General features: G+C 48.4%; 1 protein-coding gene across 1 annotated transcript; it reads right to left on the bottom strand.

Moving 5' to 3' along the window:
- Nucleotides 1–16,204: 16,204 nt before the first annotated feature.
- LOC136620879 (cytochrome P450 2C14-like) lies at nucleotides 16,205–59,919 on the bottom strand. Its single transcript, XM_066595932.1, has 10 exons — nucleotides 59,795–59,919; nucleotides 42,041–42,237; nucleotides 38,778–38,937; nucleotides 30,590–30,739; nucleotides 29,870–30,030; nucleotides 29,428–29,604; nucleotides 27,485–27,626; nucleotides 19,260–19,444; nucleotides 18,261–18,402; nucleotides 16,205–17,256 (listed from the first exon to the last, which is right to left on the bottom strand). Exons 1-10 carry the CDS (start codon nucleotides 59,805–59,807, stop codon nucleotides 17,072–17,074), a joined length of 1,512 nt encoding a protein of 503 aa, XP_066452029.1. The 5' UTR covers nucleotides 59,808–59,919; the 3' UTR covers nucleotides 16,205–17,071.
- Between the last annotated feature and the right edge of the window lie 12,170 nt (nucleotides 59,920–72,089).

Below are 72,089 nucleotides of genomic sequence, written 5' to 3'. Positions count from 1 at the left end.
CTCAGAGGTAGCCCCTCAAGATAACTGACTTCAAATACAGTGTGCCAGGTTGTCACTCAATTTAAATGACCCTATTATCCCTGAGGTGTATACCACAGGCTTCTGCATAGATATGCTAAATAAGCTAAATAGCCCTAATCTACTAGCCTGGGCCTGAGATTTAATGCTAATCACTAGTAGCTCAGCTCAGGTAGGTAGGTATAGAAACAGAATAAAGTAAAAGGAAATCAAATAAAAAAAACAACCTAGCAGCAGCTCCAGCCCTGAAGGTAGCTGCTAAATTCCTCAAGCACAACTGTACAACTGAAGCTCCCCAGAAATGAATTGTGCTGGGGAAATCTTGACATATTCCTGTTGTCCTGTAAAGTCATCTGCTCAGACTCGCTGTGACTGGAGACAAGAAGTCTGCCTCCGGACTCTTTCTTGTTTGCATTATAAATTGTTCACAATTTCATGGATTTTGTTTTCACAGGCAATTCATAGCCCTCGTGTACTCAGATGCAAAGCTGGATGGCTGTTTAGGTGTTAACCAACAAACAGGCTTAATGTTCTGCTTCAACTGAAGACAATGCAGCCTATACAAATTGTGAACATGTCATAATATGGTCCAAATCTAACCTATGGTACATCTTGGACAAATGTTATAACCACTCATACAGGATAAGACATGATACTGTTCACAATTCATAGCAAAGAGGAAAAGAAAACCCCTGAAAAAGTGAACTCTACCACATTATAGTCAAACATATTAATTACTAGTTTATGAAGCTGGCCACACCCTAAGCAAACATTGAGTTCTCAAATCTATATATATAAAATTGAATATATGCGTGTGTGTCTGTCTGTCTGTCTGTGTGTGTGTTTGTCCTTTATGCGCTACTACACCATTCATCCGATCGCCATGAAACTTTGGGAAGTTGTTAAGTACACTCCTGGGAAGACTATAGGCATAGTACAACTATCCTACGATAAATGGCGCACGTGCGTGCATCGTCGACAGTTACGCCCCCCCCCCCCACGTAGATCGTTCGATTTCCATCACTGCCACTAATTATCTCACTTCCCAATGTCGTACAAACATGAAATTTGGCACGAGCATTGATTATGTCATAAATAGGAAAAGCTAATGGGTCCCAACTCGATTATTCAATTGTAAGCGCCAAAGAATTAGCGTCCAAATTTTACGTACGGAATCGAATTTTCTCGCTTCCCAATGTCATAGAAACGTGAAATTTGGCACGGGCATTGAATATGTCATAAATAGGAAACGCTAATCGGTCCCAACTCAATTATTCAATTCTATGCGCCAAAGAATTAGCGTCCAAATTTTACGTACGGAATCGAATTCTCTCGCTTCCCAATGTCATAGAAACGTGAAATTTGGCACGGGCATTGAATATGTCATAAATAGGAAACGCTAATCGGTCCCAACTCGATTATTCAATTCTATGCGCCAAAGAATTAGCGTCCAAATTTTACGTACGGAATCGAATTCTCTCTCTTCCCAATGTAATAGAAACGTGAAATTTGGCAGGAGCATTGATTATGTCATAAATAGGAAACGCTAATCGGTCCCAACTCGATTATTCAATTCTATGCGCCAAAGAATTAGCGTCCAAATTTTACGTACAGAATCAAATTCTCTCGCTTCCCAATGTAATAGAAACGTGAAATTTGGCACGCGCATTGATTGTCATAAATAGGAAAAGCTATTGGGTCCCAACTCGATTATTCAATTCTATGTGCCAAAGAATTAGTGTCCAAATTTTACGTACGGAATCTAATTTTCTCGCTTCCCGATGTAATAGAAACTAGAAATTTGGCACGAGCATTGATTATGTCATAAATAGGAAAAGTTAATGGGAAGTTGCTGATTACACTCCTGGGAAGATTACTGGCATAGTACATCTATCCTACGATAGGTGGCGCGTGTGCGAGCGTCGTCGACAGTAATCCCCCCCCCCCCAGAAAAAGATCGTTTGATTTTCATCTCAAGCACAAAAGCAAAAGGCATTACGAGCAACGGGATGCGTGTTCAACTACAAAATGATGCATCCGCCGAACGTATCACAAGACAATTCCTGGATATTGAGAATGCTGAGGTAAAATAAAAGCTGTGCTGTGATTGGTTGCTATATATTATACCGCTGAGGTAAAATGAATGCTGTGCTGTGATTGGTTGTTATATATAATATACTGAGGTAACATGAAAGCTGCTCTGTGATTGGTTGTTATATATTATACTGCTGAGGTAAAATAAAAGCTGTGCTGTGATTGGTTGCTATATATTATACCGCTGAGGTATCCTAAAAAAGCTGCGCTGTGATTGGTTGTTATCTAGATATATAAAAACGAATGTCTGTCTGTCTGTCTTCGCAGCAACGCGCGACGGGTAAGCTAGTAATCTATAAATATAAAATTGAATGTATGTGTGTGTGTCTGTCTGTTTGTCCTTTATGCGCTACTACACCATTCATCCGATCGCCATGAAACTTTGGGAGGTTGTTGAGTACACTCCTGGGAAGATTACTGGCATAGTACATTTATGCTATGATAAATGGCGCGCATGTGAGCGTCGTCTACAGTTACACCCCCCCCCCCACGTAGATCATTCGATTTCCATTATTGCCACTAATTCTCTCACTTCCCGATGTCATAGAAACATGAAATTTGGCACAAGCATTGATTATGTCATAAATAGGAAAAGTTAATAGGTTCCAACTCGATTATTCAATTCTAAACGCAAAAGAATTAGCGTCCAAATTTTACGTACGAAATCTAATTCTCTCACTTTCCAATGTCATAGAAACTTGAAATTTGGCACGAACATTGATTCTGTCATAAATAGGAAAAGCTAATGGGTCCCAATTCTATTATTCAATTCTAAGCGCCAAAGAATTAGCGGCCAATTTTTATGTATGGAATCTAATTTTCTCACTTCCCAATGTAATTTGGCACGAGCATTGATTATGTCATAAATAGGAAAAGTTAATGGGTCCCAACTCGATTATTCAATTCTAAGTGCCAAGGAATTAGCGTCAAAATTTTACGTACGGTATCTAATTCTCTCACTTCCCAATGACATAGAAACTTGAAATTTGGCAGGAGCATTGATTACGTCCGAGCTTGATACTCGAGATGCTCGTTACTCAAGACGAGCACCACGCGGTGTTCGAGTCACTTCCATTTTCTTCCCAGAAAATTTTGCGCCGTTTTCTGGCCAATAGAAACACAGGAAAGGCATTACAACTTCCTCCTGTGAAGTTCCAGCCCTACACCACCCCCCTGCAGTGAGTGGCTGGGGAGATCAGCTGACACCAGAGTATATAAACTGGGGCCGCCTGCGGCTCGCCACAGATGCACACTGAGAGAGATTAGGAAAAGTGCCGTCTTGCTGTAGCTGCTATAGGGAGAGTGTTAGTCTGTTATCTTCGACTTCAAGAACCCCAACGGTCCTTCTTAGGGCCACATCTGACCGTGTGCAGTACTGTTGAGGCTGCTTTTAGCAGTTTTGGAAAAAAAAATTTTGTATATCGGGCGTGCAGACCACAGCGTCCTCAGTCTGCAGTCATTTTACTGAATATAGGGGCAGTACTGGTGAGGCTGGGACAGTGGTACAGGGAAAGAGGTATACTGGCTATATAGGCAGTGGGCTTTTTCAAAAAAATTGGGAAAAAAAATCTTTGGGCTGCCTGTGACCATCTTCAGTTTACTGCGTGTCTGCTGGGGGTAGTAGTCGCTCATTATTACCCAACTAGGTGTTACTGCAGCCTTGTGCATAATTTTTTCTGGCTGCACTGTGCTTTCAATAACCACAGTCATCCTCCAACAGGGAAATCCATATACAGGCTATATAGGCAGTGGGCTTTTTCCCAAATTGGAAAAAAATACTATATTTGGGCTGCCTGCGACCGTCTTCAGTTTACTGCATGTCTGCTGGGGGTAGTAGTCGCTCATTATTACCCAGCTAAGCATTACAGCAGGCTTGCGCATAATTGTTTCCTGGCTCTGCTGTGTCCGTTACATGATCGCCGTCATCCTGCCAGAGGGAAAGAGTATACATATATACGCTGCATACGGTGTCTGTCTGGTTTTTCACCTCACCATTTAAAAAATTGAAGCAAAATACTTAAGGCCTACCACTGGCCTTTGGCCACTTGACTGGTTCTTCGCTGTGAATTCCAGTAGCTCAGTCATACGCACCTAGGTCTCACTACAGGCTTGCGGATAATTGTTTCCTGGCTCTGCTGTGTCCATTACATGATCGCCGTAATCCCGCCAGAGGGAAATAGTATACATATATACGCTGCATACGGTGTCTGTCTGGTTTTCACCTCACCATTTTAAAAAATTGAAGCAAAATACTTAAGGCCTACCACTGGCCTTTGGCCACTTGACTGGTTTTGCACTGTGAATTCCAGTACAGGCTTGCGCATAATTGTTTCCTGGCTCTGCTGTGCGTTCAGTAAGCGAAGTCAGCCTCCAACTATAGGCCAATAAGCAGCACATTTAATTACAGCGTTCTGTTTCTGCTCTACTCGTAATACACCATGCTGAGGGGTAGGGGTAGGCCTAGAGGATGTGGACGCGGGCGAGGACGCGGAGGCCCAAGTCGGGGTGTGGGCACAGGCCGAGCTCCTGGTCCAGGTGTATTGCAGCCGACTGCTGCGGGATTAGGAGAGAGGCAAGTTTCTGAGGTCCCCAGATTCATCTCACAATTAATGGGTCCACGCGGTAGACCATTATTAGAAACTGAGCAGTGTGAGCAGGTCCTGTCGTGGATGGCAGAAAGTGCATCCAGCAATCTATCGACCACCCAGTCTTCTACGCCGTCCACAGCTGCAACTCTGAATCCTCTGGCTGCTGCTCCTCCTTCCTCCCAGCCTCCTCACTCCATTACAATGACACATTCTGAGGAGCAGGCAGACTCCCAGGAACTGTTCTCGGGCCCCTGCCCAGAATGGGCAGCAATGGTTCCTCTCCCACCGGAAGCGCAAAAGAATTAGCATCCAAATTTTATGTACGGAATCTAATATTCTCACTTCCCGATGTAATTTGGCACGAGCGTTGACTATGTCATAAATAGGAAAAGTTAATGGGTCCCAACTCGATTATTCAATTCTAAGCGCCAAAGAACTAGCGTCCAAATTTTACGTACGGCATCTAATTCTCTTACTTCCCAATGTCATAGAAACTTGAAATTTGGCACGAGCATTGATTACGTCATAAATAGGAAAAGTTAATGGGTCCCAACTCGATTATTTAATTCTAAGCGCCAAAGAATTAGCGCCCAAATTTTACTTACGGAATCTAATTTTCTCGTTTCCCAATGTCATAGAAACTTGAAATTTGGCACGAGCATTGATTATGTCAGAAATAGGAAAAGCTAAATGGTCCCAACTCGATTATTTAATTCTAAGCGCCAAAGAATTAGCATCCACATTTTACGTACGGAATCTAATTCTCTCACTTCCCAATGGCATAGAAACTTGAAATTTGGCACGAGCATTGATTATGTCATAAATAGGAAAAGTTAATAGGTAGAGATGAGCGAGCGCACTCGTCCGAGCTTGATGCTCGTTCGAGCATTAGGGTGTTCGAGATGCTTGTTACTCGAGGCGAGCACCACGCGACGCTCGACTCTATTACATTTCCTTCCCTGAGAAATTTGTGCCCTTTTCTGGCCAATAGAAACACAGGGAAGGCATTACAACTTCCTCCTGTGACGTTTCAGCCCTATCCCACCCCCCTGCAGTGAGTGGCTGGCGAGATCAAGTGACCCCCCGAGTATTTAAATCTGCCCCGCCCGCGGCTCGTCACAGACACACGCTAAGAGAGATCAGGGACAGTGCTGCTGCTGCTATAGGGACAGTGCTAGCATCTTCAAGAACCACAACGGCCCTTCTTAGGACCACAGCTCACCTAGTGCATTACTGTTGTGGCTGCTGTGAGCAGTTTTGCACAATTTTTTTTTTAATGTATATCGGGCGTGCAGGCTGTAGCGTTCTCAGGCTGCAGTCTGTACTACAGTATAGGGGCACTATTGGTCAGGCAGGGACAGTGGTAGTGTAGAATCCTGTCTACAAGAACCCCAACGGTCCTTCTTAGGGCTACCTCTGACCGTGTGCATTTTACAGGTTGTCTGGTGGGAGTTGTAGTGCATCACTATTGCACAGCCAGCCCTTATTGCAGCCTTCCGTATAATATTTTTTCTGGCTGCACTTTGCGTTACAATACGGCTCTCAGCGTCAAACTGTACGCCAATAATTCCATAATGTTTTACACCGGTCTGTGTCTGCAGTGAACTTAACACACAGCGTACGGCCACAGCAACTGATAGAGGGAAAGTCATATACACACTATAAAGCCTGTATTCTTTTTTTTTAAAAAAAAAGCTCCTTCGTTGAGCTACATCTGACTGTCTGAAATTTACAGGGTGTCTGGTGGGAGTTGCATTGCATCACTATTGCACAGCTAAGCCTGTTTGCAGCCTTCCGTATTATTTTTTTCTGCTTGCAGATTGCGTTACAATACCGCTGTCCACCTCAAACTGCCAATAATTCCCTAATTTTTTACACCGGTCTGTGTCTGCAGTGAACTTAATGCACAGCCTACGGCCACAGCCACTTATAGAGGGAAAGTCATATACACACTACATAGACTGTATTCTTTTTTTTTTTTAAAAAAAAGGTGCTTCGTTGGGCTACCTCTGGCCATCTGAAATTTACAGGGTGTCTGGTGGGAGTTGCAGTGCATCACTATTGCACAGCTAGGCCTGTTTGCAGCCTTCCGTATTCTTTGTTTCTGCCTAGAGTTAGCGTTACAATACCGCTGTCAGCCTGAAAGTGTATGCAAATAAGTCCATAATTATCAGCGCTCTGTGTCTGCTCTATTCGTAATCCACCATACTGAGGGGTAAGGGTAGGGCTCGTGGACGTAGACACGGACGAGGAAGCGGAGGTCCAAGTGAGGGTGTGGGCACAGGCCGAGTTCCTGGTCCAGGTGAATCGCAGCCGGCTGCTGCGGGATTAAGAGAGAGGCAAGTTTCTGGGGTCCCCAACTTCATACCACAATTTATGGGTCCATGTGGTAGACCTTTATAACAAACAGAGCAGTGTGCGCAGGTCCTGTCGTGGATGGCAGAAAATGCATCCAGCAATGTATCGACCACCCAGTCTTCTACGCCGTCCACTGCTGCAACTCTGAATCCTCTGGCTGCTGCTCCTCCTTCCTCCCAGCCTCCTCACTCCATGAAAATGACACATCCTGATGAGCAGGCAGACTCCCAGGAACTGTTCTCGGGTCCCTGCATTGATTGGGAAAAAATGGTTTCTCTCTCACCTGAGGAGTTTGTCGTGACCGATACCCAACCTTTGGAAAGTTCCCGGAGTCCACGTGATGAGGCTGAGGACTTCCGGCAACTGTCTCAAGAGATTTCAGTGGGTGAGGAGGACGATGATGATGAGACACAGTTGCCTATCAGTGAGGTAGTAGTAAGGGCAGTAAGTCCGAGGGAGGAGCGCACAGTGGATTCGGAGGAAGAGCAGCTGGACGATGAGGTGACTGACCCCACCTGGTTTGCTAAGCCAACTCAGGACAGGTCTTCAGAGGGGGAGGCAAGTGCAGCAGGACAAGTTGGAAGAGGCAGTGGGGTGGCCAGGGGTAGAGACAGGGCCAGAGCGAATAATCCCCCAACTGTTACCCAAAGCACCCCCTCGCGCCAAGCCACCGTGCAGAGGCCTAGGTGTTCAAAGGTGTGGATGTTTTTCAGTGAGAACGCGGACAACCGACGAACAGTGGTGTGCAACCTGTGTCGCGCCAAGATCAGCCGGGGAGCCACCACTACCAGCCTCACCACCACCAGCATGCGCAGGCATATGATGGCCAAGCAGTCCACAAGGTGGGACGAAGGCTGTTCACTGCCTCCGGGTCACACCACTGCCTCTTCCCCTGTGCCACAACCTGCCACTCAGATCCAACCCCCCTCTCAGGACACAAGAATGAGTGCCTCCCCGCCTGCACCCACACCCTCCCCTCCGCTGTCCTCAACCCAGTCTCTCAGCGCAGCGTTCAGCTGTCGCTAGCTCAAGCGTTGAAGCGAGAGTGCAAATACGCCGCCACGCACCCGCACGCTCAAGCTTTAAACGTGCACATTGCCAAATTAATCAGTCTGGAGATGCTGCCGTACAGGCTTGTGGAAACGGAGGCTTTCAAAAATATGATGGCGGCGGCGGTCCCACGCTACTCGGTCCCCAGTTGCCACTATTTTTCCCGGTGTGCCGTCCCAGCCCTACACCAGCACGTCTCCCGCAACATCAATCGTACCCTCACCAGCGTGGTTACTGGGAAGGTCCACTTAACCACGGACACGTGGACAAGTACTGGCGAGCAAAGCCACTATATATCCCTGACGGCACATTGGGTGAATTTGGTGGAGGCTGGGACCGAGTCAGAGCCTGGGACCGCACACACCCAGAATAGTGGGTCCTTCCTCGGTTCTGGTATCTGCGGCGGTCTATGCCACCTCCTCTAAACCCTCCCCTTCCTCCTCCTACGCAACTTCTACCTCTCAATTAAGAAATGTGAGCAGCACGTTGCCAGCAGTCGGTGTGGCGTGGCAGCACAGCGGTGGGCAAGCGTTAGCAGGCCGTGCTGAAACTACTTTGCCTAGGTGACAAGAGGCACACGGCCCACGAACTGTTGCAGGGTCTGACAGAGCAGACCGAACTCTGGCTTTCGACGCTAAGCCTCCAACCAGGCATGGTTGTGTGTGACAATGGCCGTTTCCTGGTGGCGGCTCTGCAGCTCGGCAGCCTCACACACGTGCCATGCCTGGCCCACATCTTCAATCTGGTGGTTCAGCGGTTTCTAAATAACTACCCGCACTTGTCTGACCTGCTCGGCAAGGTGCGCCGCATCTGTGCACATTTCCGCAAGTCCACCATGGACGCTGCCACCCTGAGGACCCTGCAACATCGGTTTTATCTGCCAGAGCACCGACTGCTGTGTGATGTGCCCACATGGTGGAATTCTACGCTGCACATGTTGGCCAGGCTCTATGAGCAGCATAGAGCAATAGTGGAATACCAACTCGAACATGGGCGGCGTAGAGGTAGTCAGCCTCCCCAATTCTTTACCGAGGAGTGGGCCTGGATGGCAGACATCTGCCAGGTCCTCAGAAACCTTGAGGAGTCTACCCAGATGGTGAGCGGCGATGCTGCAATCATTAGTGTTACCATCCCTCTGCTATGCCTGCTGAGGAGTTCGCTGCAAGGCATAAAGGCCGACACTTTTCGGTTGGAACAGGAGACAGGAGATGACAGTATGTCGCTTGATAGCCAGACCACCCTCATGTCTATATCTCAGCGCATTTTGGAGGGGGAGGGGGAGGAGCAGGAGGGTGACCAGGAGGAGGGGGAAGAGACAGCTGGGCACACTGCAGAGAGTACCCATGCTGCTTGCCTCTCATCTGTTCAGCGTGTATGGGCTGCGGAGGAGGAGGAGGATCCTGAAAGTCATCTTGCTAGCGAGGACAGCCATGTCTTGCGTACCGGCACCCTGGCACGCGTGGCTGACTTCATGTTAGGCTGCCTTTCTCGTGACCTTCGCGTTACACGCATTCTGGCCACTACGGATTACTGGGTGTACACCCTTCTCGACCCACGTTACAAGGAGAACCTTTCCATTCTCATTCCCGAAGAGGAAAGTGGTACGAGAGTGATGCTATACCACAGGGCCCTGGTGGACAAAGTGATTCCAAACTAGCCATCTGACAGTGCGAGCGGCAGAAGACGCAGTTCCGAGGGCCAAGTAGCAGGGAAGGCGCAGAGATCAGGCAGCATGTTCAGCGCAGGCATGGGAACACTCTCCAAGGCCTTTGCCAGCTCCACAGCAAGACTGCGTCACCACTCTCCAGTCAAGGCTGAGTCAGAGGGAGCACTGTAAAAAGATGGTGAGGGAGTACGCAGTCGATCGTACCACCGTCCTCCGTGATGCCTCTGCTCCGTACAACTATAGGGTGTCAAAGCTGGACACGTGGCATGAACTTGCGCTGCATGCCCTGGAGGTGCTGGCTTGCCCTGCCGCTAGCGTATTGTCATAAAGGGTGTTTAGTGCCGCTGGGGGAATCATCACGGACAAGCGTACCCGCCTGTCAACTGCCAGTGCCGACATGTTTACACTCATAAAGATGAACAAAGCCTGGATTTCCCCAGACTTCTCTTGTCCACCGCGGAGAGCAGCGGAACCTAAAGATTCTTTTCACTGCAACCGCAGATAAAACCACTCTTCTCAATCACCGGATTGGGCATTTAGCTTTGTCAATCTGTCTCTGATATTTGTCCTCCTCCTGCTGCTCCTCCTCCAGAAACAACATGTCATTGCGCTGTACTGCCAATTTTTCTGCGGCGCAAAAGGCTCATCTAACAATGTTTTTACAATTTTTAAAAGTTTCAAAAGTATACTTTCACAAGAACCAATTTTTTCAACAGGGCTGCCTCCAGGCTCTGTTACAAATTAAAGGGGTTGTCCCGCGCCGAAACGGGTTTTTTTTTTTTCAACCCCCCCCCCCGTTCGGCGCGAGACAACCCCGATGCAGGGAAGTAAAGAAAGTTTACCGGAGCGCTTACCTTAATCCCCGCGCTCCGGTGACTTCAATACTTACCGCTGAAGATGGCCGCCGGGATCCTCTGTCTTCGTGGACCGCAGCTCTTCTGTGCGGTCCACTGCCGATTCCAGCCTCCTGATTGGCTGGAATCGGCACGTGACGGGGCGGAGCTACACGGAGCCGCTCTCTGGCACGAGCGGCTCCATAGAAGACTGCTGAAGACCCGGACTGCGCAAGCGCGGCTAATTTGGCCATCGGAGGCCAAAAATTAGTCGGCACCATGGAGACGAGGACGCCAGCAACGGAGCAGGTAAGTATAAAACTTTTTATAATTTCTGTATGGCTCATAATTAATGCACAATGTACATTACAAAGTGCATTATTATGGCCATACAGAAGTGTATAGACCCACTTGCTGCCTCGGGACAACCCCTTTAAGCAACAGCGAGCTGTTTCTTTCAAAAAATATTTATGGGTTTCACCTGCCCTCTCAGTTGAGCAATTTTTCAGAGGTACACGTGTACTCTTGGTAAACTAATTTTTCGGGCCCACGTCTACACTCTTATCCAACTAATTTTTACGGCCTTCTCCTACACTCATGGTACCCCAATGTTTCAGAGATTGGCCTATACTAAAACTACAGAAATTTTACCGGGGTCTGCCTGCCTATACTTCTGCTACAAGATTGTTTCTTGGGTCTGCCTATACTGCTGCCACATAAATGTTGCAAGGGATTGCCTATAATGCGGCTACAAAAATGTTACAGGGGTCTGCCTATACTTCTGCCACTTAAATGTTACAGGGGTTTTCCTATACTCTTGCTACCAAAAAGTTACAGTGGTCAGCTTATACTGCTGCCACGTAAATGTTACAGGGGTCTACCTATACTGCTGTTCCATAAATGTTACAGGGGTCTGCCTATACTTCTGCCACGTAAATGTTACAGGGGTATGCCTATACTTCTACTACAAGAATGTTACAGGGGTTTGCCTATACTTCTGCCACGTAAATGTTACAGGGGTCTTCCTATACTGCTGCTCCATAAGTGTTACAGGGGTCTGCCTATACTGCTGTTCCATAAATGTTACAGGAGTCTGCCTATACTTCAGCCACGTAAATGTTACAGGGGTATGCCTATACTTCTACTACAAGAATGTTACAGGGGTCTGCCTATCCTTCTGCCACGTAAATGTTACAGGGGTCTTCCTATACTGCTGCTCCATAAGTGTTACAGGGGTCTGCCTATACTGCTGCTACATAAATGTTACAGGGGTCTGCCTATACTGCTGCCACATAAATGTTATAGGGGTCTGCCTATACTTCTACTACAGAAATGGTGCTGGGGTCTGCCTATACTGCTGCTCCATAAATGTTACAGGGGTCTGCCTGTACTTCTGCCCCATAAATATTACATGGGTCTGCCTATACTTCTGCCACGTAAATGTTACAGGGGTCTGCCTATACTTCTATTACAGAAATGGTGCTAGGGTCTGCCTATACTGCTACTCCATAAATGTTACAGGGGTCTGCCTATACTGCTCCTACATAAATGTTACAGGTGTCTGCCTATACTGCTGCCACTTAAATGTTGCAGGGGTCTGCTTATACTTCTGCCACGTTAATGTTACAGGGGTCTGCCTATACTTCTACGACAGAAATGGTGCTCGGTCTGCCTAAACCGCTGCTACAGAACTGATACTGGGGTCTGCCTATACTGCTGCTACATAAATGGCACTGGGGTCTGCCTATACTTCTGCCACGTAAATGTTACAGGGGTCTACCTATACTTCTGCCACGTAAATGTTACAGGGGTCTGCCTATACTCCTGCTACCAAAAAGTTACAGGGGTCAGCTTATACTGCTGCTCCATAAATGTTACAGGGGTCTGCCAATACGTCTGCCACATAAATGTTACAGGGGTCTGCCTATACAGCTGCTCCATAAATGTTACAGGGGTCTGCCGATACGTCTGCCACGTAAATGTTACAGGGGTCTGCCTATACTTCTGCCACGTTAATGTTACAGGGGTCTGCCTATACTTATACTACAGAAATGGTGCTGGGGTCTGCTTATACTACTGCTACAGAACTGATACTCGGGTCTGCCTATACTGCTGCTACATAAATGTTAGTGGGGTCTGCCTATACTGCTGCCACTTAAATATTGCAGGGGTCTGCTTATACTTCCGCCACGTTAATGTTACAGGGGTCTGCCTATACTTCTATTACAGAAATGGTGCTGGGATGTGCCTATACTGCTGCTACAGAGCTGATACTGGGGTCTGCCTGTACTGCTGCTACAGAGCTGATACTGGGGTCTGCCTGTACTGCTGCTACAGAGCTGATACTGGGGTCTGCCTGTACTGCTGCTACATAAATGTTACTGGGGTCTGCCTATACTTCTACAGAAATGGTACTACTGGGGTTTGCCTATACTACTGTAACCGAAATGTTACTGGCGTCTGCTTATACCTTTTTTACTGGAATGTTACAGGGGTCTGTTTATACTATGGGTGCACACAAACTTCCCATCGCAGTGTTTTACCTATCTGGCCTAAAAACACTCACTGACTAGGGCATGAATTGTGGGCTGATGCCAATATGTATTTTCTCTCATGCTACCAGAGTTATTTGTGAAACTCGTTTGGGCCACTGAAGAGGAGTGTTACTGCCTTAATGAGACGTTCACAGCTGTACTAGCATCGGAGTCTACTCTATGCCCGCGTTTGCTGAGGGTGTGTGCAGTGGCCTATGTCCTCGGCGGAGTGAAAGTCTGTCATGTTTGGGCACTGTAATTTCTTCATGTTTATTACTTTCTTTTGGTTCCTTCTGCTCACCTATGCTGTGGGTGCACACAGACTTCCCATCGCGGTGATTTACCTGTCTGGCACAAAGTCACTGACTGACTTGGGTAGGGTGCAGAGTTCAGATGGCTTTACCCTTGCGGTGTCGATTGAGCTATCCGACACCAACACAGAATGAATAGTGTGAGGGGACCCGGATTGCCCATTGCTATGTCACTCGCGACACCTTGGGTACCACAGTGTGTTTGCTGGGACCGAGCCGGACCCAGGGCCTGCTCACATACTTCCCACACAGGGTACAGTGGGTCCTGGTCATGGTTTCTTGGCCTTGTAATGCCACCTCCTCCTCCTGCTTGAGGTCAGGGGATTAGCACTGGGCATCATGTATTTGCTCTTGTGTTACCACAGTTATCTGATACACTGGTTTGGACCAAAGAGGAGCAGCATTACTCCATTAATGAGACGTTCTATGCTGTGCTAGCATCGAAATCTGCTTCATGCCGGCGATTGCTGAGGGTGTGGGCTGAGGCCTATGTCCCAGGGGAACTCCAACGGTGCCAGGTTGGGCCTGTGGAACTTTTTCCTGGCTAATCCAGTGATTGGAGTGGTGAAAGAAAATGTAACTGATTTACTGAGCCCGTCGCAGCTGAACTGGCATTGAAGTCCGCTTCATGTCCGCGATTGCTGAGGATGTGGGCTGCGGCCTATGTCCCGGTGGAACTGCAACTGTGCCAGGTTGGGCCTGTGAAACTTTTTCCTGGCTAATCCAGTCATTGGAGCGTTGAAAGAAAACGTAACTGATTTACTGAGACCTTCGCAGCTGAACTAGCATCGAAGTCCGCTTCATGTCCGCGATTGCTAAGGGTGTGGGCTGGAGCCTATGTCCTTGGCACAGTGAAAGTCTGCCATGTTTGGGTACTCTGATTTCTTTATGGTTCATGTCGCCTAGGACCCAGCTATGCTGTTGGTGCCCACTTAGTTCCCATCGCGGTGTTTGACCTGTCTGGCACAAAGATCCTGACTGACTTGGGTAGGGTGCAGAGTGCAGATGGCTTTCCCCTTGTGGTGTCGATTGAGCTATCTGACACCTACACAGAATGAATCGTGTGTGGGCACATGGATTCTCCATTGCTATGTAACTCGCAGCACCTTGGGTCATACAAGATGGAGGCTGGGAACGAGCCCTGGACCCGCTCCCATGAAGATCGAATGTCAATTTCTCATCAATTCTCAACAGCATTGTGGGCTATCGCCCAGCCCTATCGAAGAGGGTCGCTGCCTGGCCCTGCCAACCCTCTGCTGTGTGTACCTGCGGTTTCTCCTCATTGCAGACGCGCTTGGAAATAGACATGAGGGTGGTGTAGCTATGAAGCAAGCGTGTGGCATGAGGGCAGCTGAAGGCTGGGCAGGGAAACTTTTGTGTGCGCTGTGGATGTAGGGTCGTGTGAGGGGTTGGGCAGCATGTAACCCAGGAGAAGAGGCAGTGGTGTGACCCCCAGGCAGTGATTGTGCTTGGTTAATGAGGGTTTTTCCAAAGTAAAAATTGTTAGGAGGGGGGGGGCAGACTCTTGCCCCTATTGTGGCACCTGGGAGCCTGAAATGCAGCCCTGCATGCTGCCCCTGCCCTATCCATTTTTATTGTGGTGTTTCCATGGATTTCGAATGTTTTCTGGTTTTTCACAAGTGAAGACCTATCCGGAGCATCGGTCATATACAAAAATGCTCGAGTCCCCAATTGACTTCAATGGGGTTCGTTACTCGAAACGAGCTCTCGCGCATTGCAAAAAGTATGATTCGAGCAATGAGCACCCGTGGATTTTGGTGCTCGCCCATCTCTAATTATGATTCATCAGACCAGGTCACCTATGTGTATTGCTCCAAAATCCAGTTCTAATGCTCACATGGCCTTTGTAGGCATTTTTGGCTATAGACAGGAGTCATATTGTGTGTACTCTGACTGGTCTGTGTGATCTGGGTATACCTAGAAGTAACTTGTTCAGCAGTTTATACTGTAGTATATTTCTGTGGCATTGGACCTGATGGACTTATCTTCATTCCTCATGCACATCAATGATCCTAAAGTATCCATAACCTTGTCACCTGTTCCCTCATGTTCTTCCTTTGACCATTTTGGAAGTACTAACCACCAGGAACAGCATACAAGGCCTGCTGTTTTGGAGATGTTCTGACCCAGTCATCTAAATTCACTCAATTCCTTACACCTGTCCATTTTGAACTTCAAGAAACAACTGAGCACTTGCTGCCCCATGCTATATATACCACCCGATGGACACTATTGTCACGACATATTAACTATTATTCACAGTTACATCACCAATAAGTGGGTAAAAAGTTATGATTGATTGATTACATATATATGCACACACACAATCTTTGTTTTCAAAAATTGTACGATTACCCAATTATACCATAAAATACCCACACAACACGCAATATAGTGCTAAACTAATGTTTCCATATAGTGTCCACATAATACTAATGAATGTTGCATTTTTTCCATTTCACCTTCCGATTGCTTTTGGGGGGCTAATCCATGGGGGCCCATATTTTGAGCTACAGTAAGTAACTTTTTTTTCCATACAACTGTTCTCTGAGAGGCAAAGTTTTTTTGTTTTTCTATCAGTGCAGCCGAATGAACTGCATAGTGTTTTTTGTAAGACGGGTTGTAGATTTCTGTTGTATCACTTTTTAGTTATGTATGATTTACTGAATAGCTGTTACCATTTTTTATTCCCATTGGTAGGAGGGAAAACAAGAAAACTGTGATTCCACCATTGTTCTTTTGGGATTTTTACGTTTTAATACTTTATGCAGAATAAAAAAGTTCTTGCCTTTTTACTTTGATAAGGTTTATGGAAAAAAAATAAAATGTCCCAACTTCCATATGAGCTCCATAGAAATGCTGTTTTTGGTACCACGTTATCATTTTCACATACAATAGATCTGAAGTTCAGTATGTCAAATGCAACATTTTCAGCCCACAACAAGACCTTTTATGCAGTAAAGCTCCACAAACTCAGTAGGCAAAGCTTGGTTTGTCTTATTATTTTAAATAGGCCTTATACTGAGAAGACATCCAGAGTGTGACGTGAGGTCCTCTTCTAGTGTTTGACTGGCTCAACAAAGTCCCAGAGAATTATCTGGTAAGACGCTGTAAAGAGGTCAGATAAAAGGGGCAATTGTCCATGCCAGACCATATCCCAGTTCCTTTTAGTATTTATAGCTCAGCGATGTTCATCATAATGAGTGATTCTATATGTACCTCCAAATACATGCTAGCTTGCGGTATCATAATTGCACCTTACAGTCCTACAGACAAGACGTATTTTGGAAAATGTTTACATGACCATCCAACATTAAAAATGTTTTAATGTCCCATCTGTCACCAGTAATAACTAGAAGAAATATGGTCACCAAGTGTTCATGATAATTGCCATACACATCACAGCAATAAAAGACTGCGGCCCGGTGTTTGGACAAGATATCATCATCATCCATTCCAGTGATTGAACATGGAAGTTACCAGCCATGCAGATAAATTAAAAGGTCTTCAATGTAGCCACAAATTGACATTTTTACTGCAGAGGGGTCCCAACCAAATTTTGCATTCAAGAGCCTCGACTGACTTTGATACAGCCCTGTTAGTCATTATGACGTGACACAGCACACATTTTATGGAACATGGGTGCATTGGTAAACCCAACTACAGGAGTAATGTCAACCTCAGTGTCAGGAGGAGCCTGGAAAGTAAAGTTTTGCATCAGTCTTGTAAAGAAGAGGAATAGCTCAGCTTTAGCCAGGATCTCTCCAGCGCATCGCCTTTTACCTAGAAGAAGAAGAAAAAGAAATGTTTGTCGGTCCTGGTCATGTGATGGGCATGGATTGCTCGTTAGAATGCATTAAGCAGGTTCCTACTGAATTTCAGCAAACCAAAAGGAGTCAATACAGAAGAAAAAATTGTATAACTTTTGATTATACAAAGACCGAAATGTCTTTTCCAATACCGAAATTGAACATTACTACCTAAACCCAGAAATTGTTGTAAAGTAGAAAATGATAAACAGTTCCCAGAAGAACCTCCAAGTCTCCTGGCGGATGGTCCATTTACCCCGGCCAAGAATTGGCTCTCTGGAATGAGCATTCAACAAAGTAGGTCCTTCAACACTCATTGACTGCTGTTCACACAAGGTAGATGATCAATTTTACGAGGATGAACAGTCAGTCATTTCAATACATTTATCACTGCTTGGCTTTACATCTCCTCATTTACAAAGCCAACCAGCAAGATTTTTCTTACACTTAAACCAGCAGAATAGTTGAATGTTTCTCTGCTTGCTCATTGGCTGCTCATTTGCATTGACAGGCCCAATTATTGAAAATGAATGTTACGGCATCAATGATTTTTACATCACAAAACATTTGATCTGCTGACTTTTGCTCATTTGTTAGCCACTTACACAAATGTTCATCCCTGACTGCTGTCCTACATAAAATGGCCTTTAGTTTAGAGGGTCAACATTAGTTTTTGGGATCTGTATTCACTTTGGGGTGTGATGGAGGGGTGATACTTGCAATGATAAATGGGGTGTGTGCTGTATGAATGAGCTGGGCATTAGTTTAAAAAAAAAAGGTTTGTGTTGCTCAATACATGGCGTCTTGTAATCTGGTCAATTTCATCTTTCTATATTCTAACTTATGACATCAAGTGCAATTATGATATGATCCAACCAATGACTGAGGAAACAGCCTGTCACATCCTCATCCGGCAAGCACAATGCAAACATGGACCAAGCAGCAATGTCTGCCAATGAATTTTTTTACCCACAATACCTGCTGAAAACGGCAGAAATGCTTCATTTTTCACAAAGTGTCCTTGGGAATCAAGAAAATGTTCTGGATAAAATTCATCCGGTTTTTCAAAGTAATTTTTATCCTTGAGTACAGAAGACAATGAGAGAAGAACTTCAGTGCCCTGGAAACAGAGGAGTGGAACAGATAAGATACATGATAAAGAATTCTCTAGTATTCTGGGCAGCTCTGTTAGGGGTCCATATACCTAGCGACAGCATGTGGTTTTGTCATAGATTGCCTTGGTTATTTTTGGCTGCCTTGTTTTTGCAGGTGACACACAATCAAAAATACATGGAATATCTTGGTAAAACCATATGTTTTTAGCAAACACAGCACACTACAGGGTGTAAGGGCACCCTCATACATGGTAGCTCCATTATGAAGGAAAGCTGTGGGAAATCAAATTACAAATAATTGACCCAATAGCTACAGAGTGGCAAATGATTATGGCGCATGCTGCACGGGGAAGATATATCGACTGTCATAGTGCAGCAGCACATATTTCTCTGATTGTCTGTAACTGTTTTACAGCACACAGTATAAAAGGGCTCCCTGGGTGGCAAACGGAGCCTTCTTAAGTGTGAAAGATAGGGCCTCAATATTGCCCTGCCTTCTCTTCGAAATGGCCTTGACCGGCAGAGCCAGGGATAGTGGGGTCTCCCCTTCTTCGCAAGGAGACAATCGACTTTTTCTTAAAACTGCTTCCTGAAAATTAGCTGATCACAACGATCAGTTGTAATCTGTGGAGGAGCCGGAAGTGTTCAATTTCCCTGCAGCACCTCCACAGGTGAGATGAAGTATTAGTGTCCATTGAAAGCAACAGTTTCAGCCCTCCAGGAAGAGAAACACTGTAGGTGCTTTTCTCCAATAGGGAAACTGGCATCATTAACCATGAACTCCCCAATGGGGCATATCAAGATGGGTTTCTAAACCAGATCATCCCTTTAATAATTTCCAACTATGACATTTCTCTCTTACTTTTGGCAGGAAGTAGCCTCTGAACATCATGTCTTGAGTTGTAGCATGTGGAGCGACTGCAGGTACAATATTCCCAAATCTCTGAATCTCATGTACGACAGCGTCCGTGTAGGGCATTTGTTTGCGATGTTCTATTTGGGGCCGGCGTAGTCCGATTATTTGCTCAATCTCCTTTTGAACATTTTCTGAATAAAAAAAAAAATCATTCATGGCCCAATCAGCTATAGAACATTTAATGGCATAATAAACTATTTAAACATTTAAAATAAGAAATCCAATCAAAATGATGTTGCAATAGGTCATAGGTATGTGCGAGATCTCAATGAGTATTAATATCCCTAATAGAGATGAGCGAACGTACTCGTCCGAGCTTGATATTCGTGCGAATATTAGGGTGTTCGGGATGCTCGTTACTTGTAACGAGTACCACGAGGTGTTTCGGTTACTTTCAGTTTCCTCTCTGAGACGTCAGCGCGCTTTTCTGGCCAATTGAAAGACAGGGAAGGCATTACAACTTCCCCCTGTGACGTTCAAGCCCTATACCACCCCCCTGCTGTGAGTGGCTGGGGCGATCAGATGTCACCCGAGTATAAAAATCGGCCCCTCCCGCGGCTCGGCTCAGATGCCTTGTGAGTTAGCTGAGGGACAGTGGTATCGTGCTGGAGCTGCTGTAGGGAGAGCGTTAGGAGTTAGTGTAGGCTTCAAGAACCCCAACGGTCCTTCTCAGGGCCACATCTAATAGTGTGCAGTACTGTGTTAGCACTGTATTTTTTTTTTTTTTTCAAAATTGGATCTGCAGAGCATTGCGCCCTGCAATAGGGACAGAAGTGGTGGTTAGGCAGGGAGAGTGTTAGCAGTGAGTGTAGGCTTCAAGAACCCCAACGGTCCTTTCTAGGGCCACATCTATCTGTGTGCAGTACTGTCCAGGCTGCTGTTAGCAGTGTTGCATATTTTTTTTTTTCTCAAAACCAGCTGTGCAGACCATTGCACCCGGCATTAATACTACAGGGATAGAATTGTGTAGGCAGGGCCAGAAGACCTACATTATTCATTGAATAGACGCAGTGTGGCTTTTCCTTTGAAAAACAAGGGAAAAATTATATTTCGCCTGCCTCTGACAGTCCTCAGGGCTCTGGGTACGTGTGTGCTGCGTGCAGAACGTTAAAAAAAATCAGACGCAGCCAGCTACGTTTTACTGCAGCCTTGCGCCAATTTTTTTCCTGCATGGGAAATCCCTGATCTGCTGTAGCGAATAACTTTGCATCACTGCAGTTCTGTGACACATTTGCAGGGCCACAACACAGTTATTAAACTTAGTAGTATTCATTGAATACACGCAGTGTGGCTTGCCCTTTGAAAAACAAGGGAAAAAATTCTATTTTGGCTGCAGGCTTGCGCCAATTTTTTTCCTGCATGGGAAATCCCTGATCTGCTGGAGCGAATAACTTTGCATCACTGCAGTTCTCTGACACATTTGCAGGGCCACAACACAGATATTAAACTTAGTAGTATTCATTGAATACACGCAGTGTGGCTTGTCCTTTGAAAAACAAGGGAAAATTTTTTATTTTGGCTGCAGGCTTGCGCCACTTTCTTTCCTGCCTGGGAAATCAAATCACTGGTAATACACCATGCTGAGGGGTAGGGGTAGGCCTATAGGACGTGGACGCGGGCGAGGACGCGGAGGCCCAAGTCAGGGTGTGGGCACAGGCCGAGCCAGTGCGTTGGCCAGGGGTAGAGGCAGGGCCAGACCGAATAATCCACCAACTGTTTCCCAAAGCGCCCCCTGCCACCCTGCACAGGTCAAGCTGCTCTACGGTGTGGCAGTTTTTCACAGAGACGCCTGACGACCGACGAACAGTGGTGTGCAACCTTTGTCGCGCCAAGATCAGCTGGGGAGGCACCACCAACAGCATGCGCAGGCATATGATGGCCAAGCACCCCACAAGGTGGGACGATGCCCGTTCACCGCCTCCGGTTTGCACCACTGCCTCTCCCCCTGTGCCCCAACCTGCCACTGAGATCTAACCCCCTCTGAGGACACAGGCACTACCGTCTCCTGGCCTGCACCCACACCCTCACCTCCGCTGTCCTCTGCCCCATCCAGCAATGTCTCTCAGCGTAGCGTCCAGACGTCGCTAGCGCCACAGTTTGAGCGCAAGCGCAAGTACGACGCCACGCACCCGCACGCTCAAGCGTTAAACGTGCACATTGCAAAATTGATCAGCCTGGAGATGCTGCCGTATAGGCTTGTGGAAACGGAGGCTTTCAAAAGCATGATGGCGGCGGCTGCCCCGCGCTACTCGGTTCCCAGTTGCCACTACTTTTCCCGATGTGCCGTCCCAGGCCTGCACGACCACGTCTCCCGCAACATTGTACGCGCCCTCACCAACGCGGTTACTGCCAAGGTCCACTTAACAACAGACACGTGGACAAGCACAGGCGGGCAGGGCCACTATATCTCCCTGACGGCACATTGGGTGAATTTAGTGGAGGCTGGGACCGAGTCAGAGGCTGGGACCGCTCACGTCCTACCCACCCCCCGAATTGCGTGCCACAGCTCGGTGGTGGTATCAGCGGGGGTGTATGCTTCCTCCACTAAACCACCCTCCTCCTCCTCCTCCTACGCAACCTCTGTCTCGCAATCAAGATGTGTCAGCAGCAGCACGTCGCCAGCAGTCGGTGTCACGCGGCGTGGCAGCACAGCGGTGGGCAAGTGTCAGCAGGCCGAGCTGAAACTACTCAGCTTAGAAGAGAAGAGGCACACGGCCCACGAACTGCTGCAGGGTCTGAGAGAGCAGACCGACCGCTGGCTTGCGCCGCTGAGCCTCCAACCGGGCATGGTCGTGTGTGACAACGGCCGTAAGCTGGTGGCGGCTCTGCAGCTCGGCAGCCTCACGCACGTGCCATGCCTGGCCCATGTCTTTGATGGTTCAGCGCTTTCTGAAAAGCTACCCCCACTTGTCATACCAGCCCTGCGCACATTTCCGCAAATCCCACACGCACGCTGCCACCCTGCGGACACTGCAACATCGGTTTAACCTGCCAGTGCACCGACTGCTGTGCGACGTGCCCACACAGTGGAACTCTACGCTCCACATGTTGGCCAGACTCTATGAGCAGCGTAGAGCTATAGTGGAATACCAACTCCAACTTGCGCGGCGCAGTGTGAGTCAGCCTCCTCAATTATTTACAGAAGAGTGGCCCTGGTTGGCAGCCATCTGCCAGGTCCTTGGAAAATTTGAGGAGTCTACCCAGGTGGTGAGCGGCGATGCTGCAATCATTAGCGTCACCATTCCTCTGCTATGCATCTTGAGAAGTTCCCTGCAAAGCATAAAGGCAGACGCTTTGCGCTCGGAAACAGAGCCGGGGGAAGACAGTATGTCGCTGGATAGTCAGAGCACCCTCCTGTCTATATCTCAGCGCGTTCAGGAGGAGGAGGAGGAGCATGAGGAGGAGGGGGAAGAGACAGCTTGGCCCACTGATGACGGTACCCATGCTGCTTGCCTGTCATCCTTTCAGCGTTTATGGCCTGAGGAGGAGGAAGAGGAGGAGGAGGAGGATCCTGAAAGTGATCTTCCTAGTGAAGACAGCCATGTGTTGCGTACAGGTACCCTGGCACACATGACTGACTTCATGTTAGGATGCCTTTCTCTTGACCCTCGCGTTACACGCATTCTGGCCACTACGGATTACTCGGTGTACACACTGCTCGACCCACGGTATAAGGAGAGCCTTTGCACTCTCATTCCCGAAGAGGAAAGGGGTTCGAGAATGATGCTATACAACAGGGCGCTGGTGGACAAACTGATGGTAAACTTCCCATCCGACAGCGCTAGTGGCAGAAGGCGCAGTTCCGAGGGCCAGGTAGCAGGGGAGGCGCAGAGATCATGCAGCATGTACAGCGCAGGCAGGGGAACATTCTCCAAGGCCTTTGCCAGCTTTATGGCTCCCCAGCAAGACTGTGTCACCGCTCCCCAGTCAAGGCTGAGTCTGCGGGAGCACTGTAAAAGGATGGTGAGGGAGTACGTAGCCGATCGCACAACCGTCCTCCGTGACGCCTCTGCCACCTACAACTACTGGGTGTCAAAGCTGAACACGTGGCCCGAACTCGCGCTGTATGCCCTGGAGGTGCTTGCTTGTCCTGCGGTTAGCGTCTTGTCAGAGAGTGTGTTTAGTGTGGCTGGGGGAATCATCACGGATAAGCGTACCCACCTGTCAACCGACAGTGCCGACAGGCTTACACTCATCAAGATGAACAAAGCCTGGATTTCCCCAGACTTCTCTTCTGCACCAGCGGACAGCAGCGATACCTAAGCAATACGTATTATGCACCCACGGATGGAAGCATCGTTCTCTCTCACCATCCAAAACGGGGACATTTCTGCTTCATCAATCTGTGTATAATATTCCTCCTCCTCCTCCTCCTCCTGAAACCTGACGTAATCACGCCGAACGGGCAATTTTTCTTAGGGCCACAAGGCTCACTCATATAATTTTTCTAAACAATTTTTATACGTTTCAATGCTCTTAAAAGCGTTGAAACTTTAACTTGAACCAATTTTTTGTTAAACTGGGCTGCCTCCAGGCCTAGTTACCACTTAAGCCACATTAACCAAAGCGATTAATAGGTTTCACCTGCCCTCTTGGTTGGCCATGGCCAATTTTTTGGATGTACATTAGTACTGTTGATACAGCAATTTTTGTGGCCCCTCGCCTACAGTGTAATCATAGCAATTTCTATGTTCTTCGCCTGCACTCATGGTACAGAAAGGTGTGTGGGGTTGGCCTACACTTTAGCTACATAAATGTAACTTGTGCCTTGTCTATACTGCAGCTACTGAAATGGAACGAAGACTGCGCTCCCACTATACTGCTGCTTCGGAATTGTTACTGGGGCCTGTCTTGAGTGCTACTATTACTGAAATGGAACGCATACTGTGCTCCCCCTATAATGCTGCTAGTGATATGTTAGTGGGGCCTGTCCTAATGCTACGGCTGAAATGTTACTAATTATGGGCTCTGCCTATACCGCTGCTAATGGTATGTCTCTGGGGTGTGGAAACAGAGGCTTCCCAAAGACATGATGGCAGCGAGGCCATTTCCCACCAACGCTGTTACTGTTAAGGTGCATATAACCACGGACATGTGGAGAGGACACGTAGTGCCTCAAAAACATCCCCCGCCACAGCCCACTTAATCCTGGCCACATTCCGAAAACCAACAAAATAAAACCGCGCTACTAGGTCCGCAGTCACCAAGACATTACCACCAACGCGGTTACTGTTAAGGTACATATTACCAGTCTGACTGGGGCATGCAGTGTGGGCCGAAGCCCACCTGCATTAAGCACGACATTACTACCTCAGCTGTGTTGGGCAATGCAATGGGATATTTTTGTGCATCGCCGGTGGGTTCCAGGGAGCCCCCCATGCTGTAGGTGCACACAGAGTTTAACCTACATGTGTCCACTTGTAAAGAACCCCAGTCTGACTGGGGCATGCAGTGTGAGCCAAAGCCCACCTGCATTAAGCACGACATTACTACCTCAGCTGTGTTTGGCAATGCAATGGGATATTTCTATGTACCGCCGGTGGCTTCCTGGCACCCACCCATGCTGTGGGTCCACAGGGAATTATAAATACATCTGTTTCCACTTGTAAAGAACCCCAGTCAGACTGGGGCATGCAGTGTGGGCCGAAGCCCACCTGCATTAAGCACGACATTACTACCTCAGCTGTGTTGGGCAATGCAATGGGATATTTTTGTGTATCGCCGGTTGGTTCCAGGGAGCCACCCATGCTGTCGGTCGACAGGGACTTCACAATAGGGAGTTGTACCTGCCTGTGTCTATGAATTAAAAAGCCCGGTCTGACTGGGGCATGCAGAGACACCTTGACAGAATGAATAGTGTGTGGCACATAGGTTCCCCCTTGCTAAGCCCACGTGTGCAGCTCCTGATGGCGGTGGCACAGGATTCTATTTCTCATTGCTTCTGTACAGCATTGTGGGCTATTGCCCCACCACTTTTAAAGAGGGTCGCTGCCTAGCCATGCCAACCCTCTGCAGTGTGTGCCTGCGGTTCCTCGTCATGGCAGACGCACTTCTAAATAGACATGAGGGTGGTGTGGCATGAGGGCAGCTGAAGGCTGCGCAGGGACACTTTGGTGTGCGCTGTGGGGGGAGGGGGGGGGGCGGTTGGGCAGCATGTAACCCAGGAGAAGTGGCAGTGGAGTGTCATGCAGGCAGTGATTGTGCTTTGTTGGAGGTAGTGTGGTGCTTAGCAAAGGTACGCCATGCTAATGAGGGCTTTTCAGAAGTAAAAGTTTTTGGGAGGGGGGGGGGCCCACTCTTGCCGCTATTGTGGCTTAATAGTGGGACCTGTGAACTTGAGATGCAGCCCAACATGTAGCCCCTCGCCTGCCCTATCCGTTGCTGTGTCGTTCCCATCACTTTCTTGAATTGCCCAGATTTTCACACAAGGAAACCTTAGCGAGCATCGGCGAAATACAAAAATGCTCGGGTCGCCCATTGACTTCAATGGGGTTCGTTACTCGAAACGAACCCTCGAGCATCGCGAAAAGTTCGTCTCGAGTAACGAGCACCCGAGCATTTTGGTGCTCGCTCATCTCTAATCCCTAATCAAAGGGCAGAGCAGTGGTGGGCTACTGGTATGTGCCTGCTGGTGCTCAAGGTGCTCATCCTTTGGCCCCTGGTGAAGAAGCCTCCGTGGCAGGGAAGGCCTCAGGCAGGTTTTGGATAAGAACTACCGCTAGGGAGATAGAAAGGCTCCAGCTCCTTCCTTCCCCTCTGAACCACTCAGGAAGTGCAGTGACATGGCCCAGTGACAGGCCTTGTCGGGAATCTGTCAGATCGGTACATCACCACGGATAGACCACATAATTGTTCTTGCTCAATGGAACTTTTTTTTCGTTAACAATCAGATACCATAAACATCAGTATTCTCTTTTCATCAGTTACGTGTCTGGCACTGGGCTACAGGAGCAGATGGTGCAGAGTCTTTGGTTATAAGCAGCTCCTAGTGCAGATATGCTACAGTTTCTATGTGGCTTGGTTTGAGATTCAGTGTAGACACTTGGTCCCCAAAATTCACCGCAACCCTAGGAAGTACAGCACTTTACCTTCCATCACTCACTACTTCTGTTACTCTGTAGAGCTTCATTAGCTCAGGGGGTTGCTTTGTTACAGGAGGTAACACCTCCCTAGCTATTGCCCTGCACCATCATGCCATTTCATCCAGCACCTGGTTCTAACAAAGTTTAAAAGAGAAGTTACATCAAATAAAAAGCATTTTCTTACCCATAATAAACAGTCTATAACTGTCAGACATGCCACACAACAGTTTGTAACACAAGGGTTCAAGACGCCAATAAAGATCACAATGGAATAATATCAGGCTGCAGCAATGCAAAGAATCCATAATATGGGGCCTAATAGAAACACTCAAACTAATTCCACTCTTACTGAGCATCCAACTTTAAGTTTTACTGATTATGCCATTTCTGTTTTAGGCTAAAGAATAATAATTTGATCATCAGGTGGCAGAACGTTTGCAAAAGTGGGCAGAAATTGATATTTCAGATATTTCACCTCAAAAAAAGAGTAAAAAGTGGAAGGGTTTCTTCCAAATACTTCAATGACCCAGTCTGAATTCAGTAGGAAATTATTTGTAAATCAAGCAGTGGTGTGCTGTATAGGAAGTGACTGGATTTGGTCAAGACTTGTCGCGCATTGTGAAAGGAAGCAAAACACCAGCCCGAGGGATAACCAAATACTTTTAAAACTCAGCCAGAAAAAAAATCTGAAGGCAAGTTCCAAATCTTTGAAGCTGTAAAGAGAACAAAGTGGTGTGTAGTTAAGCTGTAAAACAGTGAGGAAGAGGCTGTGTGATACAGATTACCAAAGGAGGAGGAGTTTTTGACTCCACAAATGAAGGCTAAACACCTTACGTGCATCAGGCAGCTGGCCCTTATTTGTCACTAGGCACAGGAGGTCCAGTGCCTAGGGCGACCAGAGCAGGGAGGGGCGGTCCAGGAGCAGCCAGTAATTTTTTAATTCATTTTTTTGGCAGGGTTGGTCCCCTGACCTCAGTCAAACCTCGGTCTCATGTCATTTCTCTAAATAGACACCAATAGTCATAGCATTTTCTCGACAACACAGTTAACATTTTCATCCCCCCTTCAAGTAGCTTCATAGGTTCTTACTTTGAATCTCTGGATATCGCATCATTAGCAAGAGGCCCCATCTCAGAGTTGTAGAAGTCGTCTCCAGTCCAGCAACAAATAAATTAGACACAAGCATGGCTAAATTGTCATTGTGAAAGTATCTCTCAGATTCAGGATTATTCTGGAAGATCAACAAATGACATTAGTGAAGAACTGTATTATTACCTCCAGCCACCAATTTTAGTCTGTCCTACCCTGACACCATTTATCTTTGTGCCTTACTGCTAAACTCCCTCTCCCCTCTCTCCTCCCCTTCATCTGTCTGCAATAGGACGCTGTGGGATGGGGGCGAAGCTTAGCTCTGCCCCATCCCCTCCCATGGCTGGCTGTGGAAAAGGGGCAGGGAGGGGGCGGTAGCTTAGCTCTTCCCCTGCCCCACCCCCTCCCATTGCAAACATCCGGAGGGGAGAAGAGGTGAGCCAGCAAGACGGAGGGAAGGGGGATGCATATACGGTGAGGCATATACGCCGAACCTGTGCATCACATGGTAGCGTATATTGTCCAGCCGTGAAAATGCCTCCTGATATACGCTTGTGTGAATAAGCCCTAAGGGAGGCAGATACACTTAAAGTTAATAGGATTTTTGTGTTCGGTACTATAGTTATGTTATACATCAAAGGACATCCAAATATTTGATATCGTTATGTTCAGGGCAGAGGCATAGCTTGAAGCGTTTGGGCCCCAATGCAAAACCTGTAACAGGGCCCCCAAATATAGTGCTTTATTCATAGTATTGGGCGCCTTATGAGCTCCCTACGGCTCCTGGGTCCGGGTGCAACTGCATCCCCTATAGTTATGCTCCTAGTTCAGAGAGGATTACAGGATTATTTTGGGGGGGAAATATTATTAACAGATCTAACTATTTTAAAACAGCACAAAAAAACATATCAGGAAAAACTATATTTTTTCTTATTTCTGAACATGATTCTGCTAAACGAAAAAAAAATCTACAAAAATAATAAAATATCCATATTATCATCGAAAATAAGAAAGCCCCCCTCCCCCTCCCAACAAAAAAAACAAAACATTTTGCGGTTAGATATGTTAACTTAACTACACACAAAAATATCTTTTCATATCCGTGTACTGTCTATATTTGCAACTGACTACACACTGACCCATTCCAGTCAACGGGGCTATACAGACAGGGAGCGTTTTTCTTTAATCAGTCCGCATATAAAAGATCCCTCCCAAAAAGCTAAGAAAAATATCATGCCCTATTGTGGTTTATGTCACACATTCAAGTCAATGCGGCACAAAGAAAATGAAAAATAGAGCGCAGATGGGGGAAATAGACATGTATTCAGAACTCAGATTTTCACTGATCATTGGATGGTTGGTAAGCAATTCTAGAGAAAAAATATTAGGTCTCCTTGTCTTTCAGTTATTTTCCACATAGTGTTGGAGGAAAAAAACAAAACAAAACACAATATCGAGCATGTTCTATTCTACTCCAACTCCTCAGATGACAGTCACCTACTTAAGTTAGTGCGTGCACTCAACAATGGAGGACCTATGGAGGACAATACTGTACTCAGTTCTTCACTGATCTCTGCTAAGCAATTCTAGAGAAAAAAACCTTGGAAAAATCCTGAAGGAGACCCATGTGAGGTGGGAAAACAACAAACAAAACAGATGACACAACGATCACACATGGATGTAAAACGATGGACACACCCAATGCATATTCATGTCACAGACACACACATGGATTAAAATCAGTCCAATTTTTACGCACCAAAGTCAGACACGCACATTTGAATAAGTCCTTTGGATTCAGTATTTCAAAAGGTGAAATTTTACTTGGGGCACAAAGGCCCAAAACATCCTCTGGTTATGAAAAGGTTAATGTATTCGTATAAACACTGGACTGTATCTAACAAGGCTTCTTTGTAACATCTCAGATGAGAATTAAAGGTTACCTCCAGTTGCTTTATCAGAAAGGCATCGATTAAGTTGCCCTGATGATTTACGTCCAGTTGACTCTTCTGCTTGGTGAACGTTTCCGTTATAAAGTTTTTTAACTGTGAATTATTTTTGAAAACTGTTCGATGACCTCCAGGTAACCAGCGGATTATGTTCGGATACATGTTATATAACTAGTGGGAGGTAAAACACACAAGGGTTAATCACAATACCAACACCTAATGTCAAGGGTAGCAATGAACAAATCTTTGACGATTCCCTATGTGATTGACCCCTGTTTCATCATCCGGTCATTTCTAGGTTCCATATTCTTTGCCAATTTCTTGATGGTGGTTGGAGCTCCATTTTTCACATACAGAGCTCCGAATCTCCAGCTATAGAGTAAGAAAAATGAAATTGCTTTTACAAGTAATCTTGACTCTTTAATGTAAAACTTACGGCAACCATTGGGCTTCCCAAGAGCTTGAAGTTTTCATTAACTAAACTTATGAGTGTAAGGATTGTAGGATCTCCATGATCGAAGCGGTGGCCAAGCAATATAGAAACTATGATATTGACCACAGAGGTGTTAATGATGGGCGTATTCTCAAATGGCTTTCCTACAAGAAAAACAGAACTGCGAAATAATATTGTCCATTAAATTCATGATGCTTCCATGCAACTTGAAGGTTCTCCAAAACCAGAATAGGACTAACCTGAAGGTACAGGAAACCTGTACAATTTCCATACAAAACCGAGAGACCAAAAATTGTGCCACCTTCCATCCGATGCTGTATGTAGGAAAGGATAAGGAAGGAAGTGCTGCTGCTAGGAGAGTATATCTCATTGTATATAGTCCATTGGAGCTTGTATGACTATATTACTGTCCTCAGGTACACAGATACAGTTGAATACAACCTTGGATCTGTCAGCTCTCTTCTCCAAGATTCATCTTGTTACCCTCGGCTTGATAAAGAACTTGGAAGGTGGGTGAGGGTCTTGGGAGGGACCACACATGGAAGGTTTCACTAAGAGTCATGATTATTGTGAGGGGTCATGAAGGGTGTGGTTTAGTGTAGAAAGGGTCATTACTTACTATAGAAAAATTTATCACTGCATGCTACAGGAGCTGTCCCTCTGTATAAAATAGGAGTATGGATTGTACATGGAACTTCTTACCTCCGTATGATTTAAAGATCTCTACTAATGAATCACATTCTTCATTTATCCGTTCTTCTAATGATTTCTTTCCCATCCCAAAGTCTTTCAATGTTGAAATAGTAAATCTTCTCATTACTTTCCAGTTTTCGCCATTAGAAAAGACGATACCTCAATAAAGATAATATCAAAAACAGTGTTATTCTGGATTATTGGATGTGGAGTTAAAGGTAACCTGACACCAGGTTCATGTGGCGTGAACCATGGGGAACATAAACCTGGGACAAATATGGCCATTGGGCCCATGTATGTTTTATTCTAAAACTTTGCTGTGTTTCAGAAGAAACATACTTAGAAGTTTGACTCTGCAACTGAAACAAGGGGGTGCCTTTAACGTCTAGAGTAGAGATGAGCGAGTGTACTCGTCCGAGCTTGATGCTCGTTCGAGTATTAGGGTACTCGAGATGCTCGTTACTCGAGACGAGCACCACGCGGTGTTCGAGTCACTTCCATTTTCTTCCCAGAAAAGTTTGCACCGTTTTCTGGCCAATAGAAACACAGGGAAGGCATTACAACTTCCCCCTGTGAAGTTCCACCCTATCCCACCCCCCTGCAGTGAGTGGCTGGGGAGATCAGGTGACACCCGAGTATATAAACTGGGGCCGCTCGGCACAGATGCACGTTGAGAGACATTAGGGAAAGTGCTGTCCTGCTGTAGCTGCTATAGGGAGAGTGTTAGGCTGTTATCTTCGTCTTCAAGAACCCCAACGGTCCTTCTTAAGGCCACATCTGACCGTGTGCAGTACTGTTGAGGCTGCTTTTAGCAGTTTTGCACATTTTTTTTTTGTATATCGGGCATGCAGACCATAGCGTCCTCAGTCTGCAGTCATTTTACTGAGTATAGGGGCAGTACTGGTGAGGCAGGGACAGTGGTAAAGGGAAAGAGATATACTGGCTATATAGGCAGTGGGCTTTTTCAAAAAAATTGGGAAAAAATCTTTGGGCTGCCTGTGACCGTGTTCAGTTTACTGCGTGTCTGCTGGGGGTAGTAGTCGCTCACTAATACCCAGCTAGGTGTTACTGCAGCCTTGCGCATAATTTTTTCTGGCTGTACTGTGCTTTCAATAACCACAGTCATCCTCCAACAGGGAAATCCATATACAGGCTATATAGGCAGTGGGCTTTTTCCCAAATTGGAAAAAAATACTATATTTGGGCTGCCTGTGACCGTCTTAAGTTTACTGCGTGTCTGCTGGGGGTAGTAGTCGCTCACTATTACCCAGCTAAGCGTTACAGCAGGTTTGCGCATAATTGTTTCCTGGCTCTGCTGTATCTGTTATATGATCGCCGTCATCCCACCAGAGGGAAAGAGTATACATATAAACGCTGCATACGGTGTCTGTCTGGTTTTTCACCTCACCATCTTAAAAAATTGAAGCAAAATACTTAAGGCCTACCACTGGCCTTTGGCCACTTGACTGGTTCTGCCCTGTGAATTCCAGTAGCTCAGTCATACGCACCAAAGTCTGACTACAGGCTTGCGCATAATTGTTTCCTGGCTCTGTTGTGCGTTCCGTAAGCGAAGTCAGCCTCCAACCACAGGCCAATAAGCAGCACATTTAATTACAGCGTTCTGTTTCTGCTCTACTCGTAATACACCATGCTGAGGGGTAGGGGTAGGCCTAGAGGATGTGGACAACGACGCGGAGGCCCAAGTCAGGGTGTGGGCACAGGCCGAGCTCCTGGTCCAGGTGTATCGCAGCCGACTGCTGTGGGATTAGGAGAGAGGCAAGTTTCTGGGGTCCCCAGATTCATCTCACAATTAATATGTCCACGCGGTAGACCTTTATTAGAAACTGAGCAGTGTGAGCAGGTCTTGTCGTGGATGGCAGAAAGTGCATCCGGCAAACTATCCACCGTCACCACCCAGTCTTCTACGCCGTCCACTGCTGCATCCCTGAATCCTCTCACTGCTGCTCCTCCCTTCTCCCAGCCTCCTCCCTCCCAGCAAGGCAGGCAGGCTCCCAGGAACTGTTCTCTGGTCCCGGCCTTGAGTGCGAAAAAACGGATCCTCTATCACCTGAGGAGTTTCTCATGACCGATGCAAAACCTTTGGAAATTTCCCGGGGTCCGGGTGAGGAGACTGGGGACTTCCGGCAACTGTCTCGAGCTTTCAGTGGGTGAGGAGGACGATGACGATGAGACACAGTTGTCTATCAGTGAGGTAGTAGTAAGGGCAGTAAGTCCGAGGGAGGAGCGCACAGAGGATTCGGAGGAAGAGCAGCTGGACTATGAGGTGACTGACCCCACCTGGTTTGCTAAGCCTACTGAGGACAGGTCTTCAGAGGGGGAGGCAAGTGCAGCAGTAGGGCAGGTTGGAAGAGGCAGTGCAGTGGCCAGGGGTAGAGGCAGGGCCATACCGAATAATCCACCAACTGTTTCCTAAAGCGCCCCCTCGCGCCATGCCACCCTGCAGAGGCCGAGGTGCTCAAAGGTGTGGCAGTTTTTCACTGAGAGCGCAGACAACCGACGAACTGTGGTGTGCAAGGTTTGTCGTGCCAAGATCAGCCGGGGAGCCACCACCACCAGCCTCACCACCACTAGCATGCGCAGGCATATGATGGCCAAGCACCCCACAAGGTGGGACGAAGGCCGTTCACTGCCTCCGGTTTGCACCACTGCCTCTCCCCCTGTGCCCCAACCTGCCACTGAGATCCAACACCCCTCTCAGGATACAGGCACGACCGTCTCCCGGCCTGCACCCACACCCTCACCTCCGCTGTCCTCGGCCCCATCCACCAATGTCTCTCAGCGCAGCGTCCAGCCGTCGCTAGCTCAACTGTTTAAGCAGAAGTACGCCGCCACGCACCCGCACGCTCAAGCTTTAAACGTGCACATTGCCAAATTGATCAGCCTGGAGATGCTGCCGTATAGGCTTGTGGAAACGGAGGCTTTCAAAAACATGATGGCGGCAGCGGCCCCGCTCTACTCGGTTTCCAGTCGCCACTACTTTTCCCGATGTGCCGTCCCAGCCCTGCACGACCATGTCTCCAGCAACATTGTACGCGCCCTCACCAACGCGGTTACTGGCAAGGTCCACTTAACAACGGACACGTGGACAAGCACAGACGGGCAGGGCCACTATATCTCCCTGATGGCACATTGGGTGAATTTAGTGGAGGCTGGGACCGAGTCAGAGCCTGGGACGGCTCACGTCCTACCCACCCCCAGAATTGCGGGCCCCAGCTCGGTGCTGGTATCTGCGGCGGTGTATGCTTCCTCCACTAAACCACCCTCCTCCTCCTCCTACGAAACCTCTGTCTCGCAATCAAGATGTGTCAGCAGCAGCACGTCGCCAGCAGTCGGTGTCGCGCGACGTGGCAGCACAGCGGTGGGCAAGCATCAGCAGGCCGTGCTGAAACTACTCAGCTTAGGAGAGAAGAGGCACATGGCCCACGAACTGCTGCAGGGTCTGACAGCAGACCGACCGCTAGCTTTCGCCGCTGAGCCTCCAACCGGGCATGGTTGTGTGTGACAACGGCCGTAACCTGGTGGCGGCTCTGCAGCTCGGCAGCCTCACACATGTACCATGCCTGGCCCACGTCTTTAATTTGGTGGTTCAGCGGTTTCTGAAAAGCTACCCGCACTTGTCATACCTGCTCGGAAAGGTGCGCCGGGTCAGCGCACATTTCTGCAAGTCCAACACGGACGCTGCCACCCTGCGGACCCTGCAACAGCGGTTTAATCTGCCAAAGCACCGACTGCTGTGCGACGTGCCCACACGGTGGAACTCGACGCTCCACATGTTGGCCAGGCTCTATGAGCAGCGTAGAGCTGTAGTAGAATACCAACTCTAACATGGGCGGCGTAGTGGTAGTCAGCCTCCTCAATTCTTTACAGAAGAGTGGGCCTGGTTGGCAGACATCTGCCAGGTCCTTGGAAACTTTGAGGAGTCTACCCAGATGGTGAGCGGCGATGCTGCAATTATTAGCATCACCATTCCTCTGCTATGCCTCTTGAGAAGATCCCTGCAAAGCATAAAGGCAGACGCTTTGCGCTAGGAAATGGAGGTGGGGGAAGGCAGTATGTCGCTGGATAGTCAGAGCACCCTCATGTCTATTTCTCAGCGCGTTGAGGAGGAGGAAGAGGAGGTGGAGGGGGAGGAGACAGCGGGGCCCACTGCTGAGGGTACCCATGCTGCTTGCCTGTCATCCTTTCAGCGTGTATGGCCTGAGGAGGAGGAGGGGGAAGAGGAGGATCCTGAAAGTGATCTTCCTAGTGAGGACAGCCATGTGTTGCGTACAGGTACCCTGGCACACATGGCTGACTTCATGTTAGGATGCCTCTCTCGTGACCCTCGCGTTGCACGCATTCCTGTCACTACGGATTACTGGGTGTACACACTGCTCGACCCATGGTATAAGGAGAACCTTTCCATTCTCATACCCGAAGAGGAAAGGGGTTCGAGAGTGATGCTATACCACAGGACCCTGGCGGACAAACTGATGGTAAAATTCCCATCCGACAGCACTAGTGGCAGAAGGCGCAGTTCCGAGGGTTAGGTGGCAGGGGAGGCGCGGAGATCAGGCAGCATGTACAGCGCAGGCAGGGAAACACTCTACAAGGCCTTTGCCAGCTTTATGGCTCCCCAGCAAGACTGTGTCACCGCTCCCCAGTCAAGGCTGAGTCGGCGGGAGCACTGTAAAAGGATGGTGAGGGAGTACGTAGCCGATCGCACGACCGTCCTCCGTGATGCCTCTGCTCCGTACAACTACTAGGTGTCGAAGCTGGACACGTGGCCTGAACTCGCGCTGTATGCCCTGGAGGTGCTTGCTTGCCCTGCGGCTAGCGTCTTGTCAGAGAGGGTGTTTAGTGCGGCTGGGGGAATCATCACGGGTAAGCGTACCCGCCTGTCAACTGACAGTGCCGACAGCCTTACAATCATAAAGATTAACAAAGCCTGGATTTCCCCAGACTTCTCTTGTCCACCAGCGGACAGCAGCGGTACCTAAACAATACGTAGGCTGCACCCGCGGATGGAAGCATCGTTCTCTATCACCATAAAAAACGGGGACCTTTTAGCTTCATCAATCTGTGTATTATATTCATCCTCCTCCTCCTGCTCCTCCTCCTGAAACCTCACATAATCACGCCGAACGGGCAATTTTTCTTAGGCCCACAAGGCTCAGTCATATGACTTTTGTAAACAATGTTTATACATTTCAATTCTCATTAAAGCGTTGAAACTTGCACCTGAACCAATTTTTATTTTAACTGGGCTGCCTCCAGGTCTAGTTACAAATTAAGCCACAGTAACCAAAGCGATTAATGGGTTTCACCTGCCCTCTTGGTTGGGCATGGGCAATTTTTCTGAGGTACATTAGTACTGTTGGTACACCAATTTTTTTGGGCCCTCGCCTACAGTGTAATCCTAGTAATTTTTATAGGCTTTGCCTGCACTCATGGTACAGCAAGGTGTGTGGGGTTGGCCTACACTTTTGCTGCATAAATGTAACTGGGGCCTTGTCTATACTGCAACTACTGAAATGTGAAAGAGACTGTTATCTCCCTAAACTGCTGCAACGGGAATGTTACTGTGGCCTGTCTTGACTGCTACTACTACTGAAATGGAATTAATACTGTGCTCCTCCTATACTGCTGCTTCGGAATTGTTACTGGGGCCTGTCTTGACTGCTACTATTACTGAAATGGGCGGTTGGGCAGCATGTTATCCAGGAGAAGTGGCAGCGGAGTGTCATGCAGGCAGTGATTGTGCTTTGTTGGAGGTAGTGTGGTGCTTAGCTAAGGTATGCCTTGCTAATGAGGGTTTTTCAGAAGTAAAAATTGTTGGGGGGGGTAGGGGGGAGGCCCACTCTTGACGCTATTGTGGCTTAATAGTGGGACCTTGAGATGCAGCCCAACATGTAGCCCCTCGCCTGCCCTAGCCGTTTCTGTGTCGTTCCCATCACTTTCTTGAATTTCCCAGATTTCACAAATGAAAACCTTAGCGGAGCATATAGGTCCCATACAAAAATGCTAGGGTCGCCCATTGACTTCAATGGGGTTCATTACTCGAAATGAACCCTCGAGCATCGCGGGAAGTTCGACTCGAGTAACGAGCACCCGAGCATTTTGGTGCTCGCTCATCTCTAATGATTACCCTTAGAAGCAGACATCTTATAATTGGTTACAGGCTTTCTTTATTTTTGCTGATGTGTTGCTTGGATGATCCTCCACTTCTATGGCCACCTGCAGATGGGCGGGTCGGATCCGGCGTCGAGAATTCTCGCCGCGGGACCCGACCTGAGCACCTGCAGGCAGGAGCGCATACTCACCCGCGCCCGGCGGCCTCGGCTCTTTCATGCGCAGACCGGAGCCGGCGGCCGGGTGAGTGACGTTTCTGTGCGAGGCTCTGCGAGCCCCGCACAAAAATAGGACATGCCGCGGTTTGTTTGCCGCGCGACATTTTGCGCGGCCAAACCGCGGCCGTCTGCATAGGAGTGCGTATTGTAATGCACTCCTATGCAGGCTTTTAGTGGCGGAAATCCCGCGGGAAATCCCGCCGCGGGATTTCCGCCAGTCTGCAGGCGGCCTAGATCATGTTTTGATTTAGCATATAGACGATTTGTTGGGCTCTCCTGGGTTTCATCAAAAATAGGTGATTTACCCCAATATTAAATGGGATGTAAAGGATGTAAGATTATGGCTGAATTTCGTGCTACCTCTGAGTAATTAGGTGGTTTTTAGGGCATATCCTTGGGGCACCTCACTACCTGGGATGCGAAATCGGAGTCAATGTAAATGGAGAATTGTAGGTACCGACGTGTGTCCATATTGTGTCGGTCTCATCCATATATTGTTGTTTTAGTCAGATATCAGTACAAAATTTTTTGCATCCAGGAAATAGAGAATTTCCTGGGAAAAAAAGGCAAGTCGCCAGTGAGGTTATTAACTGTGTTATCATTGTTAATACTAGGCCCAACTCATTAAAAAAGGCTTTCTGAACGGCTTCTTTGTGCTCGAGTTAAAGGGACTCGGATGTAAAGAGGTGAATAGTTTAATTTCAATTATCTCCTATCTTGATGATACTTCAAAATAAAAAAATGTTAAGGAAATAGATGAGGGCCAAATTGCAGGTCATTTTGATACCCCTTCTTTTAATCAATTTGAGGTTGTCCCCTTTAGGGGGGGGATACCATAGGAGTGCATTACCTCTCAGTGATTTATCATTTATCTTACCCAAGGCAATTTTCTCTGAAGGGTGAGGTTGAACCTGAATAGCTTGTCAGTTTGTCTAATTCTTTGGTTTGCAGTTGAAAGATGGACTCTGCTTGGACATGGCTTTACCCATGGTTTTTTTTTTTCTGTTATGTATTTTCTTGGAGATTTCGCTTCCTTCCTTGAAAGTGGGTAGTTAGAAGAGGATTTTTAAAAGGGGTAATGTATTATTTGGATGACTATTTGTTTGTCCTCCTGATAAAGCTAAATTGTAAAGAAGTCAAAAGGTTTTTATTCAACAATGGAATTTTTTGGTATCTCTCTGGGTTATGAGAACCTGTTTCCCATGCACCAGATTAGAATTCTTGGGTATTATAATTGATAGTTGTACTTTGGAGTTTTGTTTACCGCAAGAAAGATTACAAGTCTGTGTAGGCTGTCCAGCTGCATTCTGCGCAGAAAGAAGGCTATTTAGGCCCCCTGCACACAGGCGGAAATTTTGCGGCGGGATTTCCCGCCGGTGGCCACTGCCATAAGATTGAATTAGATAACGCAATCCTAGGCACATGGCCGTGATTTGTCCGCATGAAAATACACGCAGAAAACAATTGCGGCATGCTCTATTTCCGTGCCGTTCTCGCAGAGGGCCGCAAAGAAATCTCAGGAGTGATGGGCCGGCTCCTCTCTGTGCATGCACCGGCTGGCCGGTAGCCGGCGCATAGAGAATGAAGACGCCGGGAGCGGGTAAGCCGCAGGCCTCTGCAGGGGCACAGGACCGCATCCTGCTCCGAGAATTCTCACAGCGGGATCCGACCCGGCTGTCTTAGTATTTTTATTTTTTTTTCCAGAAGATTTTAGAGCCAGAAAAGGTCTTCACTCTCTCAGGGCTCAGTCAGACGAGCGGAGATCCGCGCGTAAAAAAAAATGCACCGCATTTACATGTACATATACATTTTAATGGGTCGTGGGATTAATATTTGCCTGTTTTTACCATGTCCCTTTGTCTCCTTAAATATCGGTATGTCAGCTCTGTTAGACAGTTCTTCGCCATGGTTGACAAAAGCATCCTTTACTGCATCATATCCATACAGGACCACCACCTTCTTCATCCCTAACTGGACGCTGAACACCGGGCCAAACCGGTTGCTCAGCTGTAAAATAAGATATAATAAAACAGTTATATAATCATCATTATATTGTAGGTCTTACTACCGGTAACTCTCATGAAACACAGTATAGACAGATTTAACAAAGTTTGACCCAATACTGATAACTTACTGCAACAAGTTACCCTATGGCCGCTTGCAGACGGGCGGAAATTCCGCGGCGGGATTCCCCGCAGAATTTCCGCCCCTGGACGCCTGCATAGGATTGCATTACAATACGCAATCCTATGCAGACGGCCGGGGTTTGTCTACGTGAAATCACGCACAGAAAACAAACCGCGTCATGTTCTAATTCTGTGCGGGGCTCGCAGAGCCCCGCCCAGAAGAGTCACTCACCGGCAGCCGACACATGAAAGAGCCGTAGCTGCGGGAGCGGGGGAGTTCCGCACCGCTCTCTGCAGGCGCTCGGGTTGGGATCCGACCTAGCCGTCTGCAGGCAGCCTATAGATGTTGCAAAGTTTATTTCAACTTTTAATGATTTTTTTTAGTGTTCTGATAACTTTGTACCACAGTTTGTTTACCCTTTTAATTGTTTTACATTGGGTTTTATTGTGTAAAGATAATAGCTTTTCAACGGTGTAAGCTAACTTGTCTCAAAAAGCTACAGTCAAGTTAAGCTTTGCTACACCTGTAGCTTAACAGAACAAACTTCTCTCAATACTGGAAACTCCAAGAGTAACTGCTGTTAATGGCTGCAACATCGAATAATCGGGCCCACAGCCGAGGATATAGCATGGTAGATTGCGGCCTTGTCACAGGGCTGCACCATCTCCTCCACTGAGGGTAGCACAGGACCCATCCAAGTTAGGCCACCTGCACACGAGCGTTCCGGATTCCGCTAGCGGATTTTCACGCGCGTATGGTACCTAAATGTGCTTGCGGATAGGTGCGGATGCGTGAAAAATCACGCGCGGATATAAGCGGATGTGTTGCGGAAAAAAACGCGCAGAAAAACCAGCAGACACCCCTTATTGTAAATCCAACCCCTAGAGAACTGCCCATTCCTTGAAAAACAGCTTAAAAACCAACACCTAGACTCCGTTTTGTCCCTCTTGCTTGTGCGAGCACCGTTAAATTATTCTGGCAACATGCTTTCACCCGGTGAGCAGATGTCTTTGTGGACATGGTTGATCCATGTAACTTTTTTCAGGCGCTTCTCCAGCGTGACTTTATTTCAGTCACTGCAAAAAAATTCACAAGAGGAAGGCCGCCTGCACCCGGGAGGAAATCCCGCGGCGGTATTTCCCGCGGGATTTCCGCCGCTGAAAGTCTGCATAGGAGTGCATTACAATACGCACTCCTATGCAGACGGCATGTCCTATTTTTGTGCGGGGCTCGCACTCACCCGGCCGCCGGCTACGGTCTGCGCATGCGCCGGCTGCGCGGCAGCTGGCACATGAAAGAGCCGGGGCCGCCAGGCGCGGGTGAGTACGCGCTCGTCACTGCAGGCTCTCGGGTCGTCTCCCGCGGCGAGAATTCTCGCCGCCGGATCCGACCCGCTCGTCTGCAGGCGGCCGAATTCATTACTACAGATTTTGCATTCTTAGATCCTGCATTGGCAAGAAATACTACCTATCTCCCTCTACAAATTTGCCTGTGAAGCTCTGTGCTGTGTGTTGGGACGCCTCCTACCATGCCTACTTCCTGTAGTCATAGCAACCAGTGACTCCATCCGCAGCTGCACTGCGGATGTACTGCGTGAAAAAACGCACCCATTCACTTGTATTGGAGGCTTCACGAGCAGAATCCAACCCAAATTAGAACAGGTTGCAGATTTTTTCACGCGCGTGAAAAAACGCGATACAAATCCGTCCGTCTGGGGACAACTGCGGATCCTCATAGGAGTATATTGGCTGCGGTCTGGGGCAGATAGGCCGCCTGCAGACGAGCGGGTCGGATCTGGCAGCGAGAATTCTCGCCGCGCGATCCGACCCGAGCGCCTGCAGGGACGAGCGCGTACTCACCCGCGCCTGGCGGCCCCGGCTCTTTCATGTGCCGGCTGCCGCACAGCCGGCGCATGCGCAGACCGGAGCCGGCGGCCGGGTGAGTGCGTGCCCCGCAGAAAATTAGGACATGCCGCGGTTTGTTTGCCGCGCGTGATTTCGCGCGGCCAAACCGCGGCCGTCTGCATAGGAGTGCGTATTTTAATGCACTCCTATGCAAACTTTCAGCGGCGGAAATCCCGCGGGAAATCCCGCGGCGGGATTTCCGCTCGTGTGCAGGCGGCCATAATGTGCCTAAAATAACGCGCTGGAAATTCCGTTCGTGTGCAGGCACCCTTACTGCTGGGGAAGTTTCACGGGGTAATCCAAATGGTGGTTTATCTGAATGTCACTGTTCCTTCCTCTGCGGTGAATCCAGATAGTAGAAAAATAAATAGTCCACACACAGGGAAACATTTAAAGCAAATCCGGGAATGGTCGACAGTGCTCCTTTACTTGAACATATTAGTACAACAGTAGCAGGAACAATGGTGCAAAAACGTGGCATGGTTTGACAGGGAGGACTCATGGGTTGACAGACGAGTCCACGTTATTTGCGGGATTCTTTTCCCGGCCAATTTCTTGCACTCTCCCCAACTCTCTACCTGTCAACACTCACATTTGTCAGATGGGCACTCTCTATGCTGCATGACTGCTCCTCTCTCTCTCTCTCTCTGGCTAGGGGTAACACTGGTATCTCTCGGGTAAAGCATGCCCCGGGTAGGCGGGTGGATACCTTTCAGCTTCTTCTATGCCGGATCACCCAGAGCAGATGGTGTCTGCATGCTCATTCACAGAACATCACTCTCCTGTGCCCTCTCTTACAAGCCTAGAACAGAACTTTCCTTTCAGACACCTTGCAAAACATATATATGAAGCATGAAAACCGCAGCGCCCGGTGAAGGAGCCCTAAGGCTGTAGGGCTACACAACAACTTTCAGTTGTACCATATTGAAATTTCAGACTTTGCAACTTGTGGCTGATCAGGATTTCTCGGTGTGATCCAAACCAGCAAGAAGAAGCCCATTTTAGACGATTCTCTTGGCTCCATACACCTCATTCTATGACAAACAGCAGGATGCCATATTAGCACGCAAGATCCTTACCTGAGTGAATGTTTTGGAAGGGTCCTTGAAGTCAAATATATGCAGGTTCCCAATGATTGGTAGGCAGGGCGGTCCTGGGGGGAAATTATTGTTCTGGTTTTCCTTCCGATTATAAAATACTTTACTCAAAAGCAAGAAAATAACGAGGATGAGAACAAGAGTGATAATGTCTAGACCGATCATCATGTTGGTCGAATCTACATGGAGAAAAAGAAAAGAGGTTATCCATTAAAAAAAAAAAATAGCAACGGCCAGTTTTTCATAAATTACTGCTTTCTAAATACTTCTACCGAGTATGACATCATCAGACTGCATACTGTATGGCATATAGGCAGCAGGTACAGATTCAAACTACACATCACTCATGGCTCTACTGGGCATAACGTCCACTCCAGCCCATTCCAGCTGATAGTACGCACTCATCCTCCTAAAGCCGCTTTCACACGACTAAGAAAAGCGCATAAGATTTGGCTTTACGAAACTCACAAATCTTGCATGAATATGAACCACTTTCTTTTGAATGGTGTCACATGGACTTTTCCTGCTTCGCAGGTCAGGAGATCTGCGGCCAGCCTGGGACACACGTCCGTATTACAGAAGAAAAAACAGGGTCTGTGAAAAGGTCAGACCTTGAGGCTACATTCACATGGGCTAATGCGTTATCGCACTTACCAACATGCGCTTTTCATACCAATGCAAGGTGTTTTTCATTCAAAATTGCCTCGCAGCGCTTCTGTGGATTGCAAGCGTTTCCCATTGATTTCAATGGGTAACATCACATGACATGCGAGTGCAATGCGATGTATTTCAAGGTCCCAATGCGTGAGGTATTCTGAGGGAGCGCCAAAAAATAAAACACACTGCGATGCTCATCCTCACTACATCGCTCATGCTAATAAGTCCATTCACAAAATAGTTAATTTTTGTGTAACGTTTGTGCTTCTCACCTGTGAATAAGCCCTGCCTTCTATTTAGTGGCATTGTAGAGCCATTGCATCATTTACTTACATAAACCTGACCCAACTTACCTACCCCCCTGAAAAAAAACATGTGATCCACCTGATACGGAGCGCTCATAGACACATCACTTCACGGATTGCCGTCACGTGTCGCGCTCCTATGGAACGCACCACTGCGTTCCATTTTACACAGGAGCGACATTCAGTATAGGCACGCCCTGTGACATATTCAGGGAAACGCCGGTAGTGTCTCTGAACATGATGATGACGCGCTCATTAGGGACACGTCATAATGAGGCATCAAAGATGGCGCCCTACACCGGAACGGATTACCTCCTTTTCTCCTCCTCTTTTAAAAACGGTATGGAATTCGTTTAGTCATTATTAGAGATGAGCGAACGTACTCGTCCGAGCTTGATACTCGTTCGAGTATTAGCGTGTTCGAGATGCTCGTTACTAGAGACGAGCACCACGCGATGTTCGAGTTACTTTCACTTTCATCTCTGAAACATTAGCACGCTTTTCTGGCCAATAGAAAGACAGGGAAGGCATTACAACTTCCCCCTGCGACGTTCAAGCCCTATACCACCCCCCTGCAGTGAGTGGCTGGCGAGATCAGGTGTCACCCGAGTATATAAATCGGCCCCTCCCGCGGCTCGCCACAGATGCATTCTGACATAGAGTAGGGAAAGTGCTGTTGGTGCCGGAGCTGCTATAGGGAGAGTGTTAGGAGTATTTTAGGCTTGAAGAACCCCAACGGTCCTTCTTAGGGCCACATCTGACCGTGTGCAGTACTGTTGAGGCTGCTTTTAGCAGTGTTGCACTTTTTTTTTTTTTTTTGCATATCAGGCGTGCAGAGCATTGCGTCCTCAGTCTGCAGTAATTTTACATTGTATAGGGCCAGTACTGGTGAGGCAGGGACAGTGGGGAAAGGTGAAAGAGATATACTGTCTATATAGGAAGTGGGCTTTTTCAAACAAATTTGGGAAACATACTATATTTGGGCTGCCTGTGACCGTCTTCAGTGTACTGCGTGTCTGCTGGGGGTAGTAGTCCTAATTAATACGCAGCTTAGTGTTACAGCAGGCTTGCGCAAAATTGTTTCCTGGCTCTGCGTTGCCCGTTACATCACCGCCGTCATCCCGTCCACAGGGAAACAGTATACATATAAACGCTGCCTACAGTATCTGTCTGCTGTCTCAGCTCAGCCTTTCAAAAAATAGAAGCAAAATACTTAAGGCCTACTGGTGGCGTTTGGCCACTTGACTGCTTCAGCGCTGTGAATTCCACTAGCTGAGTCATACGCACCTATGTCTCACTACAGGCTTGCGCAAAATTCTTTCCTGGCTCTGCTGTGCGTTCCGTAAGCAAAGTCAGCCTCCAACCACAGGCCAATACACGGCACATTTAATTACAGCGTTCTGTTTCTGCACTACTGGTAATACACCATGCTGAGGGGTAGGGGTAGGCCTAGAGGACGTGGGCGCGGAGGCCCAAGTCAGGGTGTGGGTACAGGCCGAGCTCCTGATCCAGGTGTATTGCAGCCGACTGCTGCGGGATTAGGAGAGAGGCACGTTTCTGGCGTTCCCAGATTCATCTCACAATTTAATGGGTCCACGCGGTAGACCTTTATTAGAAAAGGAGCAGTGTGAGCAGGTCCTGTCGTGGATGGCAGAAAGTGCATCCAGCAATCTATCGACCACTCAGAGTTCTACGCCGTCCACTGCTGCAACTCTGAATCCTTTGGCTGCTGCTCCTCCTTCCTCCCAGCCTCCTCACTCCATTACAATGACACATTCTGAGGAGCAGGCAGACTCCCAGGAACTGTTCTCGGGCCCCTGCCCAGAATGGGCAGCAATGGTTCCTATCCCACCGGAGGAGTTTGTCGTGACCGATGCCCAACCTTTGGAAAGTTCCCGGGGTCCGGGGGATGAGGCTGGGGACTTCGGGCAACTGTCTCAAGAGCTTTCAGTGGGTGAGGACGACGACGACGATGAGACACAGTTGTCTATCACTCAGGTAGTAGTAATTGCAGTAAGTCCGAGGGAGGAGCGCACAGAGGATTTGGAGGAAGAGCAGCTGGACGATGAGGTGACTGACCCCACCTGGTTTGCTAAGCCTACTGAGGACAGGTCTTCAGAGGGGGAGGCAAGTGCAGCAGCAGGGCAGGTTGGAAGAGGCAGTGCGGTGGCCAGGGGTAGAGGCAGGGCCAGACCGAATAATCCACCAACTGTTTCCCAAAGCCGCCCCCTTTGCGCCATACCACCCTGCAGAGGCCGAGGTGCTCAAAGGTCTGACAGTTTTTCACTGAGAGTGCAGACGACCGACGAACAGTGGTGTGCAACCTTTGTCGCGCCAAGATCAGCCGGGGAGCCACCACCACCAGCATGTGCAGGCATATGATGGCTAAGCACCCCACAAGGTGTGACGAAGGCCGTTCACCGCCTCCGGTTTGCACCACTGCCTCTCCCCCTGTGCCCCAACCTGCCACTGAGATCCAACCTCCCTCTCAGGACACAGGCACGACCGTCTCCCGGCCTGCACCCACACCCTCACCTCCGCTGTCCTTGGCCCCATCCACCAATGTCTCTCAGCGCACCGTCCAGCCGTCGCTAGTGCAAGTGTTTGAGCGCAAGCGCAAGTATGCTGCCACACACCCGCACGCTCAAGCGTTAAACGTGCACATAGCCAAATTGATCAGCCTGGAGATGCTGATGTATAGACTTGTGGAAACGGAGGCTTTCAAAAACATGATGGTGGCGGCGGCGGCCAGCGCTATTCGGTTCCCAGTCGCCACTACTTTTCCCGATGTGCCGTCCAAGCCCTGCACGACCACATCTCCCGCAACATTGTACGCGCCCTCACCAACGCGGTTACTGCCAAGGTCCACTTAACAACGGACACGTGGACAAGCACAGGCGGGCAGGGCCACTATATCTTCCTGACGGCACATTTGGTGAATTTAGTGGAGGCTGGGACCGAGTCAGAGCCTGGGACCGCTCACGTCCTACCCACACCCAGAATTGCGGGCCCCAGCTCGGTGCTGGTATCTGCGGCGGTGTATGCTTCCTCCACTAAACCACCCTCCTCCACCTACGCAACCTCTGTCTCGCAATCAAGATGTGTCAGCAGCAGCACATCGCCAGCAGTCGGTGTCGCACGGCGTAGCAGCACAGCGGTGGGCAAGCGTCAGCAGGCCGTGCTGAAACTACTCAGCTTAGGAGAGAAGAGGCACACGGCCCACAAACTGCTGCAGGGTCTGACAGAGCAGACCAACCGCTGGCTTTCGCCGCTGAGCCTCCAACCGGGCATGGTCGTGTGTGACAACGGCCATAATGTGGTGGCAGCTCTGCAGCTCAGCAGCCTCACGCACGTGCCATGCCTGGCCCACGTCTTTAATTTGGTGGTTCAGGGCTTTCTGAAAATCTACCCACGCTTGACAGACCTGCTTGGAATGGTGCGCCGGCTCAGAGCACATTTCCGCAAGTCCAAGACGGATGCTGCCACCCTGCAACATCGGTTTAATCTTCCAGTGCACCGACTGCTGTGCGACGTGCCCACACGGTGGAACTCTAGGCTCCACATGTTGGCCAGGCTCTATGAGCAGCATATAGTGGAATACCAACTCCAACATGGGCGGCGTAATGGGAGTCAGCCTCCTCAATTCTTTACAGAAGAGTGGGCCTGGTTGGCAGACATCTGCCAGGTCCTTGGAAACTTTGAGGAGTCTACCCAGATGGTGAGCGGGGATGCTGCAATCATTAGCGTCACCATTCCTCTGCTATGCCTCTTGAGAAGCTCCCTGCAAAGCATAAAGGCAGACGCTTTGTGCTCGGAAACGGAGGCGGGGGGAGACAGTATGTCGCTGGATAGTCAGAGCACCCTCATGTCTATATCTCAGCGCGTTTTGGAGGAGGAGGAGGAGGAGGAGGAGGAGGAGGAGGAGGGGGAGGAGGGGGAAGAGACAGCTTGGCCCACTGCTGAGGGTACCCATGCTGCTTGCCTGTCATCCTTTCAGCGTGTATGGCCTGAGGAGGAGGAGGAGGATCCTGAAAGTGATCTTCCTAGTGAGGACAGCCATGTGTTGCGTACAGGTACCCTGGCACACATGGCTGACTTCATGTTAGGATGCCTTTCTCGTGACCCTCGCGTTACACGCATTCTGGCCACTACGGATTACTGGTTGTACACACTGCTCGACCCACGGTATAAGGAGAACCTTTCCACTCTCATACCCGAAGAGGAAAGGGGTTCGAGAGTGATGCTATACCACAGGACTCTGGCGGACAAACTTATGGTAAAATTCCCATCCGACAGCGCTAGTGGCAGAAGGCGCAGTTCCGAGGGCCAGGTAGCAGGGGAGGCGCGGAGATCAGTCAGTATGTACAGCAAAGGCAGGGGAACACTCTCCAAGGCCTTTGACAGCTTTATGGCTCCCCAGTCAAGGCTGAGTAGACGGGAGCACTGTAAAAGGATGGTGAGGGAGTACGTAGCCGATCGCACGACCGTCCTCCGTGACGCCCCTGCCCCCTACAACTACTGGGTGTCGAAGCTGGACACGTGGCCTGAACTCGCGCTGTATGCACTGAAGGTGCTTGCTTGTCCTGCGGCTAGCGTCTTGTCAGAGAGGGTGTTTAGTGCGGCTGGGGAAATCATCACGGATAAGCGTACCCGCCGGTCAACCGACAGTGCCGACAGGCTTACAATTATAAAGATGAACAAAGCCTGGATTTCCCCAGACTTCTCTTCTCCACCAGCGGACAGCAGCGATACCTAAACAATACGTAGGCTGCACCCGTGGATGGAAGCATCGTTCTCTATAACCATAAAAAACGGGGACCTTTTAGCTTCATCAATCTGTGTATTATATTCATCCTCCTCCTCCTGCTCCTCCTCCTGAAACCTCACGTAATCACGCTGAACGGGCAATTTTTCTTAGGCCCATAAGGCTCAGTCATATGACTTTTGTAAACAATGTTTATACGTTTCAATTCTCAATTCAATACAGCGGTGAAACTTGCACCTGAACCAATTTTTATTTTAACTGGGCCGCCTACAGGCCTAGTTACAGATTAAGCCACATTAACCAAAGCGATTAATGGGTTTCACCTGCCCTCTTGGTTGGGCATGGGCAATTTTTCTGAAGTACATTTGTACTGTTGGTACACCAATTTTTTGGGGCCCTCGCCTACATTGTAATCCTAGTAATTTTTAGCCCACCTGCATTAAATATCTGACGTTACCTCAGCTGTGCTGGGCACTGCAATGGGATATATTTATGTACCGCCGGTGGGTTCCAGGGAGCCACCGATGCTGTCGGTCCACACGGAGTTGTAACTGCATGTGTCCTTCTAAAGAACCCCAGTCTGACTGGGGCATGCAGTGTGGGCCGTAGACCACCTGCATTTAATCGGACGTTACCTCAGCTGTGATGGGCAATGCAATGGGATATATTTATGTACCGCCGGTGGCTTCCTGGGCCCCACCCATGCTGTCGGTCCACACGGAGTTGTAACTACATGTGTCCACTTCTAAAGAACCCCAGTCTGACTGGGGCATGCAGGGTGGGCCGAAGCCCACCTGCATTAAACCTGACGTTACCTCAGCTGTGATGGGCACTGCAATGGGATTTATTTATGTACCGCCGGTCGGTTCCAGGGAGCCACCCATGCTGTGGGTGCACACAGAATTCCCATTGCGGAGTTGTACCTGCCTGTGACTATTTATAAAAAACCCCGGTCTGACTGGGGCATGCAGACACCTTGACAGAATGAATAGTGTGTGGCACATGGGTTCCCCATTGCTATGTCCACGTGTGCAGCTCCTGATGGAGGTGGCACAGGATTGGATTTCTCATTGCTTCTGTACAGCATTATGGGCTATCGCCCCGCCCCTTTTAAAGAGGGTCGCTGCCTGGCCGTGCCAACCCTCTGCAGTGTGTGCCTGCGGTTCCTCCTCATGGCAGACGTACTTATAAATAGACATGAGGGTGGTGTGGCTATGAGGCCAGCGTGTGGCATGAGGGCAGCTGAAGGCTGTGCAGGGACACTTTGGTGTGCGCTGTGGACACTGGGTCGTGCTGGGGGGTTGGGCAGCATGTTACCCAGGAGAAGTGGCAGCGGAGTGTCATGCAGGCAGTGATTGTGCTTTGTTGGAGGTAGTGTGGTGCTTAGCTAAGGTATGCCTTGCTAATGAGGGTTTTTCAGAAGTAAAAGTTGTTGGGGGGGGGGGCACTCTTGCCGCTATTGTGGCTTAATAGTGGGACCTGGGAACTTGAGATGCAGCCCAACATGTAGCCCCTCGCCTGCCCTATCCGTTGCTGTGTCGTTCCCATCACTTTCTTGAATTGCCCAGATTTTCACAAATGAAAACCTTAGCGAGTATCGGCGATATACAAAAATGCTCGAGTCGCCCATTGACTTCAATGGGGTTCGTTATTCGAAATGAACCCTCGAGCATCGCGAAAATTTTGTCTCTAGTAACGAGCACCCAAGCATTTTGGTGTTCGCTCATCTCTAGTCATTATCCATTAGATATATATGGTGTCAAGGTCTGTCTATTTTATGCTTGACAAAGGCGCTACATCGTGCCGAAACGCGTTGCATAACCTTGATTAGTGTTATTTATGTTTTTTTTGTGTACTAAGAGTGTTATCACTCTTTTCTTTATGAAATAAAACCTCTTCAATTGAGTTTGAGGTTTTTTTGCTTCTTCAACTGGGGATATTTCACTAAGTAGCGCAGTTGCAACTTTATTCCACTTTTGCATATCTTTGTACACCCGACCTTTTTATAAGGAACTGGTCTTTTAGTTTGCTCTGCAGCTCTCCTCCTCTTTGGATCTTGAAAATCCTTGGACAAAGATTATTTTATTACGGGCTTTCCTGGACTTGGGGTGCGGACGTTGTCAACCAAGTGGTGACTCTTCAAGCACCGGGTGAGTCCATTGCTGTTATTGTTTTTTATTTTATTTTCATTTTTTCGACCATGATTTTTAATTGCTTTTTATGTGTATGGTGCTCTCCTTGACTGACTTTTCTTCCCTGAAAAAAACAGCAATTGTCACGTTTGTAAAACTCCAAACTATAAAGGATTGTTATTTTTTCTACACAGTAAATGATGTAAAAAAAATAAATGAATGACTTAATAAAAAGAAAGTGATCAGAAAGTCGATTGGACCTCAAAATATAAATAAAAACTACAGCTCTCTCAGTTGTTATTTTGTTCCTGATAGGGATTGAGGCGCGGGTTGGGCATTTTAAGATAGAAGCTGCAGCCTTTGAATACCTTGATTGCTCCTCATACTCTCCTCTGTTGTTCCCTCCCGCCCGCCGCCAAATCTTTGCTCCCGAGCAGGCAGGTATTCGCTTAGGGCAATGCTCGATCGAGTAATTGCCCTTAGCGAGTATGCTCGCTCATCTCTACTGCTGAGTAATGTTAACATGTTATTTTTACTGCATAGGGAACACCATATAAAATGTAACTCCCCCCCCCCCCCCCCCCCCAAAAAAAAAAATAAAAATACAAGAATTTTTGTGTCAGCTTCTCAGTACATTACATGCTACTAGAGATGAGCGAACGTACTCGTCCGAGCTTGATGCTCGGGCGAATATTAGGGTGTTCGGGATGTTCGTTATTCGTAACGAACACCACACGATGTTCGGATGTTCGTCTATATGCGCTCAATGGGGCCGGCGGCAGCAGCGCCAACCCCATTGAGAACATATAGAAGACAAATCCTTCTTCTCTGCCACAGCTGTAACAGCTGTGACAGAGAAGAACGATGTTTGCCCATTGAATTCAATGGAACCGGCAATACAGCCGACTCCACTGAATGCAATGGGCTGCCGGCGATCGCGGGATGAATTGTCGGAAAGGGGTTAAATATATAAGCCCTTTCCTGCAATTCATCCAGAAATGTGTAAAAATAAAAAATATATATATACTCACCTGGTGCCGGCAGATGGAGTTCAGCGCGGCAGGCTGCAGTTCTCCTGAACTGCTCTGAACAGCTGTGAGTAGTATTCAGCAGCCGGGGATTTAAAATCCCCGCCTGCTGAATAAGATGCCTCTGAATGGTCACAGCCTGACCAATCAGAGGCCAGCCCTCACTCACACCCATTCATGAATTCATGAATGGGTGAGTGAGGGCTGCCTCTGATTGGCTCAGGGGCAGGAGAGCTGCCCCTGAGCCAATCAGAGGCAGCCCTCACTCACCCATTCATGAATTCATGAATGGGTGTGAGTGAGGGCTGGCCTCTGATTGGTCAGGCTGTGACCATTCAGAGGCATCTTATTCAGCAGGCGGGGATTTTAAATCCCCGGCTGCTGAATATTACTCACAGCTGTTCAGAGCAGTTCAGGAGAACTGCAGCCTGCCGCGCTGAACTCCATCTGCCGGCACCAGGTGAGTATATATATATTTTTTATTTTTACACATTTCTGGATGAATTGCAGGAAAGGGCTTATATATTTAACCCCTTTCCGACAATTCATCCCGCGATCGCCGGCAGCCCATTGCATTCAGTGGAGTCGGCTGTATTGACGGCTCCATTGAATTCAATGGGCTAACATCGTTCTTCTCTGGCACAGCTGTTACAGCTGTGGCAGAGGAGAACTTGCTGTGTCGTTCCCATCATTTTCTTGAATTGCCAAGATTTTCACACATGAAAACCTTAGCGAGCATCGGCGAAATACAAAAATGTTCCGGTCGCCCATTGACTTCAATGGGGTTCGTTATTCGAAACGAACACCCGAACATCGCGGGAAGTTCGTTTCGAATAACGCGAACCCGAACATTTTGGTGTTCGCTCATCTTTACATGCTACCATTAAAAAAACATAAAAACATAACGCGTCCCACAAAAATAACTTACTCAACACGGTTATGACAAAGTACTTTAAAAAGTTATACCTCCTGGAAGGATTCAAAAGCAACAATGAAGAAAAACCAAAGACTGTCTGAGATGGGAAAGGGTTAAAGGATAATTGGAACAAACTCACTGCTTGTTGTCCCGGTATCTCAGCCTAGTGACATCTATTCCATTTGTTGTGATTTTGGGTGGTAAAAAGTGAAATCCCCGTTTTCTTCTCTCCCCTGCTCTGTCCTGTTTTCACCCTGCATGCCCCCTCAGTCCTGTCAGCTGCTCCTGCTTTATTCTGGATTAACTGCTTCCTCCTGTTAGTGTGAACTAAACTGCAGCTGAATAAGCCAAAAAAGAAATATGGGCTCACCTACCAGCAGTATCTTCCAATGTTGCAGGGAAATCTGAGTTTCAACAGGAGCTCCGTCCTCAAACAGCCGACAGCAGACGGCTAAATTCCATATAAAGAGAAATAGAAGTGGAGGGGAGCTGCTACCGTTAAAAAAATGTCATTCTTTATTGAGTAAAAAGCATACAGCTCTCAGGTCCGCGCTGAACGCGTTTCGGCTACAGTAGCCTTTGCCAACAGCTATGAGGTATGAGATACACAAGACACTTATAGACTTAATACAAATTAAAATCAAAGAAGCAATACCTGTGCGTGCTAGCTTGTCAGGAGGAGAGATGGCTGAGGAATGGTGTGGAGGGTGTGTTCAGGAGTTAATTGTACCACATGTTGTAACCAGCATGCAGAGATTTGTTACAAAAAGGTTTAAGGGTGCATTCACACAAACGTATATCGGCTTGGTTTTCACGCCGAGACGATATACGTAGTCCTCATCTGCGGGGGGAGGGAGGAGGATGGAAGAGCCATGATCAGGAACTGAGCTCCTGTCCCTTCTCTGCCTCCTCTCCACCCGTCTGCACTGTTTGCAATGAGGAGAGGTGGGAAGTGGGCGGGGCTAATTCATGGAACTTAGCCCCGTCCCGCCTCCTTTCATTGCAAATTGTGCAGAGGGGCGGAGAGGGGGTAGAGAGGAGGCAGAGAGGGGGCGGGAACTCAGTTCCTGCTCCTGGCTCTTCCATCCCCCCACCCCCCCCCCCCCGCAGATGAAGACAATGTATATCGGCTCGGCGTGAAAACCGAGCCGATATACGTTTCTGTGAGTCCAGCCTAAAACAGACAGACAGAGGAACAAGTATATATGTTTTTAAGGGTTTTAAGGGGAAAGGAATCTGGAAGGCAAAAATTCCAATAAAGTAAAATTCATGAGAAGGGAGAGAAAAAAACAAAAACTTTTTTCTGATTACCTACTCTTAGATCTTATAGATATATAGTTACATAGATTGTCTCTGCATAGTAATAAAACGATTGCAGGATATTTGAGTTCACCAAAATATACAAAACAGAAGTCAAGAAAAAAAAACATTTATTTCTTTTTCTATATAAATATATACTCCTAGATCTCATAAGCATATAACTACATCAATTGTCTCTGCATAGCAGTAGATAGATTGCAAGGTATAGGAGTTCACCAAAATATACAAAGCAGAAGTTGAAAGTTTGAAAAAAATGTATATATTTTGATTTAATAAACACAGAATAGATCCGTTCTATAATTCATACCAAACAGAAATCTAGTACTTAGTTCCAAGATCCAATAAGCTTCCCTGCGGAGAATATCCTTCATTTCTACTTTTTGCTTCCTATTTTTCCAAACTCTGTCTATACCCAAACATGAGAAATTTTTTGTCTCACCACCATGTTTTAGGCGGCATTCACACGAACGTATATCAGCTCGGTTTTCACGCCGAGCCGATATACATCGTCCTCATCTGCAGGGGAAGAGGATGGAAGAGCCAGGAGCAGGAACTCTTGACTTGTTTTGTATATTTTGGTGAACTCCTATACCTTGCAATCTATCTACTGCTATGCAGAGACAATTGATGTAGTTATATGCTTATGAGATCTAGGAGTATATATTTATATAGAAAAGAAAAAAAAAATGTTTTTCTTGACTTCTTCTGTTTTGTATCTTTTGGTGAACTCATACATCCTTCAATCGTTTTATTACTATGCAGAGACAATTTATGTAACTATATATCTGTGAGATCTAAGAGTATGCATTCAGAAAAGTTTTTTTTTTCTCTCCCTCCTTATGAATTTTACTTTATTGGAATTTTTGCCTTCCAGATTCCTTTCCCCTTAAAATCCTCACTTATTTATCATTGTACAGATGTATTTAATTACCATTTTCCAAATATCTACATATATACTTGTTCCCCTGTCTGTCTGTTTTAAACCTTTTTGTAACAAATCTCTGCATGCTGGTTATAACATGTGGTGCAATTAAGTCCTGAACACACCCTCCACACCATTCGTCAGCCATTTCTTCTCCTGATGAGCTAGCACACACAAGTATTGCTTCTTCGATTTTAATTTGTATTTTGCCTATAAATGTCTTGTGTATCTCATACCTCATAGCTGTTGACAGCGGACCTGTGAGCTGTATGCTTTTTACTCAAAGAATGAAATTTTTTTAACGGTAGCAGCTCCTCTCCACTTCAATTTTTCTAAACTGCAGCTGGTTAAGTGGTTTTGGATGTTGTTGTTGATATGCTGCAGGATACCATACTGCATGAGCTGCCTTTAAAAAAAAAGTCAAAAAATTGCATATGGTTTTTAATGTAGTTACAGTAAAAAAAATGCAGTCTCATCAAAAATCATGTTATGGGTGCCTTCAGACAACCATATATTGGCCGAGTGCCAATATACGGCATCCCTCTCTGCAGGGGGAGGAGGCTGGAAGAGTCGGAAGCAGTACACTGACCTCCCGCCCCCTCTCCACCCCTCATCAATATTTGCAATGGGAGGGGTTGGGGCAGGGCGGAGCTATGTTCCAGAATTTAGCCCCGCCTCTCCCATTGCAAATAGTGGAGGAGGGCGGAGAGGGAGCTCAGTGTACTGCTCCCTGCTCTTCCAGCCTCCTCCCTCTGCAGAGAGGGACGCGGTGTATCGGCACCCGGCCAATATACGGTTGTCTGAAGGCGCCCTAAAACCACAAGTACATTTTCAATTTTTTTTCCTCTCTGTATATAAACAGGGTTAACCTTCCTTCACTCAGAGAGGAGCTTGCCAGAGGCTGGTGACTAGAGATGAGCGAGCATACTCGTCCGAGCTTGATGCTCGCTCGAGTATTAGGGTACTCGAGATGCTCGTTACTCGAGACGAGCACCACGCGGTACTCGAGACAATTCCATTTCCTTCCTTGCATGTTTTGTGCCATTTTCTGCCCAATAGACATGCAGGGAAGGCATTACTACTTCCTCCTGTGACGTACCTGCCCTATCCCACCCCCCTGCAGTGAGTGACTGGCGAGATCAAGTTACCGCTGAGTATATAAAGCAGTCCCGCCCGCTGCTCGCGTCAGACACATGCTGGCAGAGATTAGGGAGAGTGCTGCTGCTGTTATAGGGAGAGTGTTAGCGTCTTCAAGAACCCCGACGGTTCTTCTTAGGGCCACATCTGACCGTGTGCATTACTGTTGTGGCTGCTGGGAGCAGTTTTGCACAATTTTTTTTGTTTTCATCTTGGGCTCTGCAGATTATTGCGTTCTCAGTCTGCAGCCAATTATACAGAGTATAGGGGCAGTACTGGTGAGGCAGGGACAGTGCTATTGTAGAATCCTGTCAACAATTACCCCAACTGTCCTTCTTAGGGCTACCTCTGACCCTGTGCATTAATGTGGTGGCAGCTGGGAGCAGTTTTGCACATTTTTTTTTTATCTTGGGCTCAGCAGACTATTGCGTTCTCAGCCTGCAGCCAATTATACAGAGTATAGGGGCAGTACTGGTCAGGCAGGGACAGTAGTAGTGTAGAAACCTGTCAACAATTACCCCAACGGTCCTTCTTAGGGCTACCTCTGACCGTGTGCATTACTGTTGTGGCAGCTCGGAGCAGTTTTGCACTTTTTTTTTTTTATCTAGGGCTGTGCAGACTATTGCGTTCTCAGTCTACAGCCAATTATACAGAGTATAGGGATAGTGGTAGTGTAGAATCCTGTCAACAAGTACTCCAAAAAATGTTACAGGGGTCTGCCTATGCTTCTGCTACATTAATGTTTCAGGGGTCTGCTTATACTGCTGCTACATAAATGTTAGCGGGGTCTGCCTATACTGCTACAGAAACATTACTGGGGTCTGCCTATACTGTTACTATAGAAATGTTACTCGGCTCTGTTTATACTGTCACAACAGAAATGTTACTGGGGTCTGTCTATACTGTTAATACTAAAATGCTACAAATACTGGGCTCTGCTTATACTGCTGCTACTGGGGTCTGCATGTACTGCTGCTACATAAATGTTTCAGGGGGCTGCTTATACTGCTGCTACATAAATGTTACAGGGGTCTGCCTATACTGCTGCTACTGAAACGTTACTGGAGTCTGCCTATACGGTTACTACAGAAATGTTACTCGGCTCTGTCTATACTGTTACAACAGAAATGTTACTGGGGTCTATCTATACTTCTGCTAATGAAATGTTACTGGGGTCTCCCTAGACTTCTGCAACATAACTGTTACTGGGGTCAGCTTATACCTTTGCTATAGGAATATTACAGGGGTCTGTGTATACTTTTGGGTGCACTAAGTCTTCCCATCGCGGTGTTCTACCTATATGGCCTGAAAAAAAAAAAAAAACAGACTGACTCGGGCTTGGTGTGTGGGCCGCAGCCAACATGTATTTCCTCTCACGCAACCTCAGCTATCCGTGGCACTGCAATGGGATTTCTTTCTGTACCGTCTGTGGGTTCCTGCTAGCCACCCATGCTGTGGGTGCACACAGACTTGCCATAGTAGCGTTGTACCTGTCTGTCCCCAAAACACTGACAGAGTCGGGTAGGGTGCAGAGTGCAGATGGTTTACCCCTTGCGTTGTCGATGGGGTATCCGAAACCCAAACAGAATGAGTAGTGTGTGGATACATGGAGTCCCCATTGCTATGTCACTCGCAGCACCTTGGGCCACACAAGGCGTTTGCTGGGACAGAGGCTGACCAAGGGCCCGCTCACATACTTCCCACACAGAGTATTGCTGCATTGTGGAGATGTGTAGAAGTGCTGGGCTGGTAGCGGATTCCCCTTTATGCCCACGTTTGCAGCTCCTGACGGAGGTGGCACAGGATTGGAATGAAGATCGAACGTCAATCTATTAGCCCACAATGCTGTTGAGAATTGATATCACCCAACCCCCCCCCCCTTCGAAGAGGGTCGCTGCTTGGCCCTGCCAACCCTCTGCTATGTGTGCCTCCTCATGGCAGACGCACTTATAAATAGACATGAGGCCAGCGTGTGGCATGAGGGCAGCTGAAGGCTGCGCGGGGGCACTTTTGTGTGCGCTGCGGATGCAGGGTCGTGCGGGGGGGGGGGGGGGGCAGCATGTAACTCAGAAGAAAAGGCACTGTGTGTCCCGCAGGCAGTGATTGTGCTTGGCTGGAGGTAGTGTGGTGCTAATGAGACTTTGTCCGAAGTAAAAATTGTTAGGGGGGGGGGGGCACTCTTGCCGCTATTGTGGCTTAATAGTGGGACCTGCGAACTTGAGATGCAGCCCTGCATGTTGCCCCTCGCCTGCCCTATCCGTTTCTGTGTCGTTTCCATCACTTTTGTAGGTTTTCAGATTTGCACAAATGAAAACCTTAGCGAGCATCGGCGATATACAAAAATGCTTGGGTCGCCCATTGACTTCAATGGGGTCTGTTACTCGAAACGAACCCTCGAGCATCGCGGAAGGCTCGACTCGAGCAACGAGCACCCGAGCATTTTGGTGCTCGCTCATCTCTACTGGTCTTTATCTGCAATGCACTGGAGTAAGATGTCTCTTAGCCCATTAGAGACCGCAATACACCTTTTACTGACCTCACTAATGGCCTTAAGGGCGCATTCAGACGACCATATATCGGCCGGGTTTTCATGCCCAGTCGATATACGGTGTCCCTCTCTGCAGGGGGAGGAGGCTGGAAGAGCCGGGAGCAGTGCATTGAGCTCCTGCCCTCTTTCTGCCCTTAGGCTGTATCCGCATGGGCGTTTTTGTCGCGATGTGACATGGCTACAAATCACATGTATGTAGAGCCCATGCTTTCCTATGTTTTGTAGTCTGCACAAATCTCACACAAATAGGATTAAATACATGAGCGATTTTCAAAAAACACAGCATGTCCTATATTTGGGCCAGCAAAAACATTGCATGGCGTGCGAGGTGCACGTGAATGTGATGCGAGGTTTTGTTTGAAACCAAAATTGCCGCGCATTCGCAAAGAAATCGCACATATACACAATATTGGTCCAATTTGCATGTTGCACTCGGCTGTGTAAAATTAGCCTTAATAAAATAAAAACATGTAAAAAAAAGTCAGTGTAAAAAGTAGCCTAAGGGCTCAGTGAGACGGGCGTTTTTTCATATGCGATTATTTGAGTGTAAAAAAAGATCGCACTTCTCACGTAAAAAAAAATGCATGACCACGTCCATTGCCACCCATATGTTCTATCTTTTGTAGATACGAATTTGTATGCGCATGTCAAAATTCGACATGTGACCACTGCCATTGAAAAGCATTGGTTTTATATAAATGCGAATCGCAAACACAAAAAAACATGCACAGTAAAAAACACCCGTCTGACTGAGCCCTGAAGGTCATCAAAATAAAAGAGAGGGCCGTGAAACACAACATGGGTAGAATCGCTAAAAAGTGTCTGGTCCTTCAGAACTGAAACACTCTGGTCTTTAAAGGGTTAAAGTAGAGAAGGGAATCAAAGTACACCAAAAGAGAGGTGTCAAAAAATGCCCTGATGATAAATCCTTGTGAAGCTGATTATTATCACCCACCAAACCAGTCGGATCACATCTGTTAGTGCTAGCCTGCGACCTGCAGAAATATCAGACCAGATAAATTATATGGGGGGAGGGGTGGGGGGGGGGGGTTCAGACTTCTCTATAGGTTGAAAAAAACATGCACGACAAAGTGTGAAGCAAAAATAAATAAATAAATACATTTCAAGGTTTTTTTTTTTGTTTTTTTTTTAAGTGATAGAAAAAAAAACTAGATAAAAGTGAGTAAGGCCGCATGCACATGGCACAACCAGATTCTGCATGCCGAATCACGCAGCGGAATACAACCATGGCAGCAATGGCGTCCGCATGTACCTGCTGTTCTTGTTCTTCGTCTGTACTGCGGATGGTCCGCACGGCTTGCCGTCAGACATGCACATTGCTAATTTTTTATTTTTAAACTCCTGCTCTTACTTCCATGTAAGCCGTCCGTGCGGACACCGCAGGGAAATGGAACATGCTGCAATTTTTTTATTTTTAACCCGCGAGCGGAAACCACAATTGGTTTCTGCTCGTGTGCAATAAGAATCACTTCTCCATAGCATGATGGGCAGTATTTGCTGCGGAATCTGGAGGTGTTCACCCGCTCCGGATTCCGCAATTCAAATTCCCCCGTGTGCATTCAGCCTCAAGGACGTTGCCTGCCAAGCAGTCCTTTTTCACCTCTGATGACTGCCAACATTTCACAGGACTGACAGAAATCCAAAATGCCGAGACGATCTATTGTCACTCCTGTTTCCCCCATAGATTGTCAGCTCTTGTGAGCAGTTCCCTCGCCCCTCCTGTACATGTACCTGCTGACTCGTAAAGCGCTGTGGAATACGTTGGCGCTATGTAAGATTATCAATTATAAGAGGCTGTGAAAGGATAAGTTTATATCATCTCACTGTTCCTGATTAGTACAAATGTGAATCCCGGGTTCTGGTTAATGGTTGACGACAGAAGACTCTGAGCCAGCTCTCAGGAGGACGTAGAGTCCAGGGAGGGAAGTGAAAAGTTCCAAAATCCAAAGTTTAAAAATATGAAAACTTTAAACTTTCTTAAATACCTGGAAGAAGCATCGAAGACTGCGCTGACTGGATTCAGATGCAAACACAATCCTTAGTGGCAGCAGATTTACTGAGCAGACTTGTGTTATGTATGGAATGTGAAAACCTCCCACTTTACAGACGGATCCTCCTATGGGAAGCAGAGGCAGCACACATGCCTTATAGCATATATACCCAGGCCAAACATTGTAAATCTGTTAAACTACAAGAATTCAGCAAAACAACAATCGTAAAAAACCAATCCCTCCCCTTGAAGTTGTTGAATGGAATAAAACTTCCCCTGCATGATTGTAAGTAAGTGATTCCAATATCAGAGCAAAAGGATCATTCATTGCAGAAAACTAACCCTTGAAGGGAGGCTCTAGTACCCTGTTGTACCACATCTAGCTTGGATACAAGATGTGATACAGGTGGGCATGGAGGCTCTAGTACCCTGTTGTACCACATCTAGCTTGGATACAAGATGTGATGCGGGTAGGCATGGAGGCTCTAGTACCCTGTTGTACCACCTCTAGCTTGGATACAAGATGTGATACAGGTGGGCATGGAGGCTCTAGTTTCCTGCTGTAATGCCTCTAGCTTGGATACAGGATGTGATACAGCTGGCATGGAAGCATACAGGCTCTGTGCAGCATATCACTCTGAATTTGCTATAACTTAGCCTCTATATCATGCAAACCTGTAGTGTGTGCAAGTTGGCATCCCAGATTGTCGCACACATTTTCTATTGGTGATAAATCTGGCGACTGCGCAGGACACAGAAGTGTGACAATGTTGTGGAGCTCCTAAGGCTCCTGGGCCCAGGTACAACTGCATCCTCTGCCTCCCCTATAGTTACGCCCCTGTGGCATTCCTGTAACACCCTTGTGTGTGAGGCTGAGCACTATCCTGCTAGAAAATAACTTGTGAAAGCCGCCATCAGAGGCAACACGTGGCTGTGGGATGTCCGGAACATATCTGTTGTGGTTGTTCTAGGATTGCTGCATTGTCGATGGTCTGGTGCAGGTTTTGCAAGTGGTTCTCCATTTTCTGGTTCTGGTGGATGTGGCATTAAGTGAGACATGCTTAATCTCACCTGTGGATAATTGTCAGGGCTATTTAGCTTGGCCAGATGTTGAGCTAAATTGCTGTTGAATCTTCAGCCTGGCTCTGGCTATGGTCTCAGTCAGACCTTGGTCCTGGATCTCTCATTTGGCTGCTGGATCTCAAAGCTAAGTCTACGATTGTTTTCATTTCTATATTGTTTCTTATGTTATTTCCCTGTCCCACTTAATGTTACAAATCCAGCAGTCCTGGGTGGACGTAAGAATATCTCTACGAGGAGTGACTGACTGACTTAAGCAAAGGCCCTCCAGACCATCACACCAGCAGTGGGAGCAGTGTGCCTCTGCACAGCAAAACAGGATTGAAGCGATCAACCCTAGGTCTCCAGTCAACCCAGTTCCACTTAGTAGAACTCAAGTTTTGCCATGCACAACATTACTGCAACTGGAGGCAATGGTGGGTAGGTGTCAAAGACAATACACAAAATGGAAGCTGTGAGACCAAATGTTCTTCAGCCAAACACGTGGAAATGGTTACGACAGACACAGGGGCCTGTAATAATGGTGCCACCTGTCTATAGATGGCAGATAATGAAACAGTTGGAGCTGTTATATATATAAATATATATATATATATATATATATATATATATATTATAAGAGATGAGCGAGCAACAAAATGCTCGGGTGCTCATTACTCGAGACAAACTTTTCCCGATGCTCGAGGGTTCGTTTCGAATAACGAACCCCATTGAAGTCAATGGGCGACCCGAGCATTTTTGTATATCGCCGATGCTCGCTAAGGTTTTCATTTGTGAAAATCTGGGCAATTCAAGAAAGTGATGGGAACGACACAGCAACGGATAGGGCAGGCGAGGGGCTACATGTTGGGCTGCATCTCAAGTTCCCAGGTCCCACTATTAAGCCACAATAGCGGCAAGAGTGGGCCCCCCCCCCCAACTTTTACTTCTGAAAAGCTCTCATTAGCAATGGATACCTTGGCTAAGCACCACACTACCTCCAACAAAGCACAATCACTGCCTGCATGACACTCCGCTGCCACTTCTCCTGGGTTACATGCTGCCCAACCCCCCCTCCAGTGTCCACAGCGCACACCAAATTGTCCCTGCGCAGCCTTCAGCTGCCCTCATGCCACGCCACACTCATGTCTATTTATAAGTGCGTCTGCCAGAGGAACCGCAGGCACACACTGCAGAGGGTTGGCACGGCTAGGCAGCGACCCTCTTTAAAAGTCCACAATGCTGTACAGAAGCAATGAGAGATCCAATCCTGTGCCACCTCCATCTGGAGCTGGACACGTGGGCATAGCAATGGGGAACCTATGTGCCACACACTATTCATTCTGTCAAGGTGTCTGCATGCCCCACTCAGACCGCGGTTTTTTATAAATAGTCACAGGCAGGTACAACTCTGCAATGGGAATTCCGTGTGCACCCACAGCATGGGTGGCTCCCTGGAACCCACCGGCTGTATATAAATGTATCCCATTGCAGTGCCCTGGACAGCAGAGCTAACGTCAGATGAAATGCAGGTGGGCTTCGGCCCACACTGCATGCCACAGTCAGACTGGGGTTCTTTAGAAGTGGACACAGATGCATTTACAACTCCCTGTGGACCCACAGCATGGGTGGCTCCCTGGAACCCACCGGCGGTACATAAAAATATTCCATTGCATTGCCCATCACAGCTGAGGTAATAATGTCATGTTTAATGCAGGTGGGCTTCGGCCCACACTGCATGCCCCAGTCAGACTGGGGTTCTTTAGAAGTGGACACAGATGCATTTACAACTCCCTGTGGACCCACAGCATGGGTGGGTGCCAGGAAGCCACCGGCGGTACATAAAAATATCCCATTGCATTGCCCATCACAGCTGAGGTAATAATGTCATGTTTAATGCAGGTGGGCTTCGGCCCACACTGCATGCCCCAGTCAGACTGGGGTTCTTTAGAAGTGGACACAGATGCATTTACAACTCCCTGTGGACCCACAGCATGGGTGGCTCCCTGGAACCCACCGGCGGTACATAAAAATATCCCATTGCATTGCCCATCACAGCTGATGTTACGTCAGCTGTAATGCAGGTGGGCAAAAAATTAATTGGATTACACTGTAGGCGAGGGCCCACAAATTGTTGTACCAACAGTACTAATGTACCTGAGAAAAATTGCCCATGCCCAACCGAGAGGGCAGGTGAAACCCATTAATCGCTTTGGTTAATGTGGCTTAATTGGTAACTAGGCCTGGAGGCAGCCCAGTTAAAATAAAAATTGGTTCAGGTGAAAGTTTCAACGCTTTAATGAGCATTGAAACGTATAAAAATTGTTTAGAAAAATTATATGACTGAGCGTTGTGGGCCTAAGAAAAATTGCTCGTTCGGCGTGATTACGTCAGGTTTCAGGAGGAGGAGCAGGAGAAGGAGGATAAATATTATACACAGATTGATGAAGCAAAAAGGTCCCCGTTTTGGATGGTGATAGAGAACGATGCTTCCATCTGCGGGTGCAGCCTACGTATTGTTTATGTATCGCTGCTGTCCGCTGGTGGAGAAGAGAAGTCTGGTGAAATCCAGGCTTTGTTCATCTTGATGAGTGTAAGCCTGTCGGCACTGTCGGTTGACAGGTGGGTACGCTTATCTGTGATGATTCCCCCAGCCACACTAAACACACTCTCTGACAAGACGCTAGCCGCAGGACAAGCAAGCACCTCCAGGGCATACAGCGCGAGTTCAGGCCACGTGTCCAGCTTCAACACCCAGTAGTTGTAGGGGGCAGAGGTGTCACCGAGGACGGTCGTGCGATCGGCTACGTACTCCCTCACCATCCTTTTACAGTGCTCCCGCCAACTCAGCCTTGACTGGGGACCGGTGACACAGTCTTGCTGGGGAGACATAAAGCTGTCAAAGGCCTTAGAGTGTTCCCCTGCCTGCGCTGTACATGCTGCCTGATCTCTGCACCTCCCCTGCTACCTGGGCCGCGGAAATGCGCCTTCAGCCACTAGCGCTGTCGGATGGGAAGTTTACCATCGGTTTGTCCACCAGCGCCCTGTGGTATAGCATCATTCTCGAACCCCTTTCCTCTTCGGGAATGAGAGTGGAAAGGCTCTCCTTATACCGTGGGTCGAGCAGTGTGTACACCCAGTAATCCATAGTGGCCAGAATGCGTGTAACGCGAGGGTCACGTGAAAGGCATCCTACCATGAAGTCAGCCATGTGTACCGGGGTACCTGTATGCAACACATGGCTGTCCTCACTAGGAAGATCAGTTTCAGGATCCTCCTCCTCCTCCTCTGGCCATACACGCTGAAAGGATGACAGGCAAGCTGCATCTGTACCCTCAGCAGTGGGCCAAGCTTTCTCTTCCCCCCCCCCTCCTCCTCATGCTCCTCCCCCTCCTCCTCAACGCGCTGAGATATAGACATGAGGTTGCTCTGACTATCCAGCGACATACTGTCTTCCCCCGCTTCCGTTTCTGATTCCAAAGCGTCTGCCTTTATGCTTTGCAGGGAACTTCTCAAGAGGCATAGCAAAGGAATGGTGACGCTAATGATTGCAGCATCCCCGCTCAGCATCTGGGTAGACTCCTCAAAGTTTCCAAGGACCTGGCAGATGGCTGCCAACCAGGCCCGCTCTCCTGTAAATAATTGAGGAGGCTGACTCCCACTGTGCCGCCCATGTTGGAGTTGGTATTCCACTATAGCTCTACGCTGCTCATAGAGTCTGGCCAACATGTGGAGCGTAGAGTTCCACTGTGTGGGCACGTCGCACAGCAGTCGGCGCACTGGCAGATTAAACCGATGGTGCAGTGTCCGCAGGGTGGCAGCGTGCGTGTGGGACTTGTGGAAATGTGCGCAGAGCTGGCGCACCTTTCCGAGCAGGTATGACAAGTGGGGGTAGCTTTTCAGAAAGCGCTGAACCACCAAATAAAGACATGGGCCAGGCATGGCACGTGCGTGAGGCTGCCGAGCTGCAGAGCCGCCACCAGGTTACGGCCGTTGTCACACACGACCATGCCCGGTTGGAGGCTCAGCGGCGCAAGCCAGCGGTCAGTCTGCTCTGTCAGACCCTGCAGCAGTTCGTGGGCCGTGTGCCTCTTCTCTCCTAAGAGTAGTTTCAGCACGGCCTGCTGACGCTTGCCCACCGCTGTGCTGCCACGCCGCGCGACACCGACTGCTGGCGACGTGCTGCTGCTGACACATCTTGATTGCGAGACAGAGGTTGCGTTGGAGGAGGAGGAGGGTGCTTTAGTGGAGGAAGCATACACCCCCCGCAGATACCACCACCGATCAGGGGCACGCAATTCTGGGTGTGGGTAGGACGTGAGCGGTCCCAGGCTCTGACTCTGTCCCAGCCTCCACTAAATTCACCCAATGTGCCGTCAGGGAGATATAGTGGCCCTGCCCGCCTGTGCTTGTCCACGTGTCCGTTGTTAAGTGGACCTTGGCAGTAACCGTATTGGTGAGGGCGCGTACAATGTTGCGGGAGACGTGGTCGTGCAGGCCTGGGACGGCACATCGGGAAAAGTAGTGGCGACTGGGAACCGAGTAGCGCGGGGCCGCCGCCGCCATCATGCTTTTGAAAGCCTCCGTTTCCACAAGCCTATACGGCAGCATCTCTAGGCTGATCAATTTTGCAATGTGCACGTTTAACGCTTGAGCGTGCGGGTACGATGCGTCGTACTTGCGCTTGCGCTCAAACAGTGGCGCTAGCGACGTCTGGACGCTACGCTGAGAGACATTGCTGGATGGGGCCGAGGACAGCGGAGGTGAGGGTGTGGGTGCAGGCCAGGAGACGGTACTGCCTGTGTCCTCAGAGGGGGGTTGGATCTCAGTGGCAGGTTGGGGCACAGGGGGAGAGGCAGTGGTGCAAACCGGAGGCGGTGAACGGGCATCGTCCGACCTTGTGGGGTGCTTGGCCATCATATGCCTGCGCATGCTGGTGGTGGTGCCTCCCCAGCTGATCTTGGCGCGACAAAGGTTGCACGCCACTGTTCGTCGGTCGTCAGGCGTCTCTGTGAAAAACTGCCACACCGTAGAGCACCTTGACCTGTGCAGGGTGGCATGGCGCGAGGGGACGCTTTGGGAACCAGTTGGTAGATTATTCGGTCTGGCCCTGCCTCTACCCCTGGCCACCGCACTGGCTCGGCCTGTGGCCACACCCTGACTTGGGCCTCCGTGTCCTCGCCCGCATCCACGTCCTATAGGCCTACCCCTACCCCTCAGCATGGTGTATTACCAGTAGTGCAGAAACAGAATGCTGTAATTAAATGTGCCGCTTATTGGCCTGTGGTTGGAGGCTGACTTTGTTTACGGAACGCCAGGAAATAATTTGGCGCAAGCCTGCTGTAACACTTAGCTGGCTGTGTATGATTTTGTAGAACTACTACACCCAGCACACACGGACCCAGAACACTAAGCACAGTGACAGGCAGGCCAAATAATTTTTTTTCCAATATTTTTTAGAAAAGGCCCACTGCCTATATTCAATCAATAATATGTCTTCTGTCCCTGGACTGTGTCACAGAACTGCAGAGTGTTGCATTGTTATTAACTGCAACAGAGCGGTGATTTCAGAGCCAGGAAATAATTTGGCGCAAGCCTGCTGTAACACTTAGCTGGCTGCGTATGATTTTGTAGAACTACTACCCCCAGCAGACAGACCCAGAACACTGAGCACAGTGACAGTCAGGCCAAATAAATTTTTTTCCAATATTTTTTAGAAAAGGCCCACTGCGTATATTCAATCAGTAATATGTCGTCTGTCCCTGCCTCCACAATTCTGTCCCTGGAGTATTACTGCAGGGCGCAATGCTCTGCATGGCCGATACACCAAAAAAAAAAAAATGTGCAACACTGCAAAAAGCAGCCTCCACACTACTGCACACGGTTAGATGTGGCCCTAAGAAGGACCGTTGGGGTTCTTGAAGCCTACACTAACTCCTAACACTCTCCCTACAGCAGCTCCAACACGATAGCACTGTCCCTCAGCTATGTCACAACGCATCTGAGGCGAGCCGCGGGAGGGGCCGATTTTTATACTCGGGTGACACCTGATCTCGCCAGCCACTCACTGCAGGGGGGTGGTATAGGGCTTGATTATCGCAGGGGGAAGTTGTAATGCCTTCCCTGTCTTTCAATTGGCCAGAAAAGCGCGCTAACGTCTCAGAGATGAAAGTAACCCGATTGGGCTAAGGCACGTAAGTCCTACCAGCACAGTGTGCATAGACTTGTCCCAGGGCTGCAGCCTTTGGCTGAGGGTTACTACCGTTGTAAGTCTTACATTATTACCTATAAATAATGGCATGTTACCACTGTAACATGGCAACATCTACATGTAATAATGGAAGTCTAAGAATAGTATTAACCGTCAGCCGAAGGGTGGAGCACAGGGACAAAAGTATGCACAAGCTGAAGCGTTTAAGGTCCATCCCGGCTGCCATGTCTCCCAAGCATGGTAAGCATGCGACCACTCAGCTCTTCTTCCTTGCCGCCACTGCCGCTTCACGCATGAGTTGACGGCCACGGCTGTGAGCTGAGTAGTGGCGGACGCATTTCTTCTCCCTCACGGCCACTCCCGGAAAACCAGTGAAAGGTGGCCGACTGCCGGCGATAGAGCCACTTGCTTTTAGAGCTTTGCAGCGGCGGCCACTGCTAAATGCCTTTTGATCCTTACTTTTGTGTCCTTGCTGGACCGATGGGCGCTGCACCACTTTTCTCATTAACTTTACTGAGCTTGCTCGACCTGAAGGCAAGCAGTGTCTGCAGCCAATCAGCTGCGGGGGGCATCACCCCCTGTCAATGTTGACTCCACCTGAAATTCCTGGTGGAGTCAAGATATACTAATACCTGTATAAAGATTCCAATCCTCCATTGCAAGAACTGTTGTGCATTATTCCTGTTGTATGTTTTTCTTCTTTAAGGCACACCAATGGCTTCAGCTTATGCACATTTTATAGTTGAGTTTGAGGTAATGAGAACACTTAATTTCTGTCTTACCAGAGATTCAGGCTAATGCTTTGTTTCTCCTCCATGCTTTACGCTGCAGCTCTGCTTGTTTAGATTGACTGCTGTCTACAGCCATAAAGAACAGCAGGGAGTCAATACAACAGGAGATTATAACATGATTATAAACTACAAATAACTAAATTACCAAAGAGAAGAAGTGGATAGTCTGGTGACTACTGCATATAAACTGAGGGGGATGAGCCACAATAAGGGGAGGAGTCTCAATAAATGGGCAAAGTCTCAATAATGGGGATATAATGCAGATGTGTTTTAATAAAATAAAAATGAAAGGGATAGCCATTAATTATTAGGACATCATAAACAGTTTATGCTGACGGATGGGTTGGTCAATGGTCTCCAGACTATGTCCATGGATTGGTGGAGTTCACATCAGTTTGTCTCTGACAGATTTGATCTGGCCAAGAGAATTCTTTGACTAAAGAACCAGCAATACAATAGAGTGGTGTGAAGGCAGTTTTTCTTGGGACTATGTAGAACAAGAGCCCTTCCAACCAGCCAATCTAAAGAACCCCCAGATGATGTCTTCTTCTGGAGGAGAGTTAGATAAGAATCTTCCTATATACCGGCCAAAATGCCCTCTGCTCCAGTCATTTGCTCTGTACAGTTTGGAATATAATTTTTCAGCGTTCCATTGATATTAGTGATGGTTCTAGATCAAGTCATTCCAACGGACAAAGGTATTAGAAGAATGAGTGGGGCCCTTCACTGGAGGATCCTTGAGGGCCCATCTTCCTGCAGTTACCTCCTCGCATAGATATGAAGCCATAGCTGGAACCTGAGGGAAAAGATGGACAGTAGGGATTCAGAGATACTGAGAGGCCATATTTATTTACTACAGATACAGCCCACTGTCATCAACTATCTGGCGGACAATATGGGGGAAACCCTACAAGATCCAGACATGGGCCCTTATATTTTGTAAGTGAAGATGACAACACTTCTTGTTGCCAGTTCAGCACTGTCAAAAGCTTGTTGGAGCCTAGTATCAAAACCCATGGAAAAAGAGCCCTTGTTGTGCACATCAACCACTTGTGTGGTTCATACTGCCGGAACCTAGGGCATGAAGAGCAGTCATGAGGGCACAATATCAGGAGCTCTTCTCACAGGGGCCAACAGGCTTCACTACTGAGAAAACAAAAGTGGTATCTATACATTAGAGTAGTGATTCCCAACCTGGTGTGCTGTAAGAACCTGCCAACGGTGCCGTGACACCATAGGCAGATTGGCCACTCAGTCCACTGGGAAAAATCCTTGTGGGCCGGTCATACCCTGGGGCGACCCACAACTGCGTCTGCTACAGGCATTCTCTTCAGACTCCAGCTTACAAAGTGCTGGGTGAGGCTAAAAAGTAAAAGAAAACAGAATACTCACCTGCTTTGCTTTTTCCCGATCTAGTCCTGCCTGACTACGGGCTGCATTGTCATGTGCTTTGTGTAGAGATGAGCGAGCACCAAAATGCTTGGGTGCTCATTGCTCGAGTCGAACTTTCGGATGATTCCCCCAGCTGCACTAAACAACTTCTCTGAAAAAAACGCTAGCGGCAGGACAAGCCAGCATCTCCAAGGCGTACAGCGCAAGTTCGTGCCACGTGTCCAGCTTTGACACCTAATAGTTGTACGGAGCAGAGGCATCACGGAGGACGGTGGTATGATCGGCTATGTACTCCCTCACCATCTTTTTACAGTGCTCCCTCCGACTTAGCCTTGACTGGGGAGTGGTGACACAGTCTTGCCGGGGAGCCATAAAGCTGGTAAAGGCTTTGAAGAGTGTTCCCCTGCCTGCGCTGGACATGCTGCCTGATCTCCGTGCCTCCCCTGCTACTTGGCCCTCGGAACTGCGCCTTCTGCCACTAGCGCTGTCAGATGGGAAGTTTAGTATCACTATTTCCACCAGGGCCCTGTGGTATTGCATCACTCTCGTACCCCTTTCCTCTTCGGTAATAAGAGTGGAAAGGTTCTCTTTATACCGTGAGTCGAGAAGGGCATACACCCAGTAATCCATGTTGGCCAGAATGCATCTAATGCGAGGGTCACGAGAAAGGCAGCCTAACATGAAGTCAGCCATGTGTGCCAGGATACCAGTATGCAAGACATGGCTGTCCTCACTAGGAAGATGACTTTCAGGATCCTCCTCCTCCTCCTCCTCTTCCTCCACAGCCCATACATGCTGAGCAGATGAGAGGCAAGCAGCATGGGTACCCTCTGCAGTGGGCCCAGCTGTCTCTTCCCCCTCCTCCTCCTGCTCCTTCCCCTACTCCTCCCCCTCCAAAATGCGCTGAGATATAGACATGAGGGTGCTCTTGCTATCAAACGACATACTCTCATCCCCCGTCTCCTGTTCCAACCGCAAAGCGTTGGCCTTTATGCTTTGCAGCGAACTTCTCAGCAGACATAGAAGCGGGATGGTAACGCTAATGATTGCAGCATCGCTGCCCACCATCTGGGTAGGCTCCTCAAAGTTTCCAAGGACCTGGCAGATATCTGCTATGCAGGCCCACTCCTCGGTAAAGAATTGGGGAGGCTGACTACCACAACGCCGCCAATGTTGGAGTTGGTATTCCACTATTGCTTTATGCTGCTCATACAGCCTGGCCAACATGTGCAGCGTAGAATTCCAGCGAGTGGGCACGTCGCACAGCAGTCTGTGCTCTGGCAGATTAAACCGATGTTGCAGGGTCCTCAGGGTGGCAGCCTCCATGGTGGACTTGCGGAAATGTGCACAGACGCGGTGCACCTTGCTGAGCAGGTCAGACAAGAGGGGGTAGTTTTTCAGAAACCGCTGAACCACCAGATTGAAGACGTGGGCCAGGCATGGCACGTGTGTGAGGCTACCGAGCTGCAGAGCCGCCATCAGGTTACGGCCGTTGTCACACACGACCATGCTCGGTGGGAGGTTTAGCGGCGAAAGCCAGAGGTCGGTCTGCTCTGTTAGAACCTGCAACAGTTCGGGGGCCGTGTGCCTCTTGTCACCTAAGCTGAGTAGTTTCAGCACGACCTCCTGACGCTTGCTCACCGCTGTGCTGCCGCGCCACGAGATACCGACTGCTGGCGACGTGCTGCTCACACTTCTTAATTGAGAGGTAGAGGTTGCGTAGGAGGAGGGGGAGGGTTTAAAGGAGGTGGCATAAACCGCCGCAGATACCAGCACCGAGGTAGGACCCGCTATTCTGGGTGTGGGTAGGATGTGAGCGGTCCCAGGCTCCGACTCGGTCCCAGACTCCACCTAATTCACTCAATGTGCCGTCAGGGAGATATAGTGGCCCTGCCCGCCAGTACTTGTCCACGTGTCCGTGGTTAAGTGGACTTTCCGAGTAACCACGTTGGTGAGGGCACATATAATGTTGTGGGAGACGTGCTGGTGGAGGGCTGGGATGGCACACCGGGAAAAATAGTGGCAACCGGGAACCAAGTAGCGCGGGACCGCGGCCGCCATCATATTTTTGGAAGCCTCCTTTTCCACAAGCCTGTATGGCAGCATCTCCAGGCTCATTAATTTGGCAATGTGCACATTTAAAGCTTGTGCGTGCAGGTGCATAGCGGCGTATTTGCGATTTCGCTCCAACGCTTGTGTTAGCGACAGCTGAACGCTGCGCTGAGAGACATTGCTGGATGGGGTTGAGGACAGTGGAGCTGAGGGTGTGGGTGCAGGCTGGGAGGCGCTCCTGCCTGTGTCCTGAGAGGGGTATTGGATCTGTGTGGCAGGTTGGGGCACAGGGGAAGAGGCAATGGTGTGACCCAGAGGCGATGAACAGCCTTCGTCCCAGCTTGTGGGGTGCTAGGCCATCATATGCCTGCGCATGCTGGTGGTGGTGGTGAGGCTGGTACTGGTGGCTCCCCAGCTGATCTCGGTGCGATGCAGGTTGCACATCACTGTTCATTAGTAGTCTGCGCTCTCACTGAAAAACATCCACACCTTTGAACAGAGGCTTGCCGTGAGGGGGTGCTTTGGGAAACAGTTGGGGGATTCTTTGCTCTGGCCCTGCCTCTACCCCTGCCCACTTCACTGCCTCTTCCAACCTGTCCTGCTGCTGCAATTGCCTCCCCCTCTGAAGCCCTGTCCTCAGTAGGCTTAGTAAACCAGGTGGGGTCCGTCACCTCATTGTCCAGCTGCTCTTCCTCCGAATCTTCTGTGTGCTCCTCCCTCGGACTTACTGCCCTTACTACTACCTCACTGACAGACAACTGTGTCTCATCATCATCCTCCTCCTC

This window comes from Eleutherodactylus coqui, chromosome 1, assembly GCF_035609145.1.
Source record: "Eleutherodactylus coqui strain aEleCoq1 chromosome 1, aEleCoq1.hap1, whole genome shotgun sequence".
In the NCBI taxonomy this organism is placed as follows: domain Eukaryota; kingdom Metazoa; phylum Chordata; class Amphibia; order Anura; family Eleutherodactylidae; genus Eleutherodactylus; species Eleutherodactylus coqui.
Note: the sequence above shows the minus strand (reverse complement) of the source record. Positions and strands in the feature narration are given on the sequence as shown.

Coding starts and splice junctions, on each gene's coding strand:
- LOC136620879 (XM_066595932.1), bottom strand. Junction 29,605..29,869: donor TGGGAAGCCCAATGGTTGCC/GTAAGTTTTACA, acceptor ACCTCCCACTAG/TTATATAACATGTATCCGAA. Junction 27,627..29,427: donor TTCTGATAAAGCAACTGGAG/GTAACCTTTAAT, acceptor TTGATCTTCCAG/AATAATCCTGAATCTGAGAG.